The sequence below is a fragment of the Podarcis liolepis genome (assembly GCF_965112155.1).
Source record: "Podarcis liolepis genome assembly, chromosome: 16".
Classification (NCBI taxonomy): domain Eukaryota; kingdom Metazoa; phylum Chordata; class Lepidosauria; order Squamata; family Lacertidae; genus Podarcis; species Podarcis liolepis.
In genome coordinates, this window is record NC_139567.1 from 20,428,544 (window position 1) to 20,488,114 (window position 59,571).

Sequence of the window (59,571 nt, forward strand, 5' to 3'; positions counted from 1 at the left end):
ATCCACCACCCACCCCTTCCTCCGCCAGTGTTTGCAGGGAGCACAGAAGGCAACACAAATCCTGCTTTTTTTCGGGCCATACATGAGAAAGCAACCTCCTTCCAGGTCTCAGGTCCACAGGAAGCTGCCTTTCACAGAGTCAGAGCTTTGGTCCACTCAGTATTGTCTGCACAGACTGGCAGCAGCTCTCCAGGGGTTTGGGCAGTGAGTCTCTCCCAACCCCACCTGAAGGTGCAACTGGGTATTGAACCCGAGACCTTCTGCATGCAAAGTGGATGTTTCACCACAGAGCTACGACCCTTCCCCAAGGTCAGACTATTCATCCCTCTTGCCAAGTACTGTTTCCTCCAGCGGTGTTAGTGTTAGTGGACTACAACTCCCACCCGCTCCAGACAGCATGGCAAGTTGGCAGGGATGGTGGGAGCTGTCATCTCACCATATCCAGAGAGCGCCACACTGACTACCTCTGGTCTGTTCAGACAGTGTGGGGTTCCTGAAGAGCCTCAGGCAGAGAGGCTCTTGCCCATCGCCTGCTGCCCAGAATACTTTTCGATGGAGATGACAGGTGTTGTGAATATAAAGCAAGATTACTCACTTTGGAGACCCAGGACAAAAGAGGCTCTTTGCTGAGGAACAGGCTAAGGCACAACTGCAGAGGAAAATGAAAGTAACCACAATTTAAAAAAGCTAAAGCATGGCACCTAAGCTCCAACCCATAGTAACCGGAAACAATGTTTAACTCTGTAATTACCAATTCCCTACAACTCCCAGAGACTGATGTCAAGAGGGATTGACTGCTAAACCACTCTGAGAATTGCAGCTCCGTGAGAGGAATATGGGCCTCCTAGCAACTCTCAGCACCCTTAACAAGCTTCAGCTCCCAGAATTCTTTGGGGGAAGAAGCCATGGCTGTTTTTAGCAGTGGCGTAGCGTGGGGGGTGCAGGGGGGGCCGGCCGCACCGGGCGCAACATCTGGGGGTTAGGGTTAGGGGGTGCAAATCCACGGGTTAGGGGGCGCAAATTACTTGCCTTGCCCCAGGTGCTGACAACCCACGCTACGCCACTGGTTTTTAGTAGCTCTGAATCCATAGCGCAGGCACAGAATTAAGTTTTTTTGCATTGTGCAAAGACAGACTTCCTTTCAGAAGCTTATTTGTCAGAAGCAAACTAAGCAGGGCAGTTTTAAAATAATGACACCAATAGCAGCAGTTGTAGGGTTAGTCTCCCCCTGCCCGCAGCCACAATCTGAACAAAAATCACACAATGCTGTTCACCTAAGGAAAAAGCTCTTTTTTGAACCAAACGCATGTTCTGTTATGTGGAATAACAGGAACATATCCTCAAAGGCACTGCATTTTTTTCCTATTAGGCCATGGGGAAAAGTGGAACATTTAACAAACACCCAGCAGGGGTCACTATGGGCTTCTAGAGGTGGAAATACAAGATTCCTTCAAATCCAGATGTTAATATGCAAATACATAACACATGTGGCAGGCCGCATTCTGGACCTTATTTTCTCAACTGGGCAGGAAAAGTGTGCAATATTGACATCGGTCACTTGTCATGGTCAGATCACTTCCTGCTGAGATTTAGGCTTTCAGCACCTTATAGAGGTGAAGAACAAAGTCGGATGATCCAACTTGATAGATCCAACGGGCTTTCAGATGACTCTGGGGTATTTTCTGGCTGATTTGACTGGCATGTCTGTCAAAGCCTTGACCCAATTCTGGAACATCCAAATGGCTCAGGCCGTTGATATGAGCGTCCCTGAGCGGCCTCTCCCACTTTGTGGAGCCCACTTCTTCTCAACCCTGGTATACTCCAGAGCTTAGGGCAAGGAAACAAGCTGGGAGACAGCTGGAACGCAAGTGGAGGAAAAGTCCAGTTGAATGCAATCAAACCCTGGAGAGGGCTTATCATCTAGTCTACCATGTGGCAGCGAAGGCAGTAATGAAGACACACAGTGGTACCTCAGTTTAAGAACAGCCCTGTTTACGAACTATTCAGTTTATGAACTCCGCAAAACCAGAAGTAGTGTCCCGGTTTGCGAACTTTACCTCGGTCTAAGAACAGAAGTCGAATGGTGGAAGGGCACCGGCAGCGGGAGGTCTCATTAGGGAAAGCGTTCCTCAGTTTCGGTTTGAGAACGGACTTCCAGAACGGATTAAGTTCATAAACTGAGGTACCACTGTACTTTGCTGCCTCCATTGCATCCTCATTGTGCCAGAGCTTTTCTGGGTAGTATGGGGCCTCTTACAGGCTGCCCCAAAGAACCAACAGTAGCTCGCTGTGCTTTGTTGTGAAGCATTTTGAGGACAAAATCACTTGCGTCCCCTGGGATCTTGACTCCGCTATTACAGCAGATGACTCTCAAGGGGTGTTCCGAGTACTGTCTAGTCCTGTTGTGTTGGAGGAGTTTTAGTTAGTAAGGCTTAAGGATGTGGACAAGCTGCTTGGATTGGTCAGGGCCACCATTTGTGCTCTGGACCCTTGGCCCTCTTGGCTGATAAAAATTAGTAGGGAGGAAACAGCTGGCTGGGCCAGGGAGGCGATACATGCCTCCTTTTGAGAGCAGGTGGCCCCTGCCTGCTTGAAGGAGGCAGCTGTAAACCACACCATTTTTAATAAAGCCTCCCTGAATTCAGAAAATCTAAGTAACTACCAGCCCGTTGCTAATCTCCCTTCCTTGGTCAAGGTTCTGGAGTGGGTGAGTGCAGACTAGATCCAAGCACTCTTGGAGGAAATGAATTTTCAGAACCATTCCAGAATCATAGAATCATAGAATAGAATCATAGAGTTGGAAGAGACCACAAGGGCCATCGAGTCCAACCTCCTGCCAAGCAGGAAACACCATCAGAGCACTCCTGACATATGGTTGTCAAGCCTCTGCTTAAAGACCTCCAAAGTAGGAGACTCCACCACACTCCTTGGCAGCAAATTCCACTGTCGAACAGCTCTTACTGTCAGGAAGTTCTTCCTAATGTTTAGGTGGAATCTTCTTTCTTGTAGTTTGGATCCATTGCTCCGTGTCCGCTTCTCTGGAGCAGCAGAAAACAACCTTTCTCCCTCCTCTATGTGACATCCTTTTATATATTTGAACATGGCTATCATATCACCCCTTAACCTCCTCTTCTCCAGGCTAAACATGCCCAGCTCCCTTAGCCGTTCCTCATAAGGCATCGTTTCCAGGCCTTTGACCATTTTTGTTGCCCTCCTCTGGACACGTTCCAGTTTGTCAGTGTCCTTCTTGAATTGTGGTGCCCAGAACTGGACACAGTACTCCAGGTGTGGTCTGACCAGAGCAGAATACAGTGGCACTATTACTTCCCTTGATCTAGATGCTATACTCCTATTGATGCAGCCCAGAATTGCATTGGCTTTTTTAGCTGCCGCGTCACACTGTTGGCTCATGTCAAGTTTGTGGTCAACCAAGACTCCTAGATCCTTTTCACATGTACTGCTCTCAAGCCAGGTGTCACCCATCTTGTATTTGTGCCTCTCATTTTTTTTGCCCAAGTGCAATACTTTACATTTCTCCCTGTTAAAATTCATCTTGTTTGCTTTTGCCCAGTTCTCTAATCTGTCAAGGTCGTTTTGAAGTGTGATCCTGTCCTCTGGGGTGTTAGCCACCCCTCCCAGTTTGGTGTCATCTGCAAATTTGATCAGGATGCCCTTGAGTCCATCATCCAAGTCGTTGATAAAGATGTTGAATAAGACCGGGCCCAAGACAGAACCCTGTGGCACCCCACTAGTCACTCTTCTCCAGGATGAAGAGGAACCATTGATGAGCACCCTTTGGGTTCGGTCAGTCAGCCAGTTACAAATCCACTGAGTGGTAGCATAGTCAAGACCGCATTTTACCAGCTTCTTTACAAGAATATCATGGGGCACCTTGTCAAATGCCTTGCTGAAATCAAGGTAGGCTACATCCACTGCGTTCCCTTCATCTACCAGGCTTGTAATTCTGTCAAAAAACGAGATCAGGTTAGTCTGACATGACTTATTTTTCAGAAATCCATGCTGACTATTGGTGATCACAGCATTCCTTTCTAGGTGCTCACAGACTGTTTGCTTAATGATCTGTTCCAGAATCTTCCCTGCTATTGATGTCAGACTGACTGGGCGGTAATTATTTGGGTCCTCTCTTTTCCCCTTTTTGAAAATAGGGACAACATTTGCCCTCCTCCAGTCTGCCGGGACTTCGCCTGTTCTCCAGGAATTCTCAAAGATGACTGCCAGTGGTTCTGAGATCACATCTGCCAGTTCTTTTAATACTCTTGGATGCAGTTCATCTGGCCCTGGAGACTTGAATACATCTAATCTAGACAAATATTCTTGTACTATCTCCTTAGTTATTCTGGGCTGTGTTTCCTTTGCTGAATCATTTGCTCCAAATTCTTCAGGTCGGGCATTGTTTTCTTTATCGGAGAAGACTGAGGCAAAGAAGGCATTGAGGAGTTCAGCCCTTTCTGTGTCCCCTGTTTGCATTTCACCATCTTCTCCTCTGAGTGACCCCACTGTTTCTTTGTTCTTCCTTTTGCTACGAACATACCCATAAAAGCCTTTTTTGTTGCTTTTAACCTCTCTAGCAAGCCTGAGTTCATTCTGTGCTTTAGCTTTTCTGACTTTGTGTCTACACGTGCTGGTTATTTGTTTGAATTCCTCTTTGGTGGTTTCCCCCCTTTTCCATTTTTTGTACACATCCTTTTTTAATCTTAATGGAAAAGGGTTTAGGTGTGGTTTTGGAAGAGAAATTGCTTTGGTCACCTCTGTTGGGAGAGAGACAGGGGAAATGTGTCCCTGTTAATTCTCCTCGACTTCTCAGTGGCTTTCAATACCATTGGTCATGGTAGCCTTCTGGCTACCGAGTTAGGGGTAGGTGGCACCACATTGCAGTGGTTCTGGCCCTATTTGGAGGGTCGTTTCCAGAGGATGATGCTTGGGGAGTGCTCTTCAGCCCTGTGGAACCTTTAATGTGGAGTTCCTCGGGCTTCAATTTTATCCTCTGTGCCGTTTAACACTGACATGAAACTGCTTACTGGCGTTATCCAGAGTTTTGCAGTATGGCGTCAGCAATATGCTGATGACACAAAGCTCTACTTCTCCTTTACAACCGCAGGTGCAGAAGTGGAAGCGCTGGACCAGCCTTGCCTTGGTAATGGGCTGGATGAGAACTAACAAACTGAAACTCAATCCAGATAAAGGCACTGTTAGTGAATGGTTCCCTAGACCGGAGGGCTGGGAGGTTGCCTGCTCTTGATGGGATTACACTTCCTCTGGTACGTAGCTTGGTGGTACTTTTGGATCCCTTGCAACCACTTTGAGGCTCAGGCGGCCTCAGCGATGAGGAGTGCCTTCCATCAGCTTTTATCTTAAACCATTGCGAACACAGTAAATAGAGTTCCAGGAGGAGGAGTACCAGGAGGAATGGATGAAATTCAAAGACTATTTAACTAAATATGCTAAGATAACTTAAACAGAAATACTTGCAAGTACCAGATTGGCTTAGGATTTAAATATGTGATCTTATAGAATAATACATTTAAAGTTAATATGAAAAGAAAGAAAGATGTTATGCGACTAAGTAAATTTTATGAGAAATTAGTTTAGGAAATCCGTTACAATGATATACATTGAAACTCAGCCAGGGGGATTTGAGGAAGTCACCTAACAATGTTAATAATAGTGGAATAATTACAGTTAGGATTTATGTGCGTTTGTTTATAAATTTGGAAAGTCAATAAAAAAATTTGAAGGGAAAAAAAGTAAATAAAGATTCCGGTAATCAGGTGTTTCATCGTTACAGAGATTAGTCATCAAGCTGTCAAAAGCAATTATATCAGGAGGAGCATAGAAAGAGGACCGTGTCCTTCAGTTTGTTAAACCCCCTTCAGAAACATGGGTAGGGCTCACAAATTTAAATACATTTCCTCCCTATGGAAACATACAGATGGGGACAGGTAGGTTTCCAGAGATTTTTTGTATTAGTGAGACTAAGGGTATTAACTATGTATGTGTGAATGGACTAGTTATTGTCTCGCCTTTATGCTTGTAGATATACCCCTGCTTTAAGTTGTATACATACTGTCTTACCTTGTATATTATTTACTACAAAGGTATGTCTTAATTATGCATTCTCAGTGTATTTTTAATTTTCCTTATTCTACTTGTTAATTCTGTGCAGTTCTGATACAATTGATTCTGACAGCTCAATGACTAAGCTCTTTAGTGACGAAACGTCTGATTACCGGAACACCGTCTGAGCACAGAACCACTGGTATATCACAAGTGGACTCTTTATTACTGTGTTTGCAATTGTTCAAGATAAAATCTATTTTGGAAAGAGAAGAAATGAGCACTGAACCACTGGTATAATACAAGTGAACTCTTTATTTACCGATAAAGATAAAATCTATTTGGGAAAGAAACTACTTTTGCCATTTTTATGGATGTTTATTGTTTGTTTACAGACAGTTGGAGATATTAGCTTGCTTCGACTGCAGTAGTCATTGTATCGCCACCCTGTTGTTTTATTGTTCCATCAGTTTTGGCTGGTGGCCCAGCTGTGCCCCTATCTGGACAGGGATAGCCTAACTTCTGTCATCTATGCTCTGGTAACCTTTAGATTTGATTACTGTAATGAATTCTATGTGGGTCTGCCTCTTACAGTCCTTGTAGACATAGGCTTCAAAATGTGTGGTTCAGATCTCAGAAGACTGAGCCACACTTCCGACGTCCAAAGTGCTTCATGTTGATGAGCAAAGACAGAATAATTACTGTACTTGGGACTTCAAATTCTGGCTTATTGGTGAATTTTTGTTTCTGCAGGCTTTGCATGCTGCTAGCCATAAGTGAGGAAAGATGGGGTGGTTTGACTAACTGACCCCAATGATAGATTACACCCATATACTGACAAAGTCTATAGGACTACCCTGGAATATCCAATAAACCTCCCCACTCAGCCTTTAATGGAAATGGAAAGTATCTCTCCCACGACAAAAATCAAAATTTTATCAGGACAAAAATCTAGAACCTGGAAACTACAGGGAAGCAGATTTCAGCTAAGTGTTAGGAGGGATTTCCTAATGGCAAGACCTGTTCAACAGTGGAAAAGCTGGGCTCTCTCCTTCACTGGAGGCATTTAAGCAGTTGTCAGGGGTGCTGTAATTGCATATTCTGCACTGAAGAGTGGGTCGGACTAGATAGCCACCGAGGTCCCAGCCCACTCTACAATTATTTCATTCTGTGTGAACGCAATGCATTGAAATACGCCTCCAGCTATCAGTTTGTGCTGCGAGAATGAAAGGGGGGAAACACACCCATCTGCGGCATATTGGCTGACGTTTGTTTAATGGAATCAAAGATACAAGAATGACAGGATGGCGGAAGAAATGCTGTGATGTGGTTTAAAACGTTGTGCGCACCCTTAAATGAACCCCACAGAAAACACCACCAGAAGAAGGAAAAGGTTGGGTTATGTTCGTGGAGGCAATATACTGGCTTATCTGATCCGAGCACAAACATATATACATGCTGTATTTATGAAAGAGATGAAGGAAACAGAATATATATTCTATGGATAGGCGTATGCAAGCTTTTGCATTTCACAGAACCCTTCATCTGGAGGGGACTAAAGTTTTAAATATATTGAGCACGCCGGGTTGCGAGGGTAAAACATGCCACTAATCCAGGATGTTAAAAAACGGGCTGTGCACATGCCGCAATTCCAATCAGGTACAGAAGAACTGCAAAATGTGTTGCTGGATGCACAATTTAGCTCAAGCCTTTTTAAAAAAAAGAAGTTTCTAGTACTTTTGATTACAGAGATGTGCTTGCAAGTATACAGGCAGTGCTTGATGAAATAAGACATGGTGCTGAGTAAGATACCCAGTGGGCCAGGAGTACAACGGCAGCGCCCTGCCTAGCCCCTTTGATCCTCCCCACAACCAGCAGAGGCAAAGCAAATTAGGCAAAATAAGTGACATTCACATCAATTAAGTCGCTTGCAGGATTCAGCTTTTCTCTGTGCAGAAGAATGTGGATTCTCCGGTGTGTGTGTTTTAGCGCAGAGAACAAACAGTCTAATAATGTCACCCCCTTTCCATTACACCCGATGAAGAACTCTGTGAAGCTGGGATGCTTGCACCCTCCTCCAACCAGAATGGCAACCAGAGTCTATGCTGATCTCCTGCGTTTAGGACAGCGGCCGCCAACCGGACACTTCCCCATTAGCTGTAGCATGTATCCCAGCTCCGATCTCTCCGGAAGAAGTCATCTGCTACGGAGACGGAAGGGGCATAGTCCCTGCAGTCCGTGTTTGCGTAGGGGAAATATTCCGGTACTCTGAAAGCGTCCAAGTGCTGGGAGCCGCAAGACGTACAGCAGCAGGCAGAAGGGGCGTGGTTGTACTGTAACTGGGACTGCTGGTGATAGGGGCTTCCTTCCGACGATGGATACATGCAGCTCTTGGCATCCAGAGGGGAAGGGGAGCTGTAAGAGAGTGGGGCGAAAGGAGGAGGCTGCGGTGGAGAGTAGCTGTAATCAAATGAGCTGGAGGGGTCAGAGGAATCCGGGGATCCAGGACCCTACAGAGAAGGGAGAGGAGAGAGAAAAGGAGGCATCTAAGGGAAAAAGTCAATAATAATTCAGGCTTCATTTATTGATTCCCTAGAGTGGTACCTCGGGTTACATACGCTTCAGGTTACAGATGCTTCAGGTTACAGCCTCCGCTAACTCAGAAACAGTACCTCGGGTTAAGAACTTTGCTTCAGGATGAGAACAACAATCGTGTTCCGGCGGCACGACAGCAGCAGGAGGCCCCATTAGCTAAAGTGATGCTTCAGGTTGAGAACAGTTTCAGGTTAAGAACGGACCTCCGGAATGAAGTACTTAACCTGAAGTACCACTATATATTTCACCTCTTCTCCAAGGGGCCCAAGGTGGCAAACACTGTTCCCCCCATCTCCGTTTTATCTTCACAACAACCTTGTGAGGTTGGTTAGGCTGAGAGACAGCAACTGGCGTAGGTGAGGTTCACGGCTGAGTGGGGATTTGAACCCATGTTTCCCAAGCCCTAGTCACACAATCCAACTGAGGGGTCAGCAAACGTTTTCAGCAAGGGGCTGGTCCACTGTCCCTCAGACCTTATGGGGGGGCGGATTATTTTTTTTTGGGGGGTGAGAATTCCTATACCCCACAAATAACCCAGATATGCATTTTAAATAAAAGGACACATTCTACTCACATGAAAACACCAGGCAGGCCCCACAAATAACCCAGAGGTGCATTTTAAATAAAAGGACACATTCTACTCATGTAAAAACACGCTGATTCCGGGACAGTCCACGGGCCGGATTTAGAAGCCGATTGGGCCGGATCCAGCCCCTGGGCCTTAGTTTGCCTACCCATGATCTAACCACACTATCACACTGGCTTTCTTTAATTGCTTTAACAGAGGCCCCACAGCAGGGCTCCATAAGAGCAGCTGTGCTTCTCCCAAAGCTATTTACAGCTTTCGGCAATTTCTATCCTGCAGTCGGGCTCTTACTTTCCTGCTGTATAAATCCCCCAAGCATACGGGTGCTTTGTAGAATCCTGATCCCCAACCCATAAAAACTGAAGTGCCATTACCAGGCTTTGGTTGAGGTAGGGAGGGCCTAGTTGGAAGCTGTCGGGCGAGCAAGGCATGTTGCCCTGGGTAGTCCCCATAGTAGCATCCAAAGTTAGCTCAGTTTGAAGGCAGGAATCAACCAGCTGCTCCAAATAACTGGGGATCTCCTCGCAGGCAGTGCAGTTTTGGAACTGCCAGGGTTGTACGCAGCCAGACGAAGAAGAGGCAAGTTCTGTGTCTACGTAAGGGGCTAAGAGAGGAAGGAGAGGAGAGAACAAGACAGGAGGACGCAAGGACAAACAGCTGTCATTTTAGTTACGTTACATCATTTAGATGATTTACTGTATTTTTTGCTCTATAAGACTCACTTTTTCCCTCCTAAAAAGTAAGGGGAAATGTGTGTGTGTCTTATGGAGCGAATGCAGGCTGTGCAGCTATCACAGAGAAGCCAGAACAGCAAGAGGGATTGCTGCTTTCACTGCACAGCGATCCCTCTTGCTGTTCTGGCTTCTGAGATTCAGAATATTTTTTTTCTTGTTTTTCTCCTCCAAAAGCTAGGTACGTCTTGTGGTCTGGTGCGTCTTATAGAGCGAAAAATACGGTATGCGCTCCCTTTTGCACAAGCCAAAGGGCAGCCGAAAGCAAGCAAATAACAAAAGGAAAAAAATCCATAAAAATAACACAATTCTTGAAGAACACATGACAAGTGTAAGGTTCGACACAAGGCAGGAAGAATCAGCTGCACAAATAGGAGATGGGGGACACCAGGATTGTCAATAGTACACGTGAAAAGGATATAGGGGTCTTAGCAGACCACAAGCTTTATATGAGTCAACAATGCAATGCAGCAGTAGCAGAATAAAAAGCAAAAAGCTGATGCTATTCTAGGCTGCATCAACAGAAGGATAGTGCCCAGATCAAAGGAAGTAATAGTACCGCTCTATTCTGCCTTGGTCAGAGCACACCTGGAGTACTGTGCCCAATTCTGGGCACCACAATTTAAGGATTACTGACAAGCTGTAAGGTGTGCAGAGGAGGGCAACCAAGATCTTCAAGGGTCTGGAAACCACGTCCTATGAGGAACAGTTGAAGGACCTGGGTATATTTAGCCAGGTAAAGTAAGGTTACCAGATGTCCCCGTTTCCCAGGGACAGTCCCCAGATTTACAAATCAGTCCCCTGACAAAATCCTATCATTCCTACTGAAGTTGAAAAGTGAATTCATGGGGGGGGGGGGGAGATCTGGTAGCCTTAGGGTAAAGAGGAGACTGAGAGGAGTTATGACCACCATCTTCAAGGGCTGTCACGTGGAGGATGGAGAAAACTTGTTTTCTCCTGCTCCGAACCAATGGATTCAAGTTACAAGAAAGGACTAAACATCAGGAAGGACTTTCTGACAGTAAGAGTTCTTGCACACCAGGAAGGAGCTGATGTAAGATGTGAAAACATTAACCCCCCCCCCCCTTTGCTGGATTAACAGGAAGAGAGAGAGAGAGAGAGAGAGAGAGAGAGAGAGAGAGAGAGAAGGAGAGAGGGAGGGAGGAAAGAAAGGGATGGGAGAGAAAGCAAGCCACTAAACTTGGTCCTTTAGTTCCTTTTGGGAACAGGATTGCTCTATAGGCCAGCACCAAACTGAGATGAAGAGGCTGCCAGGTGGGGCGAGGACATCCTTGTTGGCTTCCCCCTCTTTGTGTCCTCCTCTGCATTTAGCAAAGTTCTGATTGGCTAGGTTCCTAATTAAATACCAAGTTTAGGAAGTCTGGGAAAGAAGTGGGATGTGTTTTGGGAGAAGAGGGGAAAGGTGGGGGGGGGAGAGGAAAAAAGGCACTCTCTCTCTCTCTCTTTTTGTACCAACCTGCACAGGGAGGGGAGAAAGACTCCGTGAACTGGACATTGTTGCCACTGCCTTCTCCGGAAACCTGAGAACACAAGGAATAAAGCAAAGCACAGCTGGGTGGTTCTCCATTTATAAAGCAGAAGGAATTCCTTGCCTCCTTCCCTCCCCCCTTCCTTCATCCCCTTAACACGGTGGAGGTAAGTCCAGGCTTTCTCTCCAAGAGGAACATGCAGGGGGTTAGCAATGCAGGTTGATTCTGCTTTTATCTGTGTAAGTTGAAGTTGTGGCCATGTTATAATAATAATAATTTATAATAATTTATTATTTATACCCCGCCCATCTGGCTGGGTTTCCCCAGCCACTCAGGGCGGCTTCCAACAAAACACTAAAATACAATAACCTAGTTAGATGTTAGTTAGTCGGTTACCTAACTCATAAGATGCATGCTCCCATATAAGAAACATGCAATTCCTGAAATCTGTTAAGAACGCACTATTTTGCCATGGGACAGGCTCTCAGCGTTTTTGGTTTTTTTTTTAAACAATAACCTGCTATCAACATGCCTGTGTTTAGGGTGAAGCGCCACCGAGAGCAGGAAATATTTTTTAAATGTTACTGGAAGGTCACCCCTATTTGCAAAGCGTTCCCCCGCTGGAATTTACAACCTTGCTTTGTTTGATCACAGTTAAATCCATAAAGGCCGGCTCTGTAACAGCAGCTGTTCCAACTGAACTCCAGAAGTCTAGAGTTCACCTAAAAAGGAATTCGAAGGCAGCTCAAAGCAAGTGGGATGGCTCTTCCACAAACAGAGGGGTTCTCCATAAGATGAACGAAATTTCCCCCCAAGGGGGGGGTGTTTCACAGTCCCTCCACTCCTTGCCAGGTTTCGACTCAAGTGAAATCCGAAGGCAGTTTCAAACACCCAAAACGATGTTGAGGAAAGCCATCTGAGTCCCAAAGAAAGCTAGTGAAATTTCTCAGATGAGATCTTGCATGTTACAACAACCCTCTACCCACTGGTTTTAAATATTGGGGAGACGTCCCTCTGGGATTGCTATTAATCTGTGTATTTACACTAAAATTTATTTAACTATTTATAACATTCCATTTTTGACACACAATGCTTAGGACACTCCCAAGGCAGCTAAGAAACTTTTTTTTAAAAAAAAAAAAAGCAGAAACAGGAATATGAAATGGCATTAAAGTCTCAGGAACAAACATGAGACAGCATCATGAGCCACTGTCAGTAGAAACTGAGGAAAGCTTAAATTCTTTCCTGCATGAGGAAGGATATGATATGAAATGACAGGTGAGCAAATCTATCAATTCTGATTTCTCTGTTTCTCATTTTTCCACTCTTAAACACACATTTCCACATCAGCAAGCAGATTCTTTTTTAAAAGTCTGTGAAAATTTGTCTGCATTTTACTGCTAATTTCATCTAATACATACATTTTTGCAAACAATTTCCCCTAACATTTTTGTATGCTCTTTTAACGTAATATATGCATTTTTATGCACACTTTATCGCACACACATTACTCGATAGAAGAAATGCATTGCCAAATTTGGAGAAGTGCAAATTCCCAATGGTGATTCTGTGTTTCAGTTTGCATATTGTTCGTGCCCCAATACATAAAATCTCTTTTGCCGTCTCTTCTCTCCCCTTCCCTTGCAGGCTGCCCGCAGGATCATCTAACAGCTGCCTTGCTTGTGTTCTAAAACCTCCTGCTTACAGTAGATAAGAAAGTGACTGTTGTTTTCTTACAGCACAGCTAGAAAACTAAACTACATTCACACATTTTTATGTCATCAGAAGACGTATCTTCACTAGGGTCATTTCAGTGCTGAAGGGATTGATTCTCTCTCTCACACACACATACTTCCCAGATTTCCCAGTTTCTTAGACAAAGGGCAAATGTCTTTTCCAAGGAACAGCAACAGGTGGGTACTAGAGTTAATCTGTGAAGGTGGAAAACAGCCCTCCAGTGATGTGAACCCGGAAGCAGTATTTGGCTGGCTCTTTCTTTATGCAAATCACTAAAGCAACATAAGCCAGGGGAGTTCTTTGCACATAGTGCAATGTGCTGTGTGTGACTGCTTGATCACTCCTCCTCTCAAAGAGCAGTTAACACTTTCCCACCTTCCTGCAATGGCAGAGGCAGGGAATCTGGGCTCAGCCAGTGCAGCCATTGATCAGGGATGATGGGCCACGTAGTCCAATATCATCTGGAGGTCCTCAGGTTCCCCATTCCTGAGCTATAGGATGCTCTGTGTTACCATAATCAGCATTTGAGCCCAATTAGCTACACCTTATGGGACGTGGGTTGCGCTGTGGGTTAAACCACAGAGCCTGCCTAGGACTTGCCGATCAGGTTGGCGGTTCAAATCCACGCGATGGGGTGAGCTCCCGTTGCTTGGTCCTTCCTCCTGCCAACCTAGCAGTTCGAAAGCACGCTAAAGTGCAAGTAGATAAATAGGTACCGTTCCAGCGGGAAGGTAAACGGTGTTTCCGTGTAGTGCTCTGGTTGTTTTGTCATGCTGGCCACATGACCCAGAAGCTGTACGCCGGCTCTCTTGGCCGGTAAAGTGAGATGAGCGCTGCAACCCCAGAGTCGTCCACAACTGGACCTAACTTTCAGGGGTCCCTTTACCTTTTTTAGCTACACCTTAACTCTTGTTGGAAGCCGCCCAGATGGGCGGGGTATAAATAATAAATTGTTGTTGTTGTTGTTGTTGTTATTATTATTATTATTATTATTATTATTATTATGAGATCACGGGCTGCACCCAAGTAAATTCCTCTCATCAGATTAACAGATCTAAACGACCCATGTCCATTAATTTCAATGGGTCTACTCCAAAGATGACAAATGTTGGAAACTCAAAAGTCTACGCACTCTTGCTTTGTAAATTTAACAAATGATAACACAGGAAACTACATGATATAAGGTCAAACTATTTGCCTATCTAGCCCACTATTGCCCACTCTGACTGGCAGCGCCTCTCCAGAGTTTCGGACACAAACCTTTTCACATCATCTGCTGCCTGATTCTTTCGGATGGTGATGCCAGGAATTGGAACCTGGGTCCTTCTGAATGCGAAGGTGTTGCAGCACTGAGCTATAGCCTCCCCACCCTACTCGCACCATTAGAAAATGGGAGTTGTAGCTTTTTTAAAAAGAGAGAGAGACCATGTAAGACTAGCCATGGTTTAAATTGCAACACAGGGATGGGTGTAACCTGGAATCTTGCGTAGGCCTAACATCCAGAGTGGAGGCACCAGAGAGTGACAGAAACACCCAGGTCTCTGTGTCATAACCCTCCCTGATGCTTTGGAGCATCAACTCAGCAGAAATTCAAGCACAGTCCCGAAAAATTCCACCTCCACAGTTTATGCATTGCAAAAGCTGGCTTGTGGTGCCACATCCAGACTGGTGTGTCTGGAGCAGTCCTTCAGCATTGGATTCACCCCCTCCTGCCTCTTTCTTCTGGACCAAAAACTTCCACTTTCTGCAACCCACCCACAGAAAGGAAAGGTCCTCTGGTTGAGATGTTAGAGCCCAAGTTTTGCATGCAGAAGTCTCCCTGTATCTCCAGATACAGCTGGAGGACCACTGCCATTTATTGTAGGCAGGGCTAAGGCAGATGGACTAATGGTCTCTGCATAATACAGCTTCCCATGTTCTTATGCTAAAATTAGCAGATTAGGCTTTCATTCTTATCGTTTGTTAAATTTGCATGCCGCCTGTCCTCTGAAGACCACAGGGAAGTCCACAACATAAAAATACAAAAGGTGAACTCAAAAGGCGTAACAAAAACAAACCAATAACCCTCCTCCCACAAAGACATTTTAAAGGCCATGCTAATGTCAATTGAAGAGGAACCTTTTTGCCTGGTGCCTAAAGGTGTACAATGAAGGCACCAGGTGAGCCTCCCTGGGGAGAGCATTCCACAGACAGGGAGCCACCACAGAGAAGGCTGGTTCTCATGTTGCCACCCTCCAGACCTCGTGGAGGAAGCACACAAAGAAGGTCCCCAGATGATGATTGCACTTTGATACTTGATTGGTCAGAAAATACTGGTCAAAAATGTCATGCATTAATTTATGAGAACAAAGAGGGCACCTTATAGCTGGTTTACAGATAAATGTTCAATGCTTGAGGGGTGATTGGTAGTACAGTGGTACCTCAGGTTAAGTACTTAATTCGTTCCGGAGGTCTGTTCTTAACCTGAAACTGTTCTTAACCTGAAGCACCACTTTAGCTAATCGGGCCTCCTGCTGCTGCCATGCTGCTGGAGCATGATTTCTGTTCTCATCCTGAAGCAAAGTTCTTAACCTGAGGTACTATTTCTGGGTTAGCGGAGTCTGTAACCTGAAGCGTCTATAACCTGAAGCGTATGTAACCTGAGGTACCACTGTATGTATGAATGAACTACTGCAGGAAGACTTTCATACGGCTTTGCATCAGCTCCAGTGCAATGTTTCTTCTATAGTCAGACCCAGTCTAAACGAGCAATAAACTGTTACTGGGTACTGGGCTGCACCACTTCAGATTGTAAGTGGAGGGTGACAACGGTGAATGCTCTTGTGTATATTTTAATCCTTGCAATAGAAAGCTAATATGCTAAGGAGAAGGGTTCTAAGCCCCACATTTCTCACTGACAAGCTAGTTTTCTACATGCAGGGTTTGGTAGGAAAGGATTCAAATGCACCGCCCCTTCAATCTGAAGTGGTGCTATGTGGGAACAGCTGTTTCACGACCCCAGGTTCTAGTTCACACACGTTCAAGTGTTGCACAACCAAGTGGCATGGTGCAGGCCACGTCACTAATTGAAAGGAAGAAAATAACAAGTTGTTTATTATGATGATGCAATTGGCCACAACTGTGGGAAGAGGAGGAGGTGCTTACGGCTTCATCGGCCACAGCCTGCTTGGCTCTTCTCTGCTGCAGAAGCTCCTTCACTGTAATCTTGACTCGGACACCTTGATAGACCTTTGGTTTTCCTAAAAGAATCAATTTAACAATAGTATTTTATATTCTGAAAAGTAAAAAGTGAGTTTGGGGTTTACCAGCTCGGAGTCATAAATTGCTTAAGCAAGTGATTCTACACTTTAGGAATTAGGGAACTTGGGTTCTAATCCTGACCACGCTACCTTGAAATATTTCCTCCTTTACAGGGTTTACTTACCTCTGGGTAGCAGGGAGCTGAAAGTCATGCTGAATTACAAAACAGGAAGTCAAAATAAACTTGTAAGGGGAAAAGCCTTAAAATGTGGTTTGAGCCTTTGCATGTTTCAATTGGATTTTTTACATCAGCTTGAGCACAACATAGCATTTATTCTTATTCTTATTACACTTTACATAGCACCCTTTATCAAAAGATCACAGGGTGGTGTACAACATTGTGTATGTTCACATTTTAATGTTTGCATAATTGGTTTTTATACCTGCAATTTTCAGTTAGTGTTATTGGCTTTTATCATCAAACTACCTAGGCACCCAGTTTGCCATTAAGCAGTATATAAATAATAGCAATTTATTATTAAGAATAATAACACTCTGAAGTAAATCCCACTTAGTTTGCAACGCCACTTTGGCACTTATTGTCTTGGCTGCAATTCCAACCCTACTTACCTGGGAGTAAGCTCCACTGACCTCATTGGGGCTTGCTTCTGAGTATATGTAGTTAGCATTGCACTGTTAAATGTTCACCATCATTCCCTTATACTAAAAACTGTATTTGTGTGAACATTTATCAGACTTTCATGGATAACGTATAAATACTTTAGAAAGAGAGGGTCAATGGCAGACTGTTGGATGAGTGGAATGATCGAAAGCATTTTATTTTTTTAAAAAGGAAAACTTGATGTCAGTATATATCTCTCTGAATATATTATTGATGGCCTTGTAACCATTTCTTAATTTGTAAACACTTCCTGATAGAATGCATGTTGTCAAACATTTGTCAAATAAAGCTTCCCCCACCATGAGTTTAGAGTTCGATAAACCGATTAAATCCAGATTACACTCAAGGCAGTCTCATTCCATTCTGGTCAGTAAGTCTGAGGAATCTGCCCCCACCGCAGGGAGGGCGCTCAGTATCTTTTTGTCATGCCTGATGGCCCTGTCGTGACCCAGTAGGAGTTCCCGTTCATATAACAGCAACTCAATTTTGGGCACCCTACCATTTGATTCTCACGGGGAGGGCGGTGGCAGAGAGGAGAATACATTTCAGCACGACTGGAGAGAAGCAAGTAGAATTTTAAAGCTGGAAGATTATCCTATAAGCTTATTGCAGAACTAATGGGGTGTCTCCAACAAAGTTCTGCTCCGAGTGGGCCTCCCAAAATCAATAACCCTTAAATGAGTTGTGCCACGTCCATTAATGTCAATGGGTTGACTTACAGTCTGAATAGGGACCAGCGTTGGCTACACCATTGGTGTAGCCAAGAGGGGACAGGGGGGCAGCTACCCCCCCATCAAGTAAAACAATAGAAATACATAACTAACTGACCAATCACGTTGGTTCTGCCCCTCCACCCACAACAAAAGTTCTGCCCCCCCCCAAAAAAAAATCCTGGCTACAGCCATGGGCTACACCCCGATATTTTGCACCCTATTTTTTCTTATAGTAACCAAGAGCCTTGGTTATACTGTGATCCAAGGCTTCATGGGCACGTCTATTTAATTCTGCATTCATAACACTTTGTGCTCAATATGGGGCAGTTATGCGCAATCCTGCTTTCAGGGCGCACTGCTTCATTTCAGATCGGTGCATGTCCCATTGCTACTTGTGGTTCTTCCCCCAAGCAGAATGACGTGCGGACAGCCCAGTATAAATCCACCACTAATACGCTATCTGTTTCTATTGCTACTTTAAACTAATATTTATATCATTTTATGTGAACTGCTCAAGAGATTTTTTTTAAAATAAAATTAAGCGGTGTATTTGTCTTGATAAATAAATACCCAAAGTCATTAAACAACAAAATACAGCTGGTCATTAAACAGCAGGAAGTGAGCGCTGCACTTATACAGATACAACTAGCACTCTTCCCAACAGTAGACAGTCGTTATTAATGGTGCAATCCTGTGCGGGCTTACCTTGGAGTCAGCCCCATTGAGCAAAGTGAGACCTACTTCCTAGCAGACATGCACAAGTAAAGGTAAAGGGACCCCTGACCATTAGGTCCAATCGTGGCCAACTCTGGGGTTGCGACGCTCATCTCGCTTTATTGGCCTAGGGAGCCGGCGTACAGTTTCCAGGTCATGTGGCCAGCATGACTAAGCCGCTTCTGGCGAACCAGAGCAGCGCACAGAAATGCCGTTTACCTTCCCGCCGAAGAAGTACCTATTTATCTACTTGCACTTTGACGTGCTTTCGAACTGCTGGGTTGGCAGGAGCAGGAACCGAGCAACAGGAGCTCACCCCATCGCGGGGATTTGAACCGCCAACCTTCTGATCAGCAAGTCCTAGGCTCTGTGGTTTAACCCACAGCACCACCCGCGTCCCTAGCAGACATGCATAGAATGACAGAATCCTGGAGTCCTGGAAGGAACAAAAAGGGTTATCTACTGCAACCCCCTGCAATGCAAGAATCTTTTGCCCAATGTGGGGCTCAAAGCCACAACCTTGAAATTAAGAGTAGCGTGCTCTATTGACTGAGCTACCCCAGTTGCATGTGCTTATGCTGCCTGGCTGTGAATTCCTTGCAACCGGGGTGTCCCTAATTCAAACCTCACCTTTGCCATAGTTCCACCTGCTTACTCTAGCTCACGCTTAGAGGCTAAGAACATCGAAAGCAGACACCAAGAACCCTGGGAGCCCCTCAGAGAGATACCCTTAACAATCTACAGTTCCCAGGATTCTTGGGCAGTGGGAGACGTGCTTTAAATGTACGATGTGTACACAGCGTTAGTCTCAGTCTTTCTCACTCCCATCCACGGGGTGGGAAGAATGATACCAGTCTACATTACAGGGCTCTTGTGAAGCTTGCCTAGGAGAGCAAATGTGAAGGTCTTCCACAACGCTCAAAAAGTGCTATGCAAGTGCTATGTATTAAACAGCCAAACAAGTGATACCTGTCCTGAGAAAACAGAAGCATCAACTTTCAGCCAACAACGTTCAGTGCTGCAGCTACATAATGTTAGATTCTGGGTTTAATGGTCTTAACTGGGCAGGACAGTTTGCAGGGAACGGAGGGTTCCTTAGGTAGTAATGCATTACAGATTGATTTCCAGGGATGGTCAGTGAGCCCCGATACGGTTTTTTTGGTGGTGGGGGGCACCTGCTCATTCTGCTTAGGGGACCACAGGCATCTGTCCAGTGTCCTGCCCTGACGAACAGCACTGGCAATTCCTAGAATGAGTTTGCCAGATGAGAAGCTGCAACAATTTTATTTCCCTGCAGAGGTTTGGGAAACAGAGCAGGGGGAGAAACCTGGGTAATTCTTGTGCATCTGGCACCATCTGAGACCATGCCATTCCACTGCAAAATGCCTAAATGTATATAATCAGTGGCAGTATTTTTTTATTTTTATTTTCAGGAAGGTATCTTGTGCCAGGGGAAAAGGAAAACGAGAGGCCTTTCTTTTACTGGAACTCACTACTATTTTCAGTGCTAGCTGGCCTTATTGGGTGGAAGTACCACCCCCCCACCCCCCCAAAAAAACCCCAGACTGAGTTGCTTCAAGATTCTGTGCAGCCTTGCTTACACTGAGTGCAGTCATGATGCGGGAGTAGGAATGTTGCCATCAGGCTAGGATTTTAGGAAATTTACACACACACACACACACACACACAGCAAGGTTGCGTTACCACATTTTGGTGGAGTAGTACCATATTCACTCGAATCTAATGCTCACCTTTTTTGGCCAAATTACATTGCGAAAATTAAGGTGCATATTAGATTCGACAGCACATTTACATTCGCCAGCAATTACCTTTTTTGGCTTCAAAGGTTCTGAAAATTTAGGTGTGCATTACATGCGATGGTGCAGTAAGACTCGAGTAAATTTATACCTTTTATCTAAAGAGGTGGGCCCCTGTGTAAGCCCAAAGTACAGTATAAAATTACCCAGCTGCACCACAGAGCAGTAGTAATCTGGTTATGGCGACATTTATATCCCACCTTTCCTCCGATGAGCTCGGAAAGTACACACTTCTTCTCCCCTTCTCCATTTTAGCTTCACAACAACAACAACCCTGCGAGTTTGAAAACTCAGTGGGCTTCATGGTGGAGAGGGGATTTCAATCCTGGTGTCCTAGCCCCCACTCTTACGCCGGTGGTACCCACCCCACTACTGGGCGTGACGCCCCTTTCTGAAAAACCAAAAACTTATATGGCTTCTAGAAGATTGGCCGGCTCAAAGTGTTGCAAACATGCAGAATGGAATTCCGGAATCAAGGGTCACTGTCTAAAGGAGGGGTGAAGAACCTGTGCCCATCCAAATTCTCTGGGGCCTCCAATGTACATCACCCCTTACCATTGGCCCTGCTGCTGAGACCAGCAATACCCAGAAGCCAGTGTGGTATACAGTAGTTGTTGGTGTGTTGGACTTGGACCCAGGAGACCTGGGTTCAAATCCTCGTTCAGCCATGAAGTTCACCTTGGGCTAGTCGCTGCTTCTTAGCTTAGGGTTGCTGTGGGGGTTAAAGGAGGAGGCGGAGAATCGTGCCTGCCACCTGGCGCTACCAGGAAAGTGGGTTGGCTATAAATGCAATCAGTAAATAAGTTCATCCATTGTTTTTTTTTAAAAAAGCTACCCAGATGGGTATGCAAGGCAAGCACTCAGAGGTGCTTTTGAGCAGCTGCAACTTAGAGCATTGCATGGGGCTAGGGGAGACTCTCTGCCTGCAACCTTGGAAAGCTGCTGCCTGCCAGTGTCTAGACAACAGCACACAAGATGGGCCAATTGGTCTGACTGAATATAAGGCAGCTTCCTTTCTTCATATTGTGGGCTGGATTCAATGCTAGAGCTGACCCACTGGAATCAATGAACCTAAGTATGTCAGGTCCAATAACGGCAAGGGGTCTACTCTTAAGACCAGCACTGGGTACAACCCTGTGTAATTCTTTGCAAACCAACTCTGTAAATTGTAGTGGGCCTCTAAACTCAGCGGTAAGTATGGATGAAATGGGTTCTTCTGCCCAACTTTATGATGTTTTTCCATATCTGCCACCCACCAACCACCTACACTAGAGCCGATTCCCACGAGGGAGAGGAACAACTGGTGTCTGGCCAGCTCCCTGAACTGTCCGTTTTGCACAAGGCGCGCCTAGGTCACAAATGCGTTTATCCCCAATCCGATTTAAATGTCAGGGCTTGCGGGGCCGCCTAGGAAGGCTAGTTTTGCAGGAAAAGTCTATTCACTCTCCGCAGCTCAGAATCCTGCCATTTCATGTCTCTGGGTGGTGCAAACATCTCGCCCAAGAACCCTTGCTTTCGTGAGTAAATCCCGCGTTTGCTTTGGGAGGGTGTGTGTGAGGGAACTTTGCAGAGGCATCTGAGGACTAGGAAGGGGGGGGGGGAGAGAAGAAAGCGGTGAAATTTGGAGAGGGGGGCTCTGATCCCTCCCCGCTCCTCAAAAATAAGAAAAAGAAGAGCAGGGGGGACAGACGGGGAGCGGGCTGCTGCAAGCCGTTTGCAAACCGATTCCACGGCACGCCGAGTTCGACGGGGCTTACTCCGGAGTAAGCGCGCCACGGATCGGAGCCCTGCGCTAGGCTGGCTGCGCCGGAGGGAGCCTGGTCCGGGCTTCCCTCGTAAGCGCCGTGAGTAACTGCGGGCCGCCGCGCTCCGTTCCGCGCCTGCCTCCTGTCCGCGCCGCCGGCCAACAGGCCCGCGCTCCGAGGCCTGCACGACCCGCACGTGGGAACGGGAAAGCGGGCGGGGGCAGGCCGGATCCGCTCCAAGGAATCTCGCTGCGGGTGGCTCCCGAGGTCGGGTTAGGAGGGACCGCAGCCCTCTTGCTCGGGAGTAAAGCTGCCGCGCCATCTCCAGCCAGGCTCCTTGCCAAAGCGGCGGGCGATTCCTCGCCTGCCAAGCTGCCCTTACTTACCTGGAAAGAAGGAAGCGCCGTGGAGCACGGCGGGGGGTGGGGCTTACTTCCGAGTAAAACGTGGCCCGGATCCGGCTTCGGGACTCCGAAGTCAACGTGCACAGCAATTGCAAACTCTATACACGGTTTTTGATAGCTTGCATTTATTCCACCCGCCGCCAAAAAAAGAACAATTGCAACCTTGTGCACGTTGGCTCCGGAGAAAGAGCCGTCGCAATCCAGGGGACTCGCGTGCAGCGCGATCCTATGTCTGTTTACTCGGAAGTATCCGGCTTCTCTTCCCAACCGACAATCTCCCTGCCCCTACTTTACACCCCACCCGCAAGAGACCCACCTGAGATACCCATTTCCTTCCACCTCGCATATCTGCCGGCCTCCCCAAGCCGTGCACGGAAAGCGTATATTACGCGTGGGAAGAATGGAAAGCGATCGCGCGTGGGGAGCGCAGCGGGGTTTTTTTTCCCCGCGTGGATTTTCTTGCGCGGCAGCGCCGCCGCTGGACTGAAAAGGAATAGCACGGGGGACCTGTGGGCACAAGCGACCCTTATTGAGCGCCGCACTCCATTTTTAAAAAGTCGCATCTCCCCCCCCCCAACCACCGCACCCCACCCTACTGTATTAGGGGTGCACTCATTTAGCCTCTTCTCTTCCTCCCGGGAAGTGGGGAGAGCCAGGTGGCTGGCTAAGCCCCGCTGTCGTGGTGGGTGGGCTCTGATCGTCCCCTGAATATTAAAATCCACAACTAATCACCTGGCAAGTTACGTGGCTGAAGTCTTAAATTGCACCCCGGGGATGGAGGGGGAGAAATGTTTGTAATTTGGAGATCCGTAGCCCCTGGTTGCCTGGGCAGAGAGGCTGGCTTTGGAGGTGAAAATTCCACATAAGCAACATGTGTTTTAAATATATACTTATACATATACATATATATATTTAAATGCTGCCTTTCACAGTGAAGTTTGGAGCAGCTGCACTCCAGAACATTCCCAGCTGAGACGCTTCTTTTTCCTGTAGCCCTGTTGCTCTGATGTGTTGTGTGCGCCTGTGCATATATATTTATATATTTATTATGTATATGAGTTTGCATCTGGTTAGATTTAACTTGCATGCACTTAAAGAAACATTGATTTCACTGCATTTTGGAGCCACTGGTGCCCTCCTGTTCTTAACTCTCCCCACCCTTTCCTCTTCCACCCTGTTTTATTTGAAAGCAAACTGTCCCAACAAACTACACGGGTGAGAATTAATCCACCCTCCCCACCAAAACCCCACAAAGAGAGAGAATGAAATCAAACTTACCTGACATTTTCCAGGGCAAGAAGAAGAAGAAGAAAAAGTCTTTATTCTGGGTTGTGTTTTTTTTTCTCTTTACACCCAGGGATCTTCTGTGGACAAAAAAAGGGATCCTCAGCTGGGCTTCCTAATTCAAGAGGAAAACAGAGAAGAAAACAAGGTTTTTTCAGTTAAAAAATCATTCCAAACCCTTTGTGAAGATCTCGAGTGGGAGACAAACAATATTAATGTTTTATACCTACAGATATAAGTTTGAATTTTTCTCCCCGCAAGCCAAGTATTTAAAACCTCAAGAATCCAATGATTTGACAATCAATGATTGCGCGATAGTTTCAATTTGAATATTCAAAGGCTCCACAAAATGGCCTACCTTTGAGTGAAAAAGAGCATCTCCCCACATAGCAGAGGGTCTGAGGGAATAAAATCCATCACTGCTGCCTCCCTGGGACCCCTGCTTGGGGGACATCGCCCACCTTTTACCATTCTTGCCACAAACAACCCAGATATCCCTGGGGATGGGTGGTATTTTCACGGGAGAGGAAGGCAGGCTCTCCTCTGGACCTCTAATGTCCCCTGCCAGCTGTCGGGGGGCTCCTGCAACAGGTGGGGGGCCGTGGGGTTCGGGGTGTGCTTTGGGGGGCCACATGTGAGATTTCTGGGAGCGAATATGGCCCTCGGGGGCGTGGCAGGGCCAGGAAAGGCTGTTGAGGCCTGCAAGGAATGCTTGCTGATGGCAACAGAGCTACAGTCACTTCCACTGGGATTTCCTATTTGTGTTCCCCATTGCATGTGGCTCCCCCACCCCACCAAAGTTTTGTTTCACGTAGACAGATGTGTCCCTCCCTCGCAATACAGCTGTTCTGGTTTGCATTCTGGGAAAGAAATGCATTGGGATCGCTGCTCAGCCCCACGCCTGGCCCCAGTTCTCTTGCAGCGACACTGGGTGTTGTGAGATAATGTTGCCCTTGGATGAAATTTCCCAAAAATTTCACATTGCATTTTCATAATCCTGCCCCCCCCCTTTCACGGGGTAGCAGAAGGCCTCAGGCAGGGACAGCTGGGTCAACCAGCGTGTAGGCGAAGCTGTTAATCATCTACCCTGGTTATAATTTGGCCATTGTTCCAGTTCATTTTTTTTATTACAAAAGTTCAACAAATATAACTTGATTTGAGTTAGGGAGTGGTATGGGTTTAGAAATACTTCTTTTCTACTGGCTTTTCATCACTCCATAGCCTCTGGCACATGTAACCTGTAATCCTTTTTTTTTAAAAAAAATACATATATATGCACATATGTACGTATATTGCATATATACATATATATGCAAATCTCCTTAAAAGTACGCTAGAGGGGATGAAAAGACTTCTGAGAGATGCAGGAAAAATCCCTGGATATCTGTTCAAGAGGAGGTGGCTTGTGCTTCGCTCCCCAAAAAAGCATATCGATAGTGATAAAAACACTTTGCTCGCAAGAGGCAGAAATTGCATATTTATTTCACAAGATTTATATACTGCTTGATCACAGTAAAACCTGAAAGTGGTTTACAAAGAGAACAAGACAATTAAATTACCAGGTTGTTGTTTTTTAAAGTTAAAAGCGACAATTAAGAACGTTCAGAACATTTGCTTGGGCTGGAGGACTTGACTGAGAAGCTGCCTCGCCTTCTGAAGCCAGCATTTATTAAACAGACACTTTTGGATTACTGCTCAATCATGAACACATCGCTGACCCGTAGCAACAGCTAGTGTGTTAATTTTTAACGGAAAGGATGCCAGATCTCAAGACAACTGCCCGGAAGCCTTGCTTCTCGGTTCCAGATGTGCCGAGAGTAGGCTGTGATTGCTCTGGGGAGAGAGGCATTCTGCACGTGCTCAGGGACACCCTTGTTGCTGTTACTTGGATTCTTCCAGGGCTGCATTCTGCCATCTAAGGCAGAACACAGACCCATATTAAGGCCTGATAGCAATACTGTTAACCTTCTGTGCCAAAACTTGGGTACTCTGAACTCTTGGATTTTTAAACAAAGGAATAACATTTGAAAGAAAGAAAAAACAGAAAACAAAAGGAGCTTGAGTTCTGTCAAAGGAAGCGAGTGTTTTGTTTGGATCACGACAGATCTGTCTAATGTTAAAAGAAGCAGAGACCTCTTTCTTCCCCTCCTCTCATAAATCACCTGTTTAAATTGGGTACCTGCGAGTTGAGTTGATTGGTCTATATATGGGATATGCTGTGCTTTCTCTTGTTGATTTAATATTCATAGTCATTTTTTTCAAACCGCTTCTTTTTACATTGGGGAAATTTAAAATTCCAGCCAGGGTACCATGACGCTGCCTTGATGTATGTATTCCAAATTCATATTTTCAAAAAGTTCAACGCTTGACAGGTAGAGGGAGATGGGAAAATATAGCTGAATTTTTGTTTAAGTAAAAGGTGTGGCAGATTACTTGGGACAGTTTTCTGAGTTTGAATGCTAATTAATTTATGGGCTTCAGAGATGAGAAACGAAACCAACCCACTGAGATGGGTTGAAACACAGATATGTTTTGATCTCCAGTTTTAGAAACATAATCGAATATCTCGCGAGATGATGCAAAGGCCTTAAGAGCTGTAGCTCGAATATTTATTTGGCCATTGATTCTACAATTTAGAATCTACATGGTAGCCTCTAACGCAGGAATCAAATGAAGACAGAAAGCAGTAGCTGTGAATGGACTGGACACAACCATTAAAAAAACACCAGCCACATAAAGCACCATTTTCTGAGTTGGCCATAGTCTAAGGTTGCTTCTAGATGACCTGGTTATTGAGCATTCAACACGATTCATTTGCACAGAGCTTGGGGGGAGGTTAGATAATGGCCACATCCATGCCATCCATTTATACTGTCATGGCTTCCCCCCAAAGAATTCTGGGAGCTGTCGTTTCTTAAGGGTGCTGAGAGATGCTAGGAGGCCCCTATTCCTCTCACGCAGCTACAATCTCCAGAGCTTCTGAAGAGAGATTGGGTTGCCAAACCACTGAGAATTGTAGTTTTGTAAGGGAGAAAGGGGTCTCTTAACAACTCTCAGCAAATTTTGAAGGATGTCTATGTTTCAGTTCACTTTTTTTTTTTGTCTTGGAAGGTGCAAATTATGTGGGTTTGCCTTTAAAGGCAAACTGAATTGAATTTCTCCTCCACCCCTCACCTCAACATGTCATTTTTTAAAAAGTTGTGCGTTTTTAAAAATATAGACCACTTTTACGTGATAAAAATATCTCAGTGTAAAATGAGCACTTACCAGAGAGTAAGGGCCTCTGAAGTTCTGTCAAGCATTGGAGTAAACATGAGTAAGGTTGTATTTCAGAGAAATAAACTCTAGTTTTTAACCCCAATATGCATTTGGGGAGTTACATTTTTTAAATTATTTTTAATATTATGTGAATCTTGTCTCTTTTCCTTCTCTCCCCCTTATCCTCTTTAATTAAAAAAAACAAACAAAAGGGAAAAGCTGTGGTCGCTGCTAATCCCAGGGTGGGGGTGGGGTGTGGACAGCCCAGTTCTGGCTTGTGCCCAGACTGAGACCAGCTTTGCTGTGGCTGAAATGAAAAATGACATTCTGCAAGTATCTTGAACCATTTGCAATAAAATAAGCGAGGACACTCTGTGGTAACTTGAGTTGAAGCTGGCCACGTTAATTCATCATCATTGCAGCCCCATGCTATCCGGATAAACAGCTTCCTATTAGTCTGTTCATGGGGCAAGTGCATTTGGAGGTTGTCGTGGCGACGCTGTATTACCAGAGTTTTATCCATTTACAAAGCACAGTTTTATTGAGGGATGGGGAACCTGCAGCCATCCAGATGTTGTTGGGTGCCAGCTTTCATCAGCCTCAGCCAGCATGGCCAATGGTCAGGGATGATGAGAGCTAAGAGTCCGACAACATCTGGTGGGGCCAAAGGTTCCCATCCTCCCTATTTTACAACAGTCCTTGGAGGTAGGCTAGGCTGGTAGATTTATCTTTGGTAAATCCATTTTGAGGGTAGGAATCACATCAAGGAGGTACCTGACAACAGGACCAAGGTCACCCATGACGTTTCATGGCTGAGTGTAAATTCGAACCCAGCTCCCTGGTCCTGGCCTGATGCTCCAACTGCTGTCTGGTGTCAGTTAAGGATCCAGGTGGTCCAGTCCTGACACTCAGATCCTGCACTGTTAGTCTACAATCCTATGCATCTTTTTTTGGGGGGGGGATACTAAGTTCCACTGAATGCGTCAGGGCATACTTCCAATCCTGCAAGTAAAAAACCACCCCTCAAATTCTCCACTGGCTCAGTATTTGATTGGGTAAATCTGGTTATGAGTTTGAAATGCAGCGCTGTTTGTTTAGCCTTGAAAGATCAGGGAAGCAGTACATAAACAACAAGATGCAAAATATGAAAATGGTACTGTGATTGAGCTGAAGAACATATGCATCAATACCAAAACAATTAAACAACAGGGTAAATGTCTGTCAGAAGATGAGATACCAGTTGAGTGACCATCTCAACTCATTAGTCTTGTTAAATCCCATCCGGTTGAACCAGCATCCTTGAGAAGATTGATAACACCACACTCCTGACGAAATGCATTCTTTACTGGCTGATGAAAGTTCTTTGGGGCTGTTTTGTCACTGGAAGATTGTAGGTGTCGTTCCCCAGCAAGGGGAGTCCTCATCAGAGGAGGCCCAGAACGCCCTGGCCTTACAGCACTCCGTGGCTCAGGCTCCATCTTGGGGAAGGAGCCAGAATTCTGCAATGAGGATGAGTCTCAGAGAGATGGTAACCAAGCTCTATCTAGAGAAGTGCCTGTCTGGAGCAAAATTCTTGGGGGAAATCCCCTCCTCTCAAGGAGACCTCTGGAGAGAAGGGAATTGATACGAGGCAGCTGCCGGTGCGGTGCAGTTCCAGCAGCTCCTGCTCAAACCCCCCCCCCCCCGGTGCCAGGCTGTAAAAACTGCTGGAAAAATGCCTGTGTGTGAGACTCTAGCACAGGGCCTCCCAATTCCCATTCCACGGAGCTAGTCCAGGAAGACACCATTGTCAATACCCGCCCTGCCCCAGATATTGTTGAGTCCATCAGAAGTTGCACAATTTAAAATGAACATTTAAAGCGCTCTTTGGCCAGGAAGGCTCCTGGGGCAGCTTACAAGATAGGTGGTAAGATCATCGCTGCCATCAGGATTGCAATGTAAAAGACGTGGCACGCATGGAAAAGGGTAGAGGGAGGGAAGAGGAAAAATACAAGCTCAGGCACCGCTTTTTTAAAGTTGGAAGGGTGGAAATCCAACTGGAACTTCTTTTTTCTGCAGCAGAGACCTTTGGTAAAAGAGGGGAAGCACCCCTTCCATGGTCATGCTGTCTCACCCTGTACTCAGAGGGGACCTCCCAACTGCGCAGAGCAGTTTGGGGGGGTGCTGGGCACTGTCAGGGGGAGAGGGATCCCCTTCTGCTAGCAGATAGCTCCACCAGATCAAAGTTCTGACAAGGACCCCCTGAAATGGAAACCGTTCGGGTACCCTGGTGGAATGGTTGTTGCTAGGCAACCATTGAGGGAGGGGCCAATGGTGGCTAGCTTGTCAGCAGTGGCGATAGAAGAACTTCCTTCTCTCCATCATGGACCATGTTGGAGCCCATGTGGTTTTGGAATCTGTTAAAATCAGGAGGCAGATTATAGGAATTATGAAGTCATTTGAGACTTGGGAGAAGCTTCTCAGCTGCCACATCTCAGTTTTCAGTTAACCATTAAAAAAGGACAGAGGGCCATAATGATGGCTGACTGGGAACAGTTATGGACCACAGGTATGAAGTTCACGGCATACAATGCCTTAAGAGAGAATATTATGAAAATGATATACAGGTGGTACATGACACCAGTCAAGCTTGCAAAAATCTATCATTTGCCCGGCAATAAATGTTGGAAATGTAAAGAAACTGAAGGTACATTCTTTCACCTTTGGTGGACGTGCCCAAGGATTAAGGCTTTCTGGGAAATGATTTATAATGAAATGAAAAGGGTATTTAAATATACCTTTCTGAAGAAACCAGAGGCCTTTCTCCTGGGCATGGTCAGCCAAATGGTGCCAAAGAAGGACAGAACTTTCTTTATGTAGATAGGTAGCCGTGTTGGTCTGCCATAGTCAAAATAAAAAAATTCCTTCCAATAGCACCTTAAAGACCAACTAAGTTAGTTCTTGGTATGAGCTTTCGTGTGCATGCACACTTCTTCAGATACACACAGTGTATCTGAAGAAGTGTGCATGCACACGAAAGCTCATACCAAGAACTAACTTAGTTGGTCTTTAAGGTGCTATTGGAAGGAATTTTTTTATTAGAACTTTCTTTATGTATGCTACAACAGCAGCAAGAATACTTATTGCAAAGTATTGGAAGACACAAGATCTACCCACTCTGGAAGAATGGCAGATGAAGGTGATGGGCTACATGGAATTGGCGGAAATGACTGGCAGAATCCGAGACCAGGGTGAAGAGTCGGTGGAAGAAGATTGGAAGAAATTTAAAGAATATTTACAGAAATATTGTAAAATTAATGAATGTTAGAATGATGTTGGATAGAAATTAAGTGGTTCTAGCAGTAATGTTATAAAGGTGTATGAAAAAATGGATGGTTAATAGGTGAGAATTTAAAGTTATAATATATTAAGTTAAAGGACTAAGACAAAAACAAAGAGGGAAAGGAATTGCTGAATTAACCAATTGAACCGGAATACAAAAAAGGGAGGTGAGAGGAGGTCAGGGAAGTAAGGAAATGAAATGTAAGATATGGAAGGATAAATTTGTTTTTAAGTGTTTTTTCTAAAAAAAAAATTTATACTTTGTATTTTGTATGCTTTTTCTTTTTTTTCTTTTATATTTTTCCTTGTTTATGTAATTTTTTGTTTCTGAAATCTTAATAAATATCATTTAAAAAAAAAAAAAAGGACAGAGGGCTTCTCCAGATAACCTGTATATTCATTCTGATTCGTTTGCACAAAGTTTATACAGAGGCTAGATTATGTCTGGTCTTTACTGAACATTCATTTGTATTTGCTTGTGTGGATGATATGTGTCTTGCTGTTAGTCAGTCACTTATTCCACACTTTGAATGCATTTCTTCTTCATGTTCCTAACTGTGAAAGAAAGGTTTTCTATTTGGAGAAATTCGCACTAAAATGCCAGTGAATTTTCTGTTAAGTTAAACTAATTGGAAATAGCTTGCAAGCAACAGATTGGCTTAGGAATTTATATAAGTTAAGTGATGTTTAACATGTACAATTTCGAATTGAAAAGATATAAGGATGTTAATGGACTAAGTTAAGTTTATAAGAATTATGATTTGGAAAGCCGTTTTAAGGATATGCATAGAAATTCAACCAAGGGGAAGCGAGGAAGTCGCTTAACAATGTTAATAAGTGTAATGTTAATAAGGTTATGTTTCTGTTTGTTCGTTTGTGTGTTTTGTTTGTGTATAATTTTGCAAAACTTAATAAAAAAAATTGGGGGAAAAATGCCAGTAAATTTTCACAATTACTTTTTATTATTTAAAAAAATGGCAAACTGATGTGGAAATATGGAGAGATGAAGTCTTGAATAATGAGAGTCTGAAATCAACAGACTTCCCCACCATTACATCTTTCTTGGTTGGGATTAAATCCAAATCATCCCTGCCTGGAATGCCGAAGAGCAAAGAAAGATGCACAGGGTGTGGTTCCTTAGCTTCCACCAAGGAATTGTGGGAAATTTAAATGGTGCTTAGCCCAGCCTTCCACTATTTAGGACACTTGGAGCAGAGCCCTTCTACTACCAGGTAAGCCTGCCAGGCCTCACGACCAGAGCGGGGCTCCTAAGAGCCAGCCCTGTTTCGTCTGAGTATCCCTCTCATGAAGCATGACAGAAATGTGCACTCTGTATATGTTCAAGGTACTTCTTTATCCACCTCCAAATGGGGGAGTTTCAAAGCAAGTACCAGAGGTTACCCACCAAAAACCCCAACAACAGATACTGCATCATAGCATCCAAAATGTGTTGTTTTTTCAGGATCACAAACGAAGCACTGGTGAGCAGACTTCCAGGATTCAGTTCCTTAAAAGGTTGCTGTTCTGGGGGTGGTGAGAGATGCACTCTGTACATGCTCTAAGGTGCTCTCTCTCTGTACCAGGTCTGAGGGCATATTTCAGGAAGGGCAGAATATAAACACAGCTAATTAAGAAGAATTAAAAGTGGGGAGGGAAGTCTGGTTTCTACAACTGGAAGCAGAATGCCAAACTATCTTTGATTCGATCCAAAAGGGCTCCTCCTCTTGTTTTCTTAACAGCGGGCTGAACCCAGCCTCTAGCTATGCTGCAGAGTTCGCCCTTGAACTGCATGTTGCAAGCAAGGTCTGAAAATGAGAGGCCCTTTTCGTTTACCGGGCTATAATCTGCATCTCACAAGTCTGGGCCATAGCTGTCGCGTAGCACCTGCCTTCTTCAACATCCTGCTTTGTCTTGGGGGCAAAGTCCAGGATTGCTTGAATATATACCACATGTGTATAATAGTGTAATTTTCCTCTCTGGGTCTCGCATGGTTCAAGCCTCCTAAGCGGTGTGGCAACAGCCCAAAGTAACCCTGAGGAGGTTGGGTCAGCTGTGCACATAGCCTGCAGCGATTGGGTTTCCATCCTAACAAGTCGAAACAGGGTTTTGAGAAAGAAAAGAAAAACGACCAGGAATTCCAAAGTGGAATGTTGAGCAACCGACAGGTGCTGACACCCAAAGCTCCAAACTTCGGCACCCAGCAAGTCCAAGGAATCAGGCTTTCTGTTATTTGCTCAGATATCTTAAGGCAGATATCTCCAGAGGTCCTCCAGAGGTCTTGGGCTACATGTCCCATCAATTAATTTACCGTATTTATATCCCACCTTTTCCTCCAAGGAGCTCAACGTGGCATGCACGATTCTCTGCCTCCTCACAGCAACCCTGGGAGATGGTGAGTGATGCAAGGTCACCCATTGAGCTTCAAGGTCAGGTAGAGATCATCAGGCCTAGCCTGGTGCTCATCTGGAGAGCACCATGGCTGGTGAAAGTTGTCTTTGAGGAAGGTGAAAACGCCTGGTCTTACACGAGGAAAACAAATGGGGGTTCCTCCCTTTGCAACAACAACGACAAAGATCCTAAATTCCTTAAAACTGTAGGCACCGTATGTTCAAAACAACGGCAACGCAATATTCTCCTGGTTTTTAAAATTGGTCACGATTTTTAAAAACTGAAAGCAATGCAATAAGAGAACCCGTTTTCCATAATAAATCCAGCCTTCTTCTTCCTCAAACCATACGACCCTTCTCTCATAAACCTGTGGGACCCCCTTCAGATGTCTTCTTCACTTAGCCAGCAGGAATAAGGCCTAATAATTCTGGGCTGGGCCACCTGGATCAGGCCAGTGGCCTCCCTTGTCCAGCATCGTGCTCTAACAGCGGCCACCCAGGTGCCCATTTTTGGAAGCCCACAAGCAGAACTTGAATGCAACAGCACCCTCCCCTCCTACAGGAACTGGTTTCCAGAAGCATTTATTGCCTCCATCCATGGAGGCAGAGTATAGCTGTCATGGCTTAAATAGCCACAGATAACCTTATCCGCCATGCCTTTGCCTAATCGTATTTTAAAGCCATCCAAAGTCAGTGGCCATAACTTCCTCCTGTGGAAGTGAGTTCCATAGATGTCTTTTCTTTCGTCTGGCCTGAATCTCCCAACATTCAGCTTCACTGGATTACCTTATTGGGTTCTAGTGCTATGAAAGGGGTGAAATAACTTTTCTCTGTTTTGTACACCTCTTATCATGTCCCCTCTAACTCACTTTTCCTCTAAAAAGCCCCAAATGCTGCAACCATTCCTCATAGGGAGCTTCTCCATCCTCTTGATCAGGCATAGGCAACCTTCGACCCTCCAGGTGTTTTGGACTACAATTCCCATCATCCCTCACCACTGGTCCTGTTAGCTAGGGATCATGGGAGTTGTAGGCCAAAACATCTGGAGGGCCAAAGGTTGCCTATGCCTGCTTTTGATCATTTGGATTGCCCTTTTCTGAACCTTTTGCAACTTTGAAATATTTTTTTATAAGCGAAGCAACCAGAACTGTACACAGGAATTCCAACTACACCTGAGACTGTAGGAGTGTGTGTGTGTGTGTGTGTGTGTGAGAGAGAGAGAGAGAGATCCACCACAAGTCCCCTGTGTGAAGCAAAGTAGCGCAAAATACTTTGCTCAAACCTTCTCTCTGGTGAACTACCTTACTACATGGCAGAATTGCCACTGTTGATAAGCAGGAAGAGCATTCCAAGCTGTGTAATCTAAAACAGTCCAGTCCAGAATTCTGCCACCTCAGTTTGTATCATGGGTAGATCAGCTTGATGGAGATAGCAGAGCGAGTGATCCGAAGTATTTTCAACCTCCAGGGAATGCAGCAGGAATCTTGCGAGCCGGGAACCATTGACCAACCAGCCCAGAAGTCAGGCTGGCTCTAAACTCAATGGTTTCTCTGCCTGCCTTATGACAATCTCTCTCTCTTAGTTGATATTTTGGTGAAAGGAAACATTCCCCCTGCTTTTGAGCCTCTCTTGTGACAGTGTGTGGATGTTTGACAGCAGAAAAGAGTTATTTTCTCATATATAGATGATAGATAGATAGATAGATAGATAGATAGATAGATAGATAGATAGACAGATAGACAGATAGACAGAGATAGATAGATAGATAGATAGATAGATAGATAGATAGATAGATAGATAGATGTTGTTTAGTCGTTTAGTCGTGTCCAACTCTTCGTGACCCCATGGACCAGAGCACACCAGGCACTCCTGTCTTCCGCTGCCTCCCACAGTTTGGTCAAACTCATGCTGGTAGCTTCGAGAACACTGTCCAGCCATCTCGTCCTCTGTCGTCCCCTTCTCCTTGTGCCCTCCATCTTTCCCAGCATCAGGGTCTTTTCCAGGGAGTCTTCTCTTCTCATGAGGTGGCCAAAGTATTGGAGCCTCAGCTTCAGGATCTGTCCTTCCAGTGAGCACTCAGGGGGATATATGTGTGTGTGTGTTTGTGTGTATAGGATTTTACAGCTGGGCTATGAAAAATAGATCAAAAATGCCTATTGTGTGAGTTTAAATTTCTGAATTAAAACTTTCTACCCTCAGAGAAATATTCTCACATTGGCTTTATCCACTGAGGAGCAGTCTCTTGCATTTGCCACAGAACCACTGTCAGCAGAGGATTCTGGGATATATCCCAGAATGCATCATTCATGTGGGGTCCTTATATATTGAGAGCCCCACCATCATTGGCAAGTTTCCAAGGAAAGCCAGGGGTGAGTAGGTGGGTGGGTGTGTATATGCGCAAACACCACCACCTGGTGATCATATTTGGGAATGCCATGCATTTGTTTGGTCAGTTCGACAGAATGTGAATGTGATAGAAAAACAAGCTTGGAAGCTCATGCAGAATGTGGTTGCCTGTTGACAGGTTTCAGATGAACAGATAATATAACATCAATTCTCTGTTCCAGCTATACTGGCTACCTCTTCCGAGCCCCATTCAAAGTGCTTGTTTTGAGATTTAAAGCTACTCATTGTGTGGGACACCAATATTTTCTAGAATGCCTCTCCTGATATGAACCCACACAGGCCCCTAGATCATCATCTCATGCCCTTCTCCAGGTCCCACATCCGAGGGAGAATCAGAGGCTGTTGATAAGGCCTTTTCAGTGTTGGCTCCTCATTTGTGGAATGCTCCCCCTAGTGAGGTCTGCCTGGCTTTAACTACATTTTATCAGCGCCTGGTAAATACTTGCATTTTTTCTCCAGGCTTTTGATAGACTTAGGATGATACTGCTTGTTAGTCTGTGCTGTCAAAACTTGTTGTGATGATTATGGGGTTTGTTTCCCCCACACACACACTTTTTTGTTTTCTGGTACAGTGGTACCTCAGGTTACATACGCTTCAGGTTACAGACTCCACTAACCCAGAAATAGTGCTTCAGGTTAAGAACTTTGCTTCAGGATGAGAACAGAAATCGTGCTCCGGCGGCACGGCAGCAGCGAGAGGCCCCATTAGCTAAAGTGGTGCTTCAGGTTAAGAACAGTTTCAGGTTAAGTATGGACCTCCAGAACGAATTAAGTACTTAACCCGAGGTACTACTGTATTATCAATATATTTGTGTTTTCAACAGTATTGTAAGTCATTTGGAGAACTTCTGGTAGCAAGCGATTAACAAATCTAAGAATGAAAGCAATAATTTAATTAATTAATAATTCTTGGGTAAGAAAGGGAAGAAATTTGGTTTGGCTCTGAATTAATGTGACCCACCTTAATTAGCATTTTCTGAAACCTTTTGCAAACTGAAACCCAGCTTTTCTTCTCTGAATTTTGTAAAGCAGTTATCCAACCCAGTAATGTGTACAAAAGTGCCTCTATTAGGGGGAAATGTACATTAAAATGCCTATATATTAGTGAAAATAACATTTAAAAGCTTTACATTGTGGGAAATTGTTTGCAAAAATGTGCATGTCAGGAAAAACGGCGTATTAGGAGAAAATTGCACTAAAATGTTGGTGGGTTTTAATGAGGACTTATAAAAACAAAACTACTCACAAACTGATGAAGGAACATGAAGGTCTGAACTTAAACCTGGAAAAATGAGAAACCAAAATTGAAAAATCCATTCATTCAAAGGGTTCAAGTTGGGGGGATTCATATTATGAGTGTGGCCTGAAACCCAGGGAACTGGACCAGAAGTCAACCTATTGGTTTTCTCCGAATTCTATGACCAAAAAGGAGGAAATGGTTTTTGGCATGCAAATGATTTTTTATAGCAGAACAGAGCAGAGCAAAGCAGCTGTCGTTACACTAGTGCTGCAATGCATGGTTGGTGCTCTTTTCATGCTTTGAATGATGGCAAAATGCAGGCAGAGGTTTCGTGGTGTGTGCACAGCACCCCCTGGCGGCTAGGAAATATTTTCAGAAGAAGTCCACAGTTTCTCCTGCGGCATCGCTCCTTGAGTATTTGCCCTGATTTGTTTGCAGGAAGGGAAGGCTGGACCACACCAGCTATTTATTGAACATTATTCTGCTTTCGTTTTCGGATAGCATCAAGGAAGTGCCACCCCACACTTTGCCATGCTTTCCCCCACCACTTTCCTGACTGCGAAAAGTCTGTTTCTGGGCAGACGTGGGTATGTTTGCAGAAGACCTCTCAATGAACTATTATCGTGCAACCTGAATCTGCCAGCATATGATTGAATCTTGCATTTCCCCTTTCTTTTCCTTCATGCAGAGTCAATACCATCCAGAGGTGATCTCTTGCATGATCTCAGTCCTGCCTGTTCCATATCAGAATCATACCAAACAGATCCCAAACGGGTGTGGTGGGCAGAATAGATTGGAGAAGGCAGATGTGGAGAATAATTCCAGTTTCTTGGATTTTTATTTTTGCTTCTGCACAACCCTAGCTAACAGGCCTATGATGAACAGAGACTCTTGCACCATCAAGGGGAGACTGGCATGTTTGGGTGAGCTCTCCTGAATATCTTGGTTTGCTAGCCTTCATAGAATTGTGCTGCAACAACTAATCCCACTTTCCAGGGAACTCTGGGAATTGGAACTCTCTGAGGGGAACAGAGGTCTCCCAATTGCTTTCAGCGCCCTTAACAAACTACTGTACACTTCCCAAGATTCTTTAGGGGAAGCTTGTTTAAAATGGTTATGATACTGCTGTAAATGTGTGGTGCAGATGATATTGGCTGGTTGTTGATAAGTGTGGAGTTTTTCTGTGTGTGCAGCTTTAGTCTAGGGGTGAGCAGAAGGTAGGTCTCTGGGAAACCTGCAGTAGATTGGCAAGGCCTTCTGATGGCCAGCTGCCTTAAGGGCAGCAACATTTTAAAAATGTCCCCAGGTTGCTGAAAAGAATGCTTGGGGGGAAACAAGGAGTGGATTTTTGCGCAGGCTTGGCTCTAGTACTGATTACGCATTCTTGGCTTCAGCATGTGCCCAGGGGCACCATGTTCCTCAATTATTCAAGAATAGTTACAAGTAGGTAGCCGTGTTGGTCTGCCATAGTCAAAACTAATTTTAAAAAAAAATTCATTCCAGTAGCACCTTAGAGACCAAGTAAGTTTGTTATTGGTATGAGCTTTCGGTATCTGAAGAAGTGTGCATGCACACGAAAGCTCATACCAATAACAAACATAGTTGGTCTCTAAGGTGCTACTGGAAGGATTTTTTTAATTCAAGAATACTCACTCAGTTGAGCCACAATTTTGCACTGGGCCCCAGTTGGCATATTGGCAGCAAAAACCAAAACAGATCCCCTAAGCCTAAAGTCCACCCACTTCTTAGATTGATTACATTTATATCCCACCGTTCCTCCAAGGTACTCGATGTGACATGCATGGTTCTCTTCCATTTTATCCTCACAACAACCCTGTGAGGTAGGTTGGGCTGAGAGATTGTGACGAGCCAAAGGTCACCCCACAAGCTTCGTGGCTGAGTGGGGATTTGAACCTCTCAGTTCATAGGCCAACACTCCAACCACTACACCACAAAGGCTCCCTCAAGATGGTCCCAACCCTTTAAGCAGTTCTTTAAATAAAACCAGAGGGGCTTATGTTTGCCCCTCTGTCACGAGTCTCTTTGGTTTAGTAAGTCCTTCGACATTCGTACGACCCCCAAAGGGGGCTCCCATCTTCCTTTGGCCAGAGGGAGCTGTTGTCAGGGAGAGGGGCTGTGTCTGAAGACTCCTCTGAAGAGGTCTGGAGCATCTTGGGAGTCAGGTCACTGGCCACACTGGACATAAAAGACGAGAATGGGTAGGGAGACGCAGCAGAGTAGCCGGCTGCGTAGTGGACGTCATCCAGAGCATGGAAAGAGTAGGACTGAGTCCCAGAGATGGGTGAATTCCAGCTGGGATTTCTGTACTGGGAGGAAACTCCCGGCTCATGAGAGGAGAGGCAGCCAGCAGTGATGGAAGGTGCTTGAAGGGAGTCGGGAGGACACACATCCGATTGGCCAAGGCTGTCGGGCATGGCTTGTTCCCAGGAGTCTCTCTGCAAGGAAGAAAACGGCCCACAGCTTAGAGTTTTCAAAGCGGATCGAGAAGCAAACCTCCCTACAGAGTTACAGGTAGCAGCTTGGGCAGGGAGACATGATAAGGCCTTCCCTCATACATGAGAGAGTTAACTGTTGCAGGGACACATCAGGGTCCTGCACAAGGGCTTCCCATAACAGGAATCTGGTTGGCCCCTGTGAGAACAGAATGGTTACTAGATAGACTACTGCAATGCGCTCTACGTGGGGCTACCTTTGAAGGTGACCCGGAAACTACAACTAATCCAGAATGCGACAGCTAGACTGGTGACTGGGAGTGGCTGCCGAGACCATATAACACCGGTCCTGAAAGACCTACATTGGCCCCCAGTACGTTTCCGAGCACAAATTCAATGTGTTGGTGTGACCTTTAAAGCCCTACACGGCCTCAGTCCAGTATAACTGTAGGAGCGTCTCCATCCCCATCGTTCAGCCTGGACACCGAGGTCTATCTCTGAGGGCCTTCTGGCAGTTCCCTCACTGTGAGAAGTAAGGTTACAGGGAACCAGGCAGAGGGCCTTCTCAGTATTGGTGTCCTACCATCAGATGTCAAGGAAATAAACAACTACCTGACTTTTCAAACACATCTGAAGGCAGCCCTGTTTAGGGAAGTTTTTAATGTTTGATGTTTTGTTGTGATTTTAATATTCTGTTGGGAGCCGCCCAGAGTGGCTGGGGAGGCTCAGCCAGATGGGCAGGGTATAAATTTGATTGATTGATTGGCTTTTGGCCTGATCCACCAGGGTTCTTCTTAAGCTCTTGGATAGAAGAATCTGCTAGGTAGGTCAGTGTCTACTAGCCATGATGGTTGTTTTCTACCTGCACTGTCCGAGGCAGTATGCCTCTGGAGACCGATTGCTGGGAATCTCAAGTGGGGAGCAACCTGTTGCAATCAAGTCCTGCTTGCGGGTTCCCCAGAGGAAGAAGAAGAAGAAGAGTTTGGATTTGATATGCCGCTTTATCACTACCCGAAGGAATCTCAAAGCGGCTAACATTCTCCTTTCCCTTCCTCCCCCACAACAAACACTCTGTGAGGTGAGTGAGGCTGAGAGACTTCAGAGAAGTGTGACTAGCCCAAGGCCACCCAGCAGCTGCATGTGGAGGAGCAGGGAAGCGAACCCAGATTACGAGTCCACCGCTCTTAACCACTACACCACACAGGCTCCAGGTTGGCCACTGTGAGAACAGGAGGCTGGACTAGATGGGCCTTTGGGCTTGATCCAGCTTAATGGGCCTAGTGTGTTCTATCTTATGTACTTACACTTAAAAAATGTGCCGAGTCACTTGGGAAGGATGGCATGACTGACGTCAAGGGTGACGAGGCGCTAAAGAGGGACGAGGCTCCAGAGGTGACGGATGCAGTTCGGTGGTCAGCATATTGGTCAATGAAATGGGTGTCTAGAAGCGAAGGATATCCCTGAACTGCCGGTGATTCATACGCAAATGGCTTTGCTATGAGGGAGGAAGTGTAGATGTCACTTGAGATCTGCTTATTGTTTTGTAAATCCGCATCTGCCATTAGGGATCTTCGGATGCCATAGTAACCAGACATAGCAGAAGAACCTATTGGCAGTGGAGAAATCAGTTACCATAGCACCAGAAGCCAACAGGGAGTGAGTTGACGTGGGGATAGACACAGCATATCAATACACACACTAACGTTTGAGCTGCCATCCCATTAAAGTAATCACAGCTGATTAATTGTATTAAGGTTGAGATGAACAATTGATTGCATTTGCATAGAGGTAAAAACAGTCGTTGTGAATGAAGAAATGCTCAGGCTGCTTCCACATTGCACATTTATTATGAATTAGCCACACTTTGTTCACTCGTTTTTCACAGGGTGTCTGCTCAAAACATCCCCCATCTAAAGCTTTCAGCTTTAATGGTTTCCCACCCTGCCCATAGTTCAGAATTTCCAGGTTGCTTTAGACCCCCTAAACTCAGTTGAATAGCCATACAATTATCCACTGGTCCATGGCCTATTGCACAGCTGTTGTGGCCAATTCTTGCCTGTATTGCTCTGAGCAGCATTCAGCTATGTTTTACTCAGAGTTGCCATTAATGAGCATGAGTAAGTTCAGTCCATTAATTTAAATAGATCTACTCTGAGTAAAGGGGACACGGGTGGTGCTGTGGTCTAAACCACTGAGCCTAGGGCTTGCCAATCGGAAGGTTGGTGGTTCAAATCCCCACGACAGGGTGAGCTCCCGTTGCTCGGTCCCTGCTCCTGCCAACCTAGCAGTTCGAAAGCACGTCAAAGTGCAAGTAGATAAATAGGTACCGCTGCGGCAGGAAGGTAAACAGCATTTCCGTGCGCTGCTCTGGTTCGCCAAAAATGGCTTAGTCATGCTGGCCACATGACCCGGAGGCTGTCTGTGGACAAACGCCGGCTCCCTCGGCCTATAGAGCGAGATGAGCACGCAACCCCAGAGTCGTCCATGACTGGACCTAATGGTCAGGGGTACCTTTACCTTTATCTTTTTATTCTGAGTAAAACTTAGTTGAATACCCTATAGTCAGTTCCTAAATTGCGCAAGCCACAGATTTCTCTACGGTCCATCTTGCTTCTTTAGAAATCAACTCTATCACTTTAACCCTTCTCTTTCCCTTCCTTAGCATTGCCTTGAAAATTATTTCTCTCCCACTAATCGTGACCAGGAGATTTTTGGGGGAGATATTTAACTATCTCTCAGTCACTCATTCACTCAGTCTCTCTCTCTCTCTCTCTCTCTCTCTCTCTCTCTCTCTCTCTCCCACACACACACACACACACACACACACACACACACGTCTATGGCATCTCATGCTCACTGAGTTGTTTCAAGAAAGACAAACCAGCACAACCCATCTATGTCCCCATGGGCTTTTTGGAGGAAGGAATATACTCACCTGCCAGTGGGACAAATGACGACTGTGTTGTGGCAAGACTTCCCTGAAAGGAAAAAGAGCTGGGTGTTGAAATCTTAATCATTTCCCTCTCACGTTTACCAGGTTTGACTGGGTAATACCTTGGGAATCCCAGTGAAATTCTGGGGCCAGTGAAGCAAGCTTGAAGTGCTAGCATAAGCTTGGTGACAAGGCAACAATGCAGGACAAACTATGCCAACCTGGTACCCCAAGTAGCTGGAGCTGGTGGGAGTTGCAGTCCAAAAACATCTGGAAGGCACTACTAGGTTTGCAAAGGCTGATGAGAGCTCCCTTCTCTCAATACAAACTGGGCCACTTCATTCTCACCCAAACCTCCATCCTCCACTAAAAACAAGACTACTGCAGTGAGTAGGAAGTGCTCCCATTGGCCTTGAACCGCCTTCCAGTTTGCATAGTGCAAATAGGAAGTTCCTGACATGGCAAGCAACCAAATTTAGAGGTTTGGATTTGAATTAAAATTTGCCAGTGTCAAGACTTCCTTCGGGTTAACAACGCTCAGCTTCCCACCTGGCCATGTGCTCTTCCATGGAAATGAGCTCATTGGATCTTGCCGTAGTTACAAACCACAGGGCAGGGGGGAAGCGATGCAATATTCCATCAGCAACTCGAAACTGACACCTTCCCAGGGATTGTTTTGGAAAAACCGATTCATGTCATCGCTCCAGGGGGCTTGTTAGGTTACCTACCAAGCCGCCTTCCACTGACTCAAAACACTGGTCCACCTAGATGAGTATTATTGGCTCTGGCTGGCAGGAGCTCTCCAGCAATACAAGCTCCCTAAGGTAGGGACCTTCAGTACTGGGGCAGGGATGTCTGGAGCCAATGACTCCTCAAAATCACTGGCAGTGTGGAGCCACCTGGTGGGTCCAGTCATTCAACCAGCTACAAATCCACCTAACATTTATCTCATCCAGTCCAGATTTTACCAGCTTCTCTGCAAGAATACCAAGGGGGCCTTTGTCAAAAGCCTCACTAAAATCAAGATGCTTTTGATACCAAGATACAGTGGTACCTTGGGTTACAGATGCTTCAGGTTACAGACTCTGCTAACCCAGAAATAGTAGCTCGGGTTAAGAACTTTGCTTCAGGATGAGAACAGAAATCGTGCGGCGGCGGTGGCACGGCGGCAGTGGGAGGCCCCATCAGCTAAAGTGGTGCTTCAGGTTAAGAACAGTTTCAGGTTAAGAACGGACCTCCAGAACGAATTAAGTTCTTAATCCGAGGTACCACTGTACACTACGTTCACAGTATTCCTCTGATCCATCAAGCTTGTAACTCCATTTTTTAAAAATGAAGTTCGTCTGGCATGACTTGTTTTTGAGAAACCTATTCTGCATCTTAGTAATCACAGCATCCTTTCCTAAGTGCTCACAGACCGACTGTTGAATTATCTGTTCTAGGACCTTTCCCAGTATCACTGCCAAGCTCACCAGTTAGTAGTTACCTGGGTCTCCCCCCCTCCCTTTTGAAGATGTGGACAACATTTGCCCACCTGCAGTCTGCAGGGACCCCACCTGTTCTCCAATAATTCTTAAAGATCATCTGCAGTTGTGTCAAGGCAAGTGTTCTCCCACACTTTCCAGTGCCTTGTTGTATCACCTTTTTGCAGAACAAGTCCGATCTTTTGGGGAAGTGGGTTTGTTGCACAAAAGCTCCCTATAAAGTAAAACCGCACAACCTCAATTTGCTGGTATGTGATTGAATCCCATTTGAAAATATTGAGAGTCTGGAATCTCCCTGAGTGTTTAAAAGGGAGCATTTGCAAATTCTAGAAATAGTTATTATTCTCGCTGATTTGCATTTAGTGATGTCTGGGATATTCTAGCACAAATGGCTGCACAATAAGTGTTGTTTAATTTATAAGAATATTTACAAAATGGTAACTTATAAGCAGAGCTTTTTTCCTAGAAAAAGAGGTGGAACGGGATAACGGCCAACCCAAGTGGTTGAGCTTTTAGAGAGAGAACCTTTTTTAAAAAAAGCTTTTCTTCTCCTGCCTCCACAAGAAGAGTTTGGATTTGATATCCTGCCTTATCACTACCCTAAGGAGTCTCAAAGCAGCTAACATTCTTCTTTCCTTTCCTCCCCCTCAACAAACATTCTGTGAGGTGAATGAGGCTGAGAGACTTCAGAGAAGTGTGACTAGCCCAAGGTGACCCAGCAGCTGCATGTGGAGGAGCAGGGAAGCGAACCCAGTTCCCCAGATTACGAGTCTATCCCTCTTAACCACTACACCACACTGGCTCCCAATGCTACAAAGGTGCCGGAATGCACCAAAGAAGTGACAGAACTCAGTTCCGGTGAGTTCTGGCTGGAAAAAAAGCCCTTCTCATAAGAAAAATATCATGGCAATGTACAGTTAAAATCTTAAAACATCATAAGAATGTAAAATTATAAAATAATCAATAGGTAGAGGTCTGCAACAGAATGTTGCTGACTTGAATGCTGCTGTTCAGGATTCCAGCTGGGAAACCATATCCCCTTTCAGGAAACTTCATTCCATCTCCCATTTTTCTCCTTCATTCCCCAAACAGACAGACAGCATTCCGTGGCCACTGGCCATGCCCTCTCCTTTTGGGGCTTGTTTGTTTGATTTAGGTTTCCCCTTCTTTTATTTTTAGAACTGCAAATTTCTGGGTTCTCCTGAACATGCTGGTACATTCCTCTTGCTTTTCCCAGTTTTGGCTACAAGTGGAGAAAGATGGGAAATTCAATCAAGTTTGCATTTTGAGGCAAATCCTCCAAATTGGCACTTCCTAAATCAGTAGGTGAATGGAAACGCAGCCATACTTGAGAATTCACAATTCTCCAAATGTCACAATGCTGTTCTCCAGCCTAGTAATGTCTCCATTGGGGAGGGGGGGTGCCAAAAAATACATATGCTGGTGCAGATAACATACAAAAATGCTTTATATTTGGGGACATCGCTTTGCAAAAATGTGTGTACAGTGGTACCTCAGGTTACATACACTTCAGGTTACAGATGCTTCAGGTTACAGAATCTGCTAACCCAGAAATAGTACCTCGGGTTAAGAACTTTGCTTCAGGATGAGAACAGAAATTGCCCAGCAGCAGCAGGAGGCCCCATTAGCTAAAGTGGTGCTTCAGGTTAAGAACTGTTTCAGGTTAAGAACGGACCTCCGGAATGAATTTACTTAATCTGAGGTACCACTGTATTCGGCAAAATTACATACAAAGAGGGGGGTGTTTGTGTGCGTATTAGGAAAATTTTTGCACTGAAATGCTGATGAATTTTCATGAAGACCTTGTAAAAAAGATTCTCAAAATAACGCGGAGATATGGAAAACTGAACTTAAATTTGGAAAAATAAAAAACTGAATTTGACAGGTTCACCCATCCCTAACTATACGGCAGTTGGCACTCACCCACTGAGTTTACAGTTGGAAGGAGACGATAGGATATTGTCATTGCTGCTGCTTTACAAACTATGAAGGGGCAACAGGTGCTTGTCCTGAAGGGTTTACAGTGGGGAAACCCTTTTTAGTTGATAGTTTTATACTATCAAGTCCCATTTCCAAAAGAAAAAGATGCACAGAGCCAGAGATGTGCAGAACGGGCCAGATATGGAGGAGGAGGAGGAGAATGTGTGGCCTGCAATGTGAGTGGCGTTTTGTAAGGGACTGCTTTTCCTAAATGAATCCCCTGTCCACTGGCATATCATGGGTGGGGCCACAGGGGCAGTTGCCGTGGGCACAAAATTATTAGGAGCACAAAATTTCAGAAGAAAGAAGTAATGAAAATTTTTAAAAATAGTGTGCCCTCCCCATCACACAGAAAATCTCCCGGCTGACAGAGGAGAGGATCTGGGAAAAGGCTGGTTGCTATGGTGCTTTAGAATGATACTGGCTCCCAACCTATCTCCCATCCCGCTCTCTGCCGTACTCAACACTCATAGGGTGCTGCGGCTGCCACTCAGGTAGCTCGCCGAGCCTTTGCCCATCTGTTGCAGCCTATTGGCAGGTGGAGCCAAGGATACTTGCCTTGCCCCGGGTGCGGGCAACACATGCTACACCACTGCCCCTGGCTAACCCCTGTTGATCCACGGCACACATGAAGCCCAAGTCTACTCTCCTGGGAAATAAAAAATGCAAACAGTGCATATATCATCACCATGCAAATTGTGCCTCTGGTGATTGTCAGGTAAGAGCCAGGCCTTCAAAATCCCAACAGTGTTGATGGTTCATTTAGACAAGAGGCCATCTGCTGAACTCCACCCTCTTTCTCCACAGACAGGTCTAGAATCATCTGCCCATGAAAAGTTTTGTTTTTGTTTTGCTTTGGCAAATCAGAGTTTTGGGTGCACTAGATATCAGTTCCAAGGAAAGGCAAACTCCTTCCTCATCAGCTGGCCCGAATCACCCCCACTCACCTGCTGTTTGCTTTCAGGGTTATAGTATCTGTTTTGCGACAACTGTGACAACACTGACCAGAGTGCCGCCTGGGCTCTGTGCAAACAAGGAAGTTTGTTCCCACACTGTAGCTTTTGGATTGGGTTGAATGGACCCATTGATAGCTGCTGGAGTGTATTGACTCTGAGAGGCAGATCTGGCTGTGAACCAAGAGGTCTTTGGTTCACTGTTTGCTGATGCCCTACAGCCACCCACTCAGCATCCTTAGGCGAGCTGTTATTCTCTCAGCCTCAGCTAGGGATGCAAGAAGGCATTGTTTTCTGTCTTGCCCTGTGTCCATCATATGCAGCACTGTTTCCCTTCAGCCACGGTTCACCTGCCACCAAGAACCACCCTATTCACCTCATTGCCCCCTGTAGCGAGTATACATAACTGAGATGATTAACTGCGTAAATTATGTTTCCATTAACATTATTCCACCCCGTTCATTCCTGTGCAAAGGAAGCATAATGCAAATGGAGTATGTCATCTGTTACGTATTTTATCAAACTGAATCAACAGCAACAGTAATACTCATAACATTATGGATTTATTTCTGCTCCAGACATGCGCCAAATAAGCAAACTTTGGCAATTTCCAATAACAACAACAACAACAACAACAACAACAACAACAATTTATTATTTATATGCTGCCCATCTGACTGGGTTGGGCCAGCCACTTTGAGCAGCTTCCAGCAAATTAAAAAATCAAACACAGTAAAACATCATACGTTAAAAACTTCCCTATACAGGGCTGTCTTCAGATGTCTTATAAAAGTCAGAGAGTTGTTTATTTCCTCGACATCTGATGAGAGGGCGTTCCACAGGGCAGGCACCACTACCGAGAAGGCCTTCTGCCTGGTTTCCCTGTAACCTCACTTCTCACAGTGAGAGAACTGCCAGAAGGCCCTCGGAGCTGGACCCCAGTGGCCAGGCTGAACAATGTATACAGGTATACAACCATTTCCTTCCAAATTCTCTGACATGCCTAACCTCAGCTCCACATCTGCAAAATGTGGAGACCTACCTTGCAGGATAGTTCTAACTTCTAAGCTTGATTTTGTCATTCAGATTTTGGATCTGTATCTCTATCTTTAAATCCTCTTCACATTTTCGAAGGTGAACTTTTACCCAAGACTTGAAAGACATGTGGCTTTGCTGGCAACTCATCGTTGTTTTGTCAGCCCTCAAATATGAAACCCCCTAAGAGGTGGTCACATACTAAATACTGTCGCATTCCGTATGCCATTGCATGATGCCAGATGACTAAATGCTATTTGTGCCATCAGTATCAAGTATGAAACATCAACATCAAGTATGAGACATCCATCAATGTAAGGTATGAAACACCACCGCATGTCAGTTGTCAAATGCTGCCATAATTCAACTGTCAAATGCTGAAATCAAATACCATTGAACATCAAATACAGATTTCAGATATCTGGGAAATCTCTGAGCATTTGGAAAACATCTGGGGAACACTTGTGATCCAGAGTCTGCAAAGGGCAATTCGAAAGAGCCAAAGAGGTTTCAGCTTTGTTCTGTGGCTTTGCTGGTTTGCAGGCAGACCAGCACTGATCAGTGGCGTAGCGTGGGGGGTGCAGGGGGGGGCGGCCGCACCGGGCGCAACATCTGGGGGTTAGGGTTAGGGGGTGCAAATCCACGGGTTAGGGGGCATAAATCCATGGGTTAGGGGGCACAAATTACTTGCCTTGCCCCGGGTGCTGACAACCCACGCTACGCCACTGGCACTGATCATTACCCAGCTTTTGGCATTAGTGCACATTTTGAGATCTTTCTGTATGTACAGTACCTCTTTCATACTTCCAAAGATATCAGGGACCAGCAAGACTAGCTGGTCAGGACAGGACAGGACTAGCTGGAGTCTAGACTCAAAAGAGGGATGCAAAGGTTTGTGGGGACCTGTACTAGCCAGTAGGGAAGAATCAGAGGCAGGGAACGCTTCAGAGATGGAGAGTGGAGCACGGGATGGGTCGGAGGAAGAGGCAGGTCAGGCAAATGAAAGGCCAGGTGCTTCCCCACCCTCTTCTGCACCCCTGTCTCCCAGAACCAGCAAGGGAATGAAAAGGGATGAGCAGAGGAAGTTTCCACGCAGGCACAGTCTCTGCTTGCGTATGTGCAGCCCATCGGGAGAAGATACATAAACTGGTTAAGGGGGAGTAGTCTCCTGTTGATGCAACCGCTCCATGGAGCATGGACCTGGTGTGCGTAGGTCTGCAGAGCTGCAGAAGTGTTATATTTGACAATAAATACTTAACTATATGCTGTGTGCATGCATTCCTTTGTCTGGGAAGAGCCTTGACATGGGTGAGGCCAGAGTCACAGCAATGGATGTGACTTTTACCTCTGTGCAATGGCTGGATACATTCCAGCCACACGCAAGCCAGAGGTTTCTGCAACCATGCAAGGCACACACACCTCCATCTCCCCATCCTTCATCCAAGCAAATGCAAGGCAAAGGGCACAGGGCCAGTGTGGGGCTTAGAGGCCTGGGGAGAGTCCTGAGGGCCAGATAGACATTTGGCTCCCAGGCCTACAGTTCAGCATCCTTGCTCCAGATCACGCTGCACTCTTCAACATGCACTTACATTCAGCCGTGAGCTGCTGGTCTGCCTTGAACGCTTTTCAGCCAGCAGGTCCTTCACCGTGTGCTTGACCCGGACTCCTTGGTAAACCCGCTTACCGTAGTCTGCAGGGACTGAACCAAAGAAAGAAGCGTGAGCGGGGAGGAGGACACCCAAAAGGGACTTCATTCTGAGCCCAATGCTTAATCAGTGAGGAGGCCCACACGTTCTCCACTCAGCCAGGTTATTCACTAGGTAGTCCAGTCTACTATGCAGGGTCGTTGTGAGGATAAAACAAGGCAATGCTATAGATGCCACTCCCTGATCAATGGGCAGGGACAGGGACAGGGACGAAGCCTGGGCGGTTTTGGTAACATAGGGGGTGAAGCCTGATGGATTTTGGTGGACTGAAGGGCAGAGATCAATGCAGCCTCCAACAAACTGATGCCCTACAGATGTTTTGCACTACAGCTTCCAAAAGCTGCAGCCAGCACAGCCTTTTCCCCAAAGAAAGCAGATGTAGGGATGGAGGAGTCTGTCAGTTTTGGTTTCTCTTTTTTGCATTCTTAAATTTGGTTCTTTACATTTCTGCAGCAATTTGCATTTTTGTTTTTTTAAAGTCCTCCTGAAAATTTGTCAGCATTTTAGTGTGAATTTTCTCCGATAAACATCCTGTGTGCGATTTTGGCTAATATACACATTTTACAACTATTTCCCCTAATATAATGTACTTCGGTACATTGTTTTCGCAAATGCACATATTTTTATGCATACTGTTCCCTTCCTATATGCATTTTTGCACACAATGGTTGGACAACTGCAAATTTCAGAGGATAGCTATGTTTCGGTTCATGTATTGATCTGAGATTAAATTAGTAGGGTCTCTTTAAAATGCAAACAATATTGGATTTCTCCCCCATCCATACTCTGTGCACATACTTAGCCCAGCAATTTGCTTTCAGGACCAGAACTCATCTCATGGTCCTTTCACACACAAATTCAGTTCTGGTTTCCCCACAAACTTTCTTTGCTTCAGCAATCTAATTTAGATGGGGTGCCTTTTCTTGTAGCTATTCTTAAAACAGTGGGAGTCAGAAACTAATATGAACATGATAAGAGCCTGCCTTTTTCTTTTGATTATTTTGATTATGTATTTTGTGTTTTGATTATTTTGATTATGTATTTTGTGCTTTGTATACTGTAACAATTGTGTTGTGAACCACCCTGAGACTGACGGTTATAGGGCAGTATACAAATTTAATAAATACTAATAGTAATAATAGTAATAATGGTTTTCCCAGTAGTGATGTATGGAAGTGAGAGCTGGACCATAAAGAAGGCTGATCGCCGAAGAATTGATGCTTTTGAATTATGGTGCTGGAGGAGACTCTTGAGAGTCCCATGGACTGCAAGAAGATCAAACCTCTCCATTCTTAAGGAAATCAGCCCTTAGTGCTCACTGGAAGGACAGATCCTGAAGCTGAGGCTCCAATACTTTGGCCACCTCATGAGAAGAGAAGACTCCCTGGAAAAGACCCTGATGTTGGGAAAGATGGAGGGCACAAGGAGAAGGGGACGACGGAGGACGAGATGGTTGGACAGTGTTCTCAAAGCTACCAGCATGAGTTTGACCAAACTGCGGGAGGCAGTGGAAGACAGGAGTGCCTGGCGTGCTCTGGTCCATGGGGTCACGAAGAGTCGGACACGACTAAATGACTAAACAACAATAATAGTAATAATAACAAAAGAGCCCACTGAAGCAGGCCAGAGCTCTTTTAGTTCAGCATCTTGTTCTCACAATGGCCAACCAGATGCCCATGGGAAACCCTTAAGCATCCCTGAGCACAAGAGCATACACCCCTCCTGCAGTTTCCAGCCACCTTTGGGGATTGTGTCTAGTAGCCACTGAATTTGTCTAAGACTCTTTTAAAGCCCTCCAGTTAACCGACCTGACCGGAAGAGTCCGCGACCAGAAGGAGGAGGAGTACCAAGAGGAATGGAAGAAATTCAAAGATTACTTAGCTAAATATTTTAAGATAACTTAAATAAAATTACTTGCGAGTACCAGATAGGCCTAGGATTTAAATATGTGATGGTGTAGAATACTATGTTAAAAGTTTAAATGAAAAGAAAGAAAGATGTTAATTGACTAAGCAAATTTTATGTGAAAATAGTTTTGGAAAACTGCTACAAGTATTTATATGGAAACTCAGCCAGGGGGATTCGAGGAAGTCACCCAACAATGTTAAGAAAAGTGGAACTGTTATAGCTAGGATAAATGTTTGTATGTTTGTTTTTGGTGTTTTTTGTTTGTTATAAATTTGGGGAACCAATAAAAAAATTTGGGGAAAAATTAAAATAAATAAAGCCCTCCAGTTTGGTGGCTGTCGGTACCCTCTTGTGGAAGTGAGTTCCACTGTGTGAAGAAGGGTTTTATTTTGTCTGTTCTAAATCCTCTAACATTCGGGTTCACTGGATGTCCGTGATTTCTAGTGCTATGAATAAAACATTCAGCTTGGCTAAGTGGTGCAGCCTCTTCCTACAAACAACTGCCCCTTGTGCAGAGAACCGTGTGCCAGCCCTTTGCAACAAAGGATTTTGTTTCGCACTCGCAAAAATGCCCATTGTTCACTTCATTATGTCTCTTGAGTTGTGCCTTTAAACTGGCTATTTGTTTGTATGTTTCCGACCTTTTTCAGAGGGCCCATCCCTGTGCCAGCCAGCCCAGGATAATGAGACAGGATCTCTTTTCTTCCATTTGCCCCATTGGAAAGAACCTGCACCTGTGATGGAAGCCTGCACCAGGTTGGGGAGAGCTTTTAGTCAAATGTTACAGGTGGGAGCGTGGTGCTCTGCTTAATCCTTTAGAAAACAACAAAGATGAGCATTTCCTGAGCTAAAACAAACATTCATGCCCTGTGGGGGAATTGTTTGATCTTTTCCAGTGCTGGTTTGCTGTTCCAAAATTCGGACCTTTTGTGGGTTTGCATTTGGAGCTTTTGTTTCACCTGGATTGCGACAGCCAGATTAGTTTTGCTAGGAAGGGATGGAGCTTCAACAGAAGCTCCTCCACCTCCCAAGAATGGGGGCCTATCCATATCTTGGCTGAATGTGGATTGTGAACCCCTTGGGCCTCGTTTAATTCCTCTTCATCATCCGTGCGGCATTCTCCTCCAACTACTGTTGCCCTGCTCTTTCTCCTCCTTAAATCCAGAGTCTCCCTATGCTTTGAAAATCCAAATACAGTGGTGCCCCGCAAGACGAATGCCTCACAAGACGAAAAACTCGCTAGACGAAAGGGTTTTGCGGTTTTTGAGCTGCTTCGCAAGACGAATTTCCCTATGGGCTTGCTTCGCAAGATGAAAACGTCTTGCGTTTTTTGCAAGTTTGTTTCCTTTTTCTTAACACCGTTAATACAGTTGCAACTTGACTTCGAGGAGCAACTCATAGAACGCGGTGTGGTAGCCTTTTTTGAGGTTTTTGGTGATTTTTGAAGCTTTTCCAAAACTTTTCCGACACCGTGCTTCGCAAGACGAAAAATTCGCTAGACAAACTCGCGGAACGAATTAATTTCATCTTGCGAGGCACCACTGTAGGAGAGCTATGTCGATTGCATATAAGGAGTCTGCAGCTTTAAGCAGGACAAAGTGTGGGACAGAAGTGTTTAGAGGAGAACATCTCACAGATGAGGGTAAATTAAAGGAGGTATCAGGGGTTCAAAGCTCACATTAGGCGGAGGTCTGGACGAGCCCTGAGATCACCTACAAGAAAAAAGAAGCTGACCATCTTGTTTCTAGCTTTCTCCAATTTCTTGCTTAGGCTGTCAGACCTTTCAAGTGTCTCTCTTTTCCAGGGACAGTCCCGGATTTACAGAAGCTGTCCTGGTTTCTGATTTGATCCTGGAATGTCCCGCTTTTACTTAGGACATCCTTATTTTCACCAGAGAAATGTTGGGAGGGTATGGAGTACTGTGAGCCCTGAGCCAAGGAGATAAGTAACTATACAACCTCCAGAAGATGTCTGAAGGCAGCCCTGCATTGAGAAGTTTTTTAATGTTTAATGTTTCATTATGTGTTTATATATGTTGGAAGGGGAATAATAATAATAATAGCAGTCTGTGAACTGCACACAGCCTTAGGAACAAGGTTCACCTACCCTACTACCACCAATACTATTCAGAGATTTAAATGGTTTGTTCTTTAAGCTAAAGTGGCCTTCCTCAACATGGTACTCTTCAGCCATCTTGAACTACAATTCCCATCAGCCCTAGCTAGAATGACCATGCTGCCTGGGGCTAATGGGAGTCATAGTCCAAAATATCTCAAGATCCCAAGTTGGCAAAGGCAGGCTTATGGATTTGAAAAGGGTATGTTTGAATTGCTCTGCTTTTTTCTTTATTATATGTAATATTCAGTGCTATTTTTCTAGAAAAAGAGGTGCCAGTGCTGAGCTCCGGCTGAAGAAAAAGCCCTGGTTATATTTAAAAACTGGGAATAAATGTTACTTTTTCTTTTATAGCACAGGTAGCTTCTGGCACCAATACCTAGGAAAGGCAAGCATATATTTGTAGACATCAAATGCCCTGAACCTCTGCAGACTTGGTCAACGCTGCTACCACCCTAAGCTAATAACTGGAGCCATACCCTTCCAGATGAGGGTTTGATTTGTAAATGAGTCACTGAAATGTTTCAGTCAGGTTTTTGGCAACAGAGTTTTTTTTTTAATTTTTGGATATCGCCCAGAAAGAGTAAATCAGGATTACATAAGGATTTTATTTATTTTTAATTGACTGGTGTTTTGATGCCAATTACATCATTGCAAAAAACTTGTGTGCATGAGGAGTGCCAATCTCACAATAAACACGCACCCGGAAGCACCTTGTTGTTGTGTTGAGTGCCCAGTGAGACCCCAGAGTAATCTAATAAGATTCTTGTAATATGTACAAGGTCAGTACCAGTAGCAGTCAGTGGTGGAGCTGAGTTTACCGAAATTGGCACAGTGCAAACACACAGCAGAGTCAATCCAGTGCCTCTGTAGGTGCATTAGGACCACTGCAAACTCATCCCTTCCCCTCCTGATAAGCCATGGCATTGTTAGTAATAGGAGGCCAGGTAATCGCCACCACCCACTCCTAGTTGGCACAAAAGACCACAGAACTGTAGAATTGGAAGGGACCCCCAAGGATCATCTAGTTCAAAGCAAGAATATTCAGCTGTCCCATATGGGAATCGAACCTGTGACCTTGGTGTTATCAGCACCATGCTCTAACCAATTGAGCTATCAAGAAGATGACCATTTATTTGCAGGATTCCCTTACTCCATATATGCCCACTCAACCACTTTGATCCGCTGAACTGCGACTGTTACTGGTGCCAAATAATATTTGTTCCACACTTGTAAGAAATTGATCTTTTAGTGTGGCAACAGCTAAACTCTGAAACTCCCTGCCTATTGAAATCAGGCACCTTCGCTTTCTTCTTTTTGGCGCCTGCTTAAAACATTTTTGTTTAGGCAACCTATCCAGAGACATGTAGAAAATATCACATATGCTTTAATCTATCTTTATATTGGTGTTGATTTTAATTATCTTTTGAAAAAAATTAATACCTGGTTTTGATTGACTTTTAATTTTTTCTTATAAAAGATTTTTATTGATTTTTTTATTGATTTTCAACAAAATATGAACAAAACATTAAGTTTCCCCCATTTCCATCTCCTCCCCCCGAAACAGAAGATTAATGTGTCAGATTTTGTTATAAACCTGTGTGCGTAGTTAGTGGGTTCCAGTCTGCCAAATGTTCAGTGACTGCTTTTTCTTGATAATGATAATGTTTTATTCTTCTAAATCACTTAGAGGTTTGTTACAATCAAGCAACATATAAATTTTGCTAAATAAATAAATACTAGGTAGAATTTACATAACACATTTTCAAATGCTTCACACAATACATTGGCTGCATTTCAACAACCATACATTGGATTAATAGGCTGAAATGTGCAGACAGGAACCTTTTGCTTACATACATGACCTCTCCCCTCTTCTCTGTGTGTTGTACCTAAATGAACTGCAGAAATTTACAGCTAACCACAGTTTCTCATTTTGTCCAGATAAAGAAACTATGGTTAGGACAAGACGGGATCTCAAACCATGGTTTAAAATCTTGAAGTTGGTAATCACAGTTTCCTAGTTTGGACAAAAGAGGAAACTATGTTTAATTGAAGATGTCCACGTTTGGTTCAGGCTGCAGAGGCAGAAGAAAAGGGCTACATGCATAGGCAAAAGTGGAAATCTCAGCTTATTAAGCCACTGTACATTTGTCCAAAATGTACCATTATCTTAGTAATCCCTATAACAACCCTGTAGGAAAGATTGACATCATTACCATACTGTTCTTATAGGACTAAGCCTGAGGGCTAGTTTCTTGCCTGAGGCTACCCTATTAAGAATGAAATGATCAGGCTCCTAACTTCTCCATGGACCTGTCCTTCAAAGGCATCACCCCAGTCTGGGGCCCCATTTTCTGTCTTGTGTCTATAGAAATACATACGTAAATATGTATGTTTTCCATTGTCAATAACTGATCTTTTGTGTAACAATCATCACACGACTTTCATCAAGAGAGTGTGCCGTCGATGACACCTACCCGTTTCCATGGCGAAAAATGATCACTTCCACCTCTGTATTCGACAGGACTTTACGGCGGGATGATCAACCTTCATGAGCTCCGATCTGCAAATGAAGCCACTGCAAAGGGCTGCTCCTGGTCAAGCTTGATTCTGAGCCAGACGGAAATGGCCTTCTCCACAATTTGGGGCAATGCCTCTGAAATGGCTTGCCTGGGATTTGCGTAGATGCAAATCCTTTGATGTCTGTTTAGATGCAATTTGCATGGCCGGCGAGGAACACCATGAAAAGGCTCTTTCACTGGACCAAAAGGATACTTCAGAAGAAAGAAGCAGGGGAGGGCAAAATAAAAATAAAATAAATGGGGTGTTCTTTTACTGATAAAAAATTAAATGCTTTTGCAGTAGAGTGTTTTAACATAAAATTCCTCAAGTGCTTGACTGCTTAAAGATGATGGGACCTGTTCAAAACTGTTTGCTTAGATTATTCTTAGAATTTCTATTCAGCATTTGTAACTCAATTGCTTACAGAGACCCTTTTTGAACTAAATGTTCCACAGAGGATTGGCTAGCCAAGAGACTCCCCTGTAAGGGCTAGTTGAACCATTCTGCTAAGTACACTATAGCATAGAAGCCTGCTTACCTGAGACCTTACCTTTAACAATTAACAACATCATTCAATTTTTAGAAGCCTCTTCCAAAGGGAGTTTTTCAAAACTTTTAATTTTTGTTCTAATTTTAGTTAGGTTTCTTCTCTTTCATTTTTAGTATAATTTATTGTTATATATATTTTTAAATCTTAATATATTTTGCATAGGAAGGTGGGGGAAGACTCTTGCTCCTTGCCTTATTCTCTCTCTCTCTAAAAAAAAAGAGCTGAAATGAAATGTACACTTCAAAATTTGACAGCATCTCAGAATTCAAATTCACCTATGCAGAATTTCAGATCTATAAGTAAAGGGGGGTATTTGCCAATTTGTGCTCAATAACATTATCTTTCAGCTGAAACCATCTACTTGATGAATAGTCAAATGGTTCATGTTTACTCTGCTTTGGTAGCGAACTGCAGCTGTCAGGAGCTGGATTATATTATGGGATGGTGGTGTAAAGAGCAAGTTGTTTACACAAGTCCAGCGTCTTTTTCATGTTCTGATCGAATGCAGCACAACACATGGCATATCATGTTGCAGGAAATAGCTTTTTGTTTTGTTAACACTTTGTCAAATTTCAGTGGAAAAGCAACGTGGATTCTGCTGTATCTGAGCAGTGAGCACCGGAAGCTTCACGAAGCTTAGCTGCTTGATCAAACCAGAATTCTTAGCAATCAGTAACCCAAGATAAGCTTTGCAAGATCAGAGTTTAGTAATCGGGGATGTGATGAATATGAACATGAGGCTTAAACATTCTTGTTGAATAATACCCAATTTATTTTCTCTGAATGCAGGAAGTGTGAGAGGTGGTGCTTCTCAAAACCTAGACCCTGACATTCAGAGGGCTAGGATGCCATTGCCACGAAGATGCCCCTCTATGAGCCTGCAGGTGTCTTTGGCTGTGTGCACACCATGCATGTATTTTACTTTCCCCCAAAGAATATTGAAAACTGTAGTTTAAGGTGCTTGAAATTGTAGCTCCATGAGGGGAAAACACCCAGGATTCTTTAGGGGAAGAAGTGTCCTTTAAATATAATGCTGTGTACATAACCTTTGTTCCATCTTCCTCCACTGCTTGCTGCCACCATTCGGTACTGATTTGCCCTTGATTATCCTGGCTAGGTATAAATATTTCACAGTAATGGCTGATTATGGGATAGGTCTATTTGGCTGTGTATCTCCATGCCCAGTTGGTTAATTCTTGTTCCCACCTCCTGTTCTTAGATCGATTGCCTAACTCTTGACTGCTCTTAATCCCTGGATTAAGCCTGGGTGGATCAGACAAAAATCTACCCATCCAGTTTTCCACCATGGCCAACAAGATACCTCTTGGAATTCCCAGCAACTAGTGTTCAGAGGCATGCTGACTCCAACAGTGGAGGCAGAACATAGCCATTGTGGCTAGTTGCCAGGGACAGCCTTATCCTCCACAAAATTGTCTCAACGTCTGTAAAGCCATCCAAGTTTGTGGCCATCGCTGCAACTTGCAGAAGCAAATTCCATAGTTTAACTATGTGCTGCTGTGTGAACAAAGACTCCCTTCTGTCTATCCTGAATCTTACAATGTTCACCTTCCGTTGATGTCCCTGGCATCTGTTGCCCCACTTTGGCACTGTCCTGAGTCTCCCGCCATTCAGCTTCATTGGGTGACCCCATTGGTACTAACATTATGAGATAAGAAAAATGTCTCTGTCCACTTTCTGCTCATCATGCATTGTTTTCTAAACCTGAATCATGTCCCCCACATACTTGACATTTTTCTAAACTAAAAAGCACCAAACATTGTTTACTGTTCCCCAAAGGGAAATGACTCCATTTTGCATGCACATTTCTGCACCTTTACAGCCCTCCCAATACCCTTTTTAAAATGCAGTGACCAAAACTATACACAACATTCAAAGTGATGTACCATATAATGTTTCACACAGGGATGGCACAATACATATTTGCCCCTGAGGCAAACCATAAAAGGGCACCCCACCGGAGGAGTGACAAGAACCAAACAGAAGGTTATGCCATATTTTTTAGCCAGGGTCACCCTGTTCCAAAAGCCAGTCTTCACCAACCTAGCCCAAAATTAGGGTTGCCGTATTTCAAAAAGTAAAAACCAGGACACCCCGAAAGTTGTTGAAATATACTCGGAGTCAAGAGTGGATTTCATGCTCTTTATTCAGCTCATAGTGGTGAGGAGGAATGGAAGTTCCCCCAGAATGTCTCCTTTATACACATTATTTACACAATGGGTCCCACGTGATTGGCTAATTCCGGGATTCTCCTGTAGGCCAATCAGGTTGTGGATTCACTTCCACCTGGATCTGGATTGGGTGGCTCCTGTGGACCAATCAGACTGCTGCATTCTGGTCCTATTGTTCTAGGACCAATCAGACTGCTGCATTCTGAATCCTATTGTTCTAGGACCAATCAAACTGCTGCATTCTGAATCCTATTGTTCTAGGACCAATCAGACTGCTGCATTCTGAATCCTATTGTTCTAGGACCAATCAGACTGCTGCATTCTGAATCCTATTGTTCTAGGACCAATCAGACTGCTGCATTTTGGATCCTATTCAACTCAGTACATAACAGTTGTTGAGTTTGCTTGTTTTTAAAGAAAACCACCAACATTGTTGAGCATATGGCAGCCCAACCAAAATATGGGGAGATCACCATGCTGGCATAGATTGCCATAGGCACACTCTATTCCTTTTGAACAGGAGCAGTATAATGTCTGGTACAGCTGGTGGAAACCATGGAATACAGAATTGTAGAAAGGGACCTTAGCGATCACCCAGTTCAGCGCATTGTCTTGCTAAGAAGCTAACTGTATTCATATAAAAAAATTCCTTCCAGTAGCACCTTAAAGACCAACTAAGTTAGTTCTTGGTATGAGCTTTCGTGTGCATGCACACTTCTTCAGATACCCTTCAGGATACCCTTTCGTGCATGCACACGAAAGCTCATACCAAGAACTAACTTAGTTGGTCTTTAAGGTGCTACTGGAAGGAATTTTTTTATTTTGACTATGGCAGACCAACACGGCTACCTATCTGTAACTGTATTCATATACAGGGCTCAAATTAGAGAGGCAGTCTGCCAGACCCTGCTAACTTTTATGATGGCTCCCTACAATTCCCAAGATCCCCTGGGAGAGGCTCCAAGGGCGTGTTTTACCAGAAATTTACATTGTGGGTGGGGGCATGAGATGGTCCTGGGCGTTTATAGTACAGTGCTTATTTAATACAAGGCAAGTTTAATCATTTTGGAAGCCCAAAACAAGAGGCTGTTTATTGATGAGCAGGCTAACACACAACTACATAGAAAAATAAAAGCACCCACAAGAACAAGCTGAAGGGTGGAGTCTTAGTTCCAATCCATAATAACTGGAGACAACGTCTAAGTCTATAAGTACTAGTTACTGCACGCGCGCAGCGTCTTTTTCTATCCTTTGA

The 59,571-nt window shown here is 44.8% G+C and overlaps 2 protein-coding genes and 1 long non-coding RNA gene across 8 annotated transcripts; 1 reads left to right on the forward strand and 2 right to left on the reverse strand.

Annotated features, from left to right (window-relative positions):
* Positions 1–7,324: 7,324 nt before the first annotated feature.
* On the reverse strand, positions 7,325–23,829 carry POU2AF3 (POU class 2 homeobox associating factor 3). Of its 3 annotated transcripts, none has more exons than XM_083481158.1 (5): positions 23,808–23,829; positions 16,359–16,453; positions 11,465–11,528; positions 9,631–9,860; positions 7,325–8,585 (listed from the first exon to the last, which is right to left on the reverse strand). In XM_083481158.1, exons 1-5 carry the CDS (start codon positions 23,812–23,814, stop codon positions 8,229–8,231), a joined length of 753 nt encoding a protein of 250 aa, XP_083337284.1. In that variant the 5' UTR covers positions 23,815–23,829; the 3' UTR covers positions 7,325–8,228. The 3 variants fall into 3 exon arrangements, with proteins under 3 accessions (XP_083337284.1, XP_083337283.1, XP_083337282.1); XM_083481157.1 differs by lacking the exon at positions 23,808–23,829 and adding an exon at positions 22,846–23,097; XM_083481156.1 differs by lacking the exon at positions 23,808–23,829 and adding an exon at positions 22,138–22,504.
* On the forward strand, positions 11,535–28,743 carry LOC310696091. 3 transcript variants are annotated; one of them, XR_014520410.1, is made up of 3 exons: positions 11,535–12,755; positions 13,125–13,390; positions 23,887–28,743. It is a non-coding gene; the product is annotated as an uncharacterized lncRNA (long non-coding RNA). The 3 variants fall into 3 exon arrangements; XR_014520409.1 differs by having other exon boundaries at positions 11,535–13,390; XR_014520411.1 differs by lacking the exons at positions 11,535–12,755; positions 13,125–13,390 and adding an exon at positions 21,648–21,897.
* A 9,268-nt stretch (positions 28,744–38,011) lies between these two features.
* On the reverse strand, positions 38,012–55,578 carry POU2AF2 (POU class 2 homeobox associating factor 2). 2 transcript variants are annotated; one of them, XM_083481167.1, is made up of 5 exons: positions 55,493–55,578; positions 48,873–48,982; positions 41,814–41,856; positions 40,183–40,484; positions 38,042–38,881 (listed from the first exon to the last, which is right to left on the reverse strand). In XM_083481167.1, the coding sequence occupies exons 1-5, from the start codon at positions 55,500–55,502 to the stop codon at positions 38,474–38,476; spliced, it is 873 nt and encodes a 290-aa protein (XP_083337293.1). In that variant the 5' UTR covers positions 55,503–55,578; the 3' UTR covers positions 38,042–38,473. The 2 variants fall into 2 exon arrangements, with proteins under 2 accessions (XP_083337294.1, XP_083337293.1); XM_083481168.1 differs by lacking the exon at positions 55,493–55,578 and having other exon boundaries at positions 38,012–38,881; positions 40,183–40,373; positions 48,873–49,189.
* Positions 55,579–59,571: the final 3,993 nt, after the last annotated feature.

Bases quoted from the DNA above. Each gene is read 5' to 3' on its own strand.
- POU2AF3 (XM_083481156.1), bottom strand. From the start codon at position 22,447: ATGGCGCGGCAGCTTTACTCCCGAGCAAGAGGGCTGCGGTCCCTCCTA. The intron at 9,861-11,464 runs GTTGGTACAAAA...TTCCTCTCTTAG, and splicing joins TTTCTCCCCTCCCTGTGCAG to CCCCTTACGTAGACACAGAA. The intron at 8,586-9,630 runs GTAATGGCACTT...CCTTCTCTGTAG, and splicing joins CCTACCTCAACCAAAGCCTG to GGTCCTGGATCCCCGGATTC.
- POU2AF2 (XM_083481167.1), bottom strand. The intron at 40,485-41,813 runs GTGAGTATATTC...CACTGCCAATAG, and splicing joins GTCATTTGTCCCACTGGCAG to GTTCTTCTGCTATGTCTGGT. The intron at 38,882-40,182 runs GTAAGTACATAA...TCTTCCTTGCAG, and splicing joins ACTCGGCACATTTTTTAAGT to AGAGACTCCTGGGAACAAGC.